Genomic DNA, 72,089 nt, shown 5'->3' on the forward strand with positions numbered 1-72,089 from the left:
AAATCTGTTACAATTATTTCGACCTTGATCGTCGCGCACCTAAGATTTTGGAATGCTTGCACACATTTTGCGAGGAGTGCTTGAACACGCTCCATCTCCGCGAGGAGCGTCCATGGCGCGTCAGCTGTCCTATATGTCGCCACAGGACGCCCGTGCCGGACTATCGGATACAAAACCTGCCCAACAACACTAAGGTGACGGAGGATTTCCCGCTGTATATTGACTCCGACCCCTTGCCTCAGGATGCTTTGCCCCGGTACCCTCCGCCGCTGCACCCCGCGCTCATCGTCCTCAGGCGCGAGGAGGCGTCGGGGGCGTCCACGAGTCAAGCGACCCCCTCCACTACTGTGTCCACTGCCACAACCCTTTCTCAGGACTCTGTGCGCTATGACAGCTGTCAGAGCTGTAAGCGGGTAGCTCTGACCACAGGCTGTGTGTGCGTGATATTCTCTTTTCTCTCCATGTTGGTTTTACTCTTCATGGGCCTTATCTTTGTGCATAGTCACAGCAGCCCACCCTCGCCCGCAGGACCCATCTGTCTGTCTGTAGCCAGCATCTTAGCCATGTTTTCGGTGGTCGTTACGTGGCTTATCTGCTGGCTGAAATACAGACCCGACCACGAGACAGGTCGCCCTTCTGCAACAAATAATAGCAGGAGAAACGCCTAATGATGAGGATGATGATGTGGTTGATGATGATGATGATGATGATGATGATGATAGAATGTGTGTGTGTGTGTGTGTGTGTGTGTGTGTGTGTGTGTGTGTGTGTGTGTGTGAGAGAGAGAGAGAGATAGAGAGAGAGCAAGAGAGAGAGAGAGAGAGCAAGAGAGAGAGAGAGAGAGAGAGGGGCTACATATTGCTGTCAACTGATGCCCCTCTCTCTTTACTTTTTTTTTTGTTCCAGAATGGCCTTTTAACATTGGGTCTAGCCTATAGCAAGCCTTCATCTGTTCAATGAGCAATAGGCCTACTTTGATAATTTTGTACATGCACTTGTAAGGTAGTGAGCTGTATAGCACCTATGGTTAACCTTGCCTGGGACCTAGGCTAAGCTTTTTGGTCTAGTGTATGGTTGATGGTTGAATGTGAAGTGCTCATTACCAGGGTTTGATACCACTTTTCCCTTATGCATAAGCCCTCTAAGTCTGTCACTGTATAATAATTGTCCAGTCCCTGTAATATCTCAAAGAAGCACTTGCTCATGTTATTGTACTGTACAGATAAATTACCCTTTGTCACATTCATTGTTTTGATACGACAGATTCAATCATGATATATCTGATATATTAATCATTGAGAAGTCCCGAATATATAAATGAAGATGTGTAAATAGTCTAATATAGCCTACAACTGCTATACAGAGGTCTGGAGGCCAACATGAAAATGGGAGACGTGTCATCATTAAAAACTGCATGATGAGGTGAGAGAAGGTCTTTCATTCAGAAAACAGACGTTCACTGCCCCCCCCCCTCCACCACCACCACACACACACACACACACACACACACACACACACACACACACACACACACACACACACACACACACACACACACACACACACACACACTTTTATCCAATGTTGTCTGATTATAATCATTTACCAGACTCTCAAAGCTCAGGCACAGATGGGCTCAGATGTTGAAGAGCATCATTTCCCCTTCCTTCCTCCTGTCAGCTGATCTAATTGATCTAACTGAAATGTGAGAACAAGGTTCCCATTGGATTGTCAATCACATCAGATGAGCACCCTAAGACTTAGAGGCATTACCTCAGTATTCTAACTTGTTTTTATAACACTTTTGATTAGTAGCTAGTGATTAGTAGCCAAGTGTTTGGCAAAGAAATCACCCTCTGTTGTGGGACGAGATTATCCACTGGCATATGACAATATGAAGAGTGTCTCCATCAGGATTTAAATGAGTCTCTTGCCTTTGGACCAGTTAGTGCAATACCTAGTGCACACCAGATATCTCTCTGGAATGAACTATAATAAATTGCTATCCTCTACTTGTGCAGTAGCCCGCTGTGGCTGTGGTAGGGATTTGAAAACATTGCCCCCTGCCGCATATGCTGTCCTCCTCCTTCAGGTACATGATTAAGCATTTGGCGTAAAATATGCACTTTGGTAATGGATAATATACCAGAGAGGCACTCCGAATTTCACTTTAACATTGCCAACGTGTGTTTATGGAACTCTCCTCAAAGATCGCCAGGCCTGCTTCAATCCTCATGTCAGACAAACTTTGGAAGATGCACTTTCACTCTCTTATTTGACATAAGTAAAGGGTATAGCCTATTGTATCCCTAAGAGTAATTAGAAACGTGATGTTTTTTTACATGACAATGTAATTGTTGTTAAGGTACCATAATGTATTTGCACAGGACATGTATGTATGTGTTGTTTTACATAAAACACATTTCAGTAATAAAGAAAACATTCAAATGTCTTTGTATTGATTGATTGTCTCAAAATGGAAATGTTATTATATTGTAAGAATTATGAGACTATTCATGAGAAAATATGGAACAAGTATGGACTGTTATTTGGATAGAAGATGTGTCTATTTATATAACAGTAGTATATACATGTTAATGAAGTGTAAGTCAGTTGTCATGGAGAATTGATATAACTAGACTTCAAATTCCCTTTGGACGAAGAGAGCAGTATCTTACCTTTACTGCATCATAGGCGCCCTCTGGCGGTAGACAACGGTCCACCCAGTCCAACCAGTATACTGTACATGTATAGGCCCCACATACAGTTTCCAGTAGCTCGCTAAAGTATCTAATTGTGCTCCTGTTCAAATAAAAAACATCCGTTGAAATCCCATTTCTGCCCTTTCAGGTTGAGAAGTATTCATATCTATTGTCCTGGTGCACATGGGTCATCGTTACACATTATTCCCAAACAGGCAGTCATAATTTCTTACACCAACCTAAGTAGGTTCAAATTTCAAGTTGTCTTTGCCATTTGTAGGCATTAAAAATACATAATTAGGAATTTGCTGTCCCAGATAAATAAAAAAAACTAACTGGCAAACAGACATTCAACATAAAATCACAAAATACACAATATAAGATAAGATAAAGTGCTAGAACATAACTCTACCTAGTACTTCCAGTTTAATACAAAATATATTAAAGATGGAAAGGTTGCAAGTGCTGTGTACAGATAAATCTTTTCACATTAAAATGTAGGTACTGGGTTGCTTAGAGCCTTCTTCAGGCCATGCAACATGAATACCCTTTATTACCCAAATATCCCCCAGTTTGACTATAGAAAACACATGGGTTCAATTAATCTCGAACTAGCTGGAGACTGGCCCTCTCCCCTACAGAGAAAGAGAGAGAAGGTGCGGATGGGGTAGGGGGACACTGCTGAGAGACTCACCTGATGACAGACCTGTGTACCTGGGGAGCCTGGTGAGGGCTTGCTGGAGGATGAGGGGCTAGGTCACCTGCAGGGCAACCCTACCAATTAATGTTATTGATCAGTTTTATTCTAGTTATGATCATGTTTCTGTTTGAGTCACATATTTTGTATTGCCATATCTCCACACAGCAGAACAGGCTTAGGCTTATCAGTCAGATATAGAACTTATAGAACGACACAATTCCTGTGTAAAATGTGAAAAACACATTACACTAATAACTTTTCCGAGTTAAGCAACATTGTTCAAGAAGCAATGCGAATTGTGATTAGGCTAATCATGATAAACTTTCGCGTAGGCTACTTTGTAGAAATACAAATACATCACATGTGGAGAAACTTCTGACGTAACTCTACACCATATAGGCCTCGTGAATTTATGCATAATCTTGATCAGATTTTGAGTGCTATGGAGCCTCAATCAAAAATAATTTGACAAGTAGTGTCTGTAGATCATATGATTTGACTCAGCATTGATGCAACTAATTTATTTCCCATCAATTTCAGACTTTGAAATTCTTCCCCGGTAATGGATTAGACACGGAGATTCTGTGTCGCTTTTGTGGATTATGGTTCTCTCTGTTTTCCTTCGTTGCTCTATTTTAATTTTTGCAATATCCAGTTTCATTAAGTTCAGTGACCCCTTAAATCGACACCTTCATAAATGTAAGATTTATGTTTATATATATATATATATATGGGGGGACAGACTAAATAGGCCTAAACTATAAACTACATTTGTGAAGTTAGAATTCTAAATGAAATGCAGGCTACAATAATTTCAACCAAAGTAGCCTACAACCCAATTATTAGGTATGCCTATTTGTTTATTTTTGCACACGCTGGTAATGTAACTTGTTCTTATTCTAAATATACTTATGTTTCAGAAATTATAGGCTAAGTTAAGTTCGGCTACTACAAATTCTAACTGCGAGCTTTCTTTTGTGAATCAAAAGCCGTAGTCTATGAAAACCAAGGAAAGTGAAAATGACGCTATTTACTTATTAGCATTACTGTCATCATCATTATCATCTTCAGAATTTTAATAACCAGCAACTATTAGCTACTTAACCTCCCTAATATAGCATTGAAATAATTGGTATTGTCCAGAGGCATATTACGTCTAGTGCCATGTGTTCTGGATCACGACAACAGTCGGTGCCAATATATTTGAAGTTAATGTGGACTTAGCCATAGGAAAAATATTGCTGCCTTATAGAGATAATAAAAAACATATACAAGTTTTCCTATAATTCTGTGCCTCGTCTATACTGTTTAGCGAAATCGAATCATTTCATAGGCCTAATTTTTGTTTTCCAAAGTGTAATGTCGCAATTTGTAACAGCCATACAATTTGAATCGATTTTGTTATGGCCTTCACCAGGTTGAGCTTTGCGAAACTTAAGTAAGATAAGCGCTCAATAAAAGACAATAATAATATTCTAGTTATATGCAATTTAGCTGCCATGTTATGTTATATGCCATGTTCTCCTCAGCAGTTGAAAGGACTCACTTTTCCCACGCATGCGTATCTTCAACAGCGCACTCAGCTATTGTCCGCGCACGTTCCGACCGAAATGACAACATTTGAAGTGGCTTTTCAAATATACAAAAGAGGCTCATGTTAATTGAGTCCGTCGTAGCAAGTGGGATACCTCTTTTCTGCGTAAATTGAGGTGTATGATATAGTGCTCGAGTTCACTCTCCCCGCTGTGCCCCTTCTTTCCATATAGGTGACTGAATGGATTGGAGAGGATAGACATGAATGACTAGAATCAGGTGCTTGCTTGGGTTGCTTTTCAACCGGCAACTGTCTTGTTGTGGGTCATAGGGTGCGAAAAGGCCACGTGTCTAAACAATTGCTATTGAAAACATCCCCAACACATTTCCAACTTCTTAATCACAATGCTAAGACCTGTCTTCCTAATAACTGCATCATAGCCTACTGTTAATGTGTGTTGGCCACAATTGTAGCAGTACTGCTAATATAGACGCGAGTCATTATTGTTGATATTTACATGTTCAATGTAAATGTCCAAGTACAGTTGCTTTACGTCAATGACAATTAAATCCATAAATGTGCCTGCCTCCTGCGGCGACGGTTCTGCTTTCGCATCGGCGCGCGAACTAACCCGGCAAGCGCACCTGGATGGAGTAACGCGCTCGTACCCCTGCTCGGCCACATGTTGTACGCACAATTACATACATCTCATGTGAATATTTCAAAAGAAACGAATAAAGGTTTGCAACTGGGATGGCACACACAAATAAAATGAACAGCAGTATCATTGACGAGGAGAGCAGCGTCTAACTCCAACTAGGCCTAGAGAGAGAGACTTCTAATACCCCAGTCTTGTGGCATCAAATCCAATCTACTTGGGACAGAATTAAGCGTCTATTAATAACCAACGCCAGTGATAAATAAATTCCTAACACACAATTGTACCCTCTGTGTCAGTAGACGTTCTTTATGGCTCTTCTGGCGTCGTACCCTGCTGTGGCGCAAGTCGCCGTCAGACGAGTCTCCTCTTGGGAAATGCACAGGGCAATCTAAAAGCAACAATAAATTCCTGGAGGCGCACTTTTGCAGCTTTTGTGTTTTCTTGGGGCCATGGAGTAAGCACAAATGGGTGGATGCATAATAGCGTTTTGGAGCACACAGTGTGCAGGAAAGTCTTATATTTTATATTGTTGAAGTCGTAGGCCTATTACAGCAAGACATCATAATCCACACCTAGGCTCTCTTTACTCAATAACTGGCGCTTTGAGTGCATGTGATAGATAGTTACATCTGTCAGAGTAGTCATCCAAAACAACTAATCAGTCTCAAAGCGATCAGCACTCTCTCAAAGCGATGGCTCTGACAAGAATTTAGAGGAAGAAAGTTTCCACCGTCAGCCAATCATTGCGCACCATCAAGAACCGAGTATGCCACCTCTAAACCAATCACAGAGCCCAGAGCATTGATAGGAAAGAAGTGCAGTACAACTAATAAATGATCCTCTAGGTTTTCCCGTCTTCTCTCACTCTGAACGTGTGTCAATAACAACAACAACAGCGATAACAACATGCTCGTAACTTTGTGACATCGCTGAATCCATCACCTTCCCAACTGCGTTGCGACTGGAGAAACAGTTTCGCATAGGCGTATTCTTCAGAAGTTTTTCCTGCAACATCGACTTTTTTTACTTGAGGAGGCGGGAGTGTTTTTTTTTTGTTTTTTTTTTACTCCAGGGACACTGGTTCCTGTCTAGTCCAGTGGCTAACCTACTCGAGACTAATCTTTCAAAACTGGAATACAGGGCATTTCTACTACATATATCCCCTACTGGTGAAGCTCCATCGTTTGCTGTTCATCATCCTCCTCTCCGGCGGGAGGTTAGCAGAGCGCGTAGGGTTGTGGAGGTATGAATGCGTTGGCGGGGGCCGTACCGAGGATGATGCGCCCCACGCTGGCTCAGAACTACCCCCGCAGTGGTTTCCCACTGGAAGGTAAAATCAAAAGTCAAACAACAACAGTATATGTGGAGAGATTTGGGATTCAGTACGTTTAACAGAGTCATTATTAATAGACATGCAGATAATGTAACTATAGACTTCCCTATAGAATTCGCGAGCCCGCAAATAATTTTAGCGTCCCCTTCTAAACCCCCTCTTGGTCATAGTTTACCTGATTTGATTGAAGATTTCGGTCAGCCAAACAGAAGTTATGACTTTTAAATCTATTTCATAATTTCATAGACTATCGAAAATGCAAAACAATGGATTTAACTCGTTATTTCTATCGTGTCCTTGCTGTTGGTCTATACCTACTGACTATTCTATATGCAAGTTTGAGGATTAGACGATTAAACGCGTTATCTCTGAAAACAAACTTTGTGTGTATTTACATAACAAGTAAGTAGCGAACAAGTATGTAGCTACAAGTAGGCCTATCAGCATACCCTAGTAGCGTTTAGGCTATTAGACATTTAAAGCAAATAATGCTAAACTTGATAAGTTAAGCAACGTTTGTTTGTACTGTTATTGTGATTCAAATGATATTATTGTTTAATGTTATACGTAGTATAATTATGGAATTGATTTTATTGTGTTGTATTAACATAATTATTGTCATGAAGCCATTTGGTGACCATTTGGTGCTTTTCTTTATGCAGTCTCTACCCCGTTGGGCCAAGGTAGAGTGAACCAGCTGGGGGGAGTTTTTATAAATGGCAGACCGTTGCCCAACCATATCCGCCATAAGATCGTCGAAATGGCCCATCATGGCATCAGGCCGTGCGTAATCTCTCGTCAGCTACGGGTCTCTCATGGTTGCGTATCCAAAATCCTCTGCCGGTACCAGGAAACCGGTTCCATCCGACCCGGAGCCATCGGGGGAAGCAAACCCAAGGTAAGAGAGAGGGGACACGAGCACCCGCAAGGACCGTAGAGTTGAATTTTGAGTTTTGACTGTATGTTCGGCATTTTATGCACTGGTTTATACTTTTACTTTTAAATGTGTCATCTGACCAGCTGTCTATAGTAAACGTCAAGGAGCCAAAGGTTGCCAGAGAGGTAGATGTGCGAGCTCTTTAGTTGGCCACTTTTAATAAACTATTGTGTGATTTGTCATTTTCAAAGCAGGTGACGACGCCGGATTTGGAGAAGAAAATAGAGGAGTACAAGCGGGACAACCCGGGTATGTTTAGCTGGGAGATTCGGGATAAATTACTGAAGGATGGCATATGTGACCGGAACGCCGTTCCTTCAGGTAAAAGGAAACAGAATTGAACTTTGTCTTATCGCCCATTGAAATGGGTGCAGGCATAATTGATCATCATCACCATCATCATCCACCACCACTATCGTCCTACTGTTGAAGAACTTACACAACTGCTGAAACGTTTGAGGGAAATTATGTTGCTTATTTAAAAAGCAATAATAATCAACGTTGCTTTAATAATAATAGGTAGATGTTTTTTTTCTAAAAGTTAAATAAATACTTGAGAACAGGGGGTCGCCCGAATATGCTTCCTTGATCAATATGTGAGACTTTCTGTTTGGCCTATAGTCATTCTTAGTAGTGTGATTAAAGTAAATACAAAATATTTTAACAACTGTTACAGTGTTGTTAATCGGTGTCTTATAATCTCTTGTTGCAGTAAGCTCAATTAGTCGCATCATGCGGAGTAAATTCGGAGGGAAGGGAGACGATGACGACGATGAAGACGAAATCGAGAAGAAGGAATTAGAGGACAACGAACGGCGAGCTAAACACAGCATTGAGGGCATCTTAGGAGACAGATGTGAGTGCATTCTTTATGTCTTATTGTACGCTACAACACCGACGCACATTCGGGGATCACACAGCATGCTGTATTTTCTTCAGGCAACTTGTCTGAGGCCTTAACTGTTGAATATAAGGCATAGGCCTAGTTAGTCTAAATGCCTCCACTGTACTCTGCTGTTTTCAGTTTTGAAATGTTGTATGTTGGAAATGAGAGGAAATCTCTCTCCACGTTTCTCATTCCTGTGTCTATTGTCATTTATAAAAGCCTTTTAAATATGAGAAACCAATGGATTGTATTATTCGTATATTAGTTGTGAAGTTGTCCTTATTGGGTGAGGAGAAAGCACCGAGACATCTCGGAGAGTCATAAAGTGCACTACTTTGTTTTGAATTCTTTATCGACCATATCTCTAATGGTTTTCCCATGAGGCGTTGTTGTAAATCAAGCAGCAGGTGATAGCTTTTGTGGGAAAGGAAGGATTGTGTGTCGGCGCGCGCGCGCGCACGTGTGTGTGTGTGTGTGTGTGTGTGTGTGTGTGTGTGTGTGTGTGTGTGTGTGTGTGTGAGAGAGAGAGAGTACGCGCGTGTATACATGGAAGTACATGCATGCATTGGGGAACAATACATGCATGCATTGGGGAACAAAACAAAACTCACAGTAAATTCACAGATTTACAAAAAAAACAATTTACATTAAAATATACTGTAACTTCGTAACATTTTGTCCTTGTTGTAATTCACTGGCCATAATAGGCTTATTGCCTACCAGAATATTATCGAGTTTTAAATGGACCCATGTTTGGAAAAATATCCCCTAAAAGGTTTGAAACGTTTTCCATTATGCATTGAAGCCAACCACTGGTTGTCAACATGGTGTATTTGAAAGAAAGACATCTCAGAACTTCCCTAACTTCCCGAAAATTTCTCAAGATGTATTATGAATGAATTCGTATTTCCATCTTAATGCCTTAATATTAATTATTTCTCCACTCTACTGTACAATGTCAAGCACAGTAAAACGAATTGGAGGAAAGGACGCGGAGTTAGAGGAGACAAAACGCCCCAAATGAGTTGATCAAACATTTGTATAACTGTTCCATCCCTCACAAAGCCAGGCCTCGCGCACACAATCGGACACTTGAGGATGAACTTGGTAGACAAAAGCGCAAGAGTCCATTGAGACTCACGCTTCGTTTGCGCGCGGACAAAGCCAAGCTTCGCAGCAGCTTGGTCGTAATAAAAGAAGGCAACCTGTTTATAATTCAGTCAGAAAAGTAGATTGAGCTTATCAACAAAAGCCTGAGAAAAGACATTATGAGGCAGCAATGAAGGATGAATTATTCAGCCTCCGCCAATAGCCGTTGCCCCGGCTAGGTTTAGGGACTGCTCACCATGAAAATATGGCCGTTTTCACCTACAAAATGTTTCTTTTGGAGTTTTATAGGTTGTCTAAAGAAGCCGACTGCCATTCAGAATTAATCGAAACCCTCCTCCCTCTCTCTCTCCCTCTCTCACACACACACACACACACACACACACACACACACACACACACACACACGCACGCGCACACGCACACGCACACACACACACACACACACACACACACACACACACACACACAAATAGAGCGCTTTTGATAGGTTGCGTTGCATTTGCAGCTAGTGTTCTACTAGTGTAATTCATATCATTTCAATAACATGACAACTTTAAAAGTTATTATGTTAACTTGTTAGGTGTTCATACATTACAAGGCCATATTGATTTAAGCATACAGGGTTAAAATGGTAACTACGTTTTAGTTAATTTAGCCGGTCCGACTATCGCTGAAAATGTAGGCCTGTTACATTTCTAATGCCACAGGAAAATCTCTTTTCAATGTATCAGCATCTGAATCAGTGGATCTAAATTATTAATGACATGCATTGTGTTTAAAATATTAAATATTTGGTTTCAAATAATGATTATTGGCATAGTAATAATAACGTTATTGTTATAATAGGCCTAACAATTATATAATTTTTTACTGTTATATTAGGAAATGGAGGTATATTATATATTCTAATCGTGAATGTCCCTAACCATACACTTAAAATGTATCTCTATGGAGTTGCCTGTTATCTATAATTAATTATTTGATGCGACCTATTTTACCCTCCTTTCACATTAATGTCTTCTAAATGATTCTGATATTGTGCTATGTCACATTTAATGATCGAGGGAGTGTATTAAAGAAGCTTTGGTGAATAGGGACCAATGTTCTCCCCCGAGAGGCGCGCTTGGCCTCGAGCGACGGTCACAATGGAACTCGCCACTCGTCATGCGCATTGGTGCAATACTCACCCATCATGCTTACCCCCTCGCGCTCTCAAAATCTCTTCAAGCGGATTAAAACGAGACCTTTATTTAGTTTTACTTTCATCTGGAGAGCGAGCCCGCCCCGTTCCCTCTGTGTCCTTTTATTTTTTTTCCCATTCCTTCGGCGCACATTCGTTTAGCCTAATATCTGCGGTTCATCCTCAGTAGTGCAACAGTAGTGAAACAAAAGAAAGTCAGTTCGTTCTAAGTTTTCAAATTAAGTTCTCTATTAAACCATGAACCTTTCTGTTATTTTTTTTTGTATCCATTTGGTGACCAATAAGTGTTTCACATTACACATTTGATACATTCCATAATATAGGCCTATAGATGACAGGTCTAACAGTTTTCGTTAGCCTCGTCTTAAGTGATTGGGGTTCACTCACTTTGCTCACCGCAACGAAAAACACAAAATAATACAGGCCAGTACCTCTGAGGCGCGCGTAAATTTCGGTTGATGGAGTTATAAAAATAACCAATAAAGCGCGCATGTTACTTTGGTAGCCTAATCCACGGTATAGCATTCAACCGAGTGAAAAGCGATTTGTCTATTTCTATAATGGTACGTAGCCTATCGTATATTTTAATCGAGATCTGTGGCAGTCACTCATTCCCCGTGCGTTCTCTCTGTTTCAACTCCACGGAACTGTTGTTTTAGGGTGGCGAAATAAAATCCGAACATTTTTTTTAGTCAAGCTGGTCAAACATTGATTAAGTAGATGATTGTTGAGACCATTGTTGTGCAAGGGAGGAGCACTGGTTCAGCCCCTAGATGTTCAGACTTCATTGTCGTTTCCCTTTAGTGTCGATATCAAAGCCAGTTCAGATTTATTTGTCTGGGGAAAAACAACTTGAGGTGTTGAGGAATTATCTCAAGCTAGGTTTACTGATTGCACCCTGTCTAAATGATGTACAAGCTCTACCAAAGTGTTGTGTGAGGTTGTATTACCCTTTATAAACTTTGATGAGAAAGTTTGTTAATTTGCATTTGTCACAGAGAAAAGTGGTAATTTGTGGCTCAGTTGGTAGAGCATGGCACTACCAATGCTAAGCTTGTGGGTTTGTTTCCCACTGGGACCATGTATACAAAAAAAGTATGCACTAAGTGTCAGCTGAATGGCATTTATTATTATTTTAGAAAATACATTCTACTTTAAAACGGTTAGTGAGTGACAGTCACACATTTACCACCATCACTTGGTATTGAACTTCCAGGCCAGTTACACCTGCACAGGAAACTGTAGTAGCTACAGGCTAAACGTGTGTGCATGCACATATCAGGCAATAGCAACCAGCAGAAGGCTACAAACTGAAGATTGGTTTGCAATATGATAGTCTTACGAACACCACTAGTCACCTGTTAACACTACGCTTGCCTAGTCTAGAGGGCTATGGCTGCCTAGTAGTTTGGTAAACTAGCCTACATGTATGTTTTGACTTGAGTCTGCGGACCATGTTGGATGTGATGTGACCTGGAGAGGCAGTTGGCAACTCATCAGGATCCTGGGGCAAACTCCATCATTGACTCGACCAGCCCAAGCGGATGATGGTTGTTCACAGGGTGACAAATAATAGTACATAACATAATAATAGTACATGTAAAATAATCCCAAAGAATATGAAATATGAAAATAAATTCCCATTTTCACCAGTGGCTCCTGCCAACATACAAGGTCAGTCTCAGTATTCACCATCCCTTTCACCTGGCGCAGCCAACTGACATCTTACGCCTTTCATCATTGCCACGCCCACCCTGTGTCCTGACCTCAACTGCCCACCTTCCCAGGCGGGAAGTGTGAAATGTGATAATGTATTGTCTTAACTGCGCTCTATACCCATCTAGCCCCCCCCCCCCTCCCACCCCCACGCACGCCAAAACAAAACACAAAAAAATACCACATGTATGATGTCAAAACCCGTGCACCAACCCATGGCTGCTCCGCTGCTTGCCTAGCCTAGAGCCGCAGTGCCCCATGAGGTTCTGGAATAAACATGGAACAGAACTCCACTCACCATCACTAGGCTCAACAGCCCCAATCTCCATCATCTCGGACAGCTCTTCCTTTACCTGAGCCAGCTTCCTTAAATGGAGACAGTACGGATGTTGCCTACTCTCGGGGCTGCATCACCTGTCTCCCCGTCATGGGTAGCCAATGGTTTAACTCTGGGGTATCCATAAACAAAGCACCCTGGCATCCCACCACACTCCTTACATCTTGAATAGAGATTCACCCCCAAGATCTCCCAGGCCTCTGTATACACCAAACAAGCCCCTCATGGAAAACCTAAGAATAGGTTTGGGTTGGCGAGGGCGTAGGACCAAGACCTGCAACCCAAGTTGGCTTTGGCAGGCCGAGCTTAACAGCTCCAGTATAACTGCATAATGGTGGAACATTTATGCTACTTTGGCACAGATACTGCATGAGTATTAGCGCTGTTTGGATTTAGTTGGCACCAAGGCCTGTTTCACTGCCCTCCAATATCCAAAGGCTAACATTGTGTTAATTAACCGTAGAAATGGAGCTAATGATTTATACTGTGCACTGTGGCCCTCCCTTTCTCCTCCTCCTAGACATTTTCACAGTGTATCTTTTTAACCTTACATCGTTAATTAAAATTAGCCAGAGTAATTGATGATACAGAAGAGCCTTCCATTTAGACCAGACACAAATTCAAATCTTAAACACAAACAGTCAAATGGATAACTTTATATGGTGAAAGGGAATCCTGGAAAGGGCTAATTGAATAAGCCTGGGATCTTTGAAAACCTGCCATGGTGAGCGCAGTCATCATGTCATAATTAGGTTTATTGAGGCGCATTCAGGCAATCTGCTGCCTTTCTCATGGCCTCATTGTGCCCAGACCTAGGCCAATAGCCAGAGGACAAAAGAAAATCAAGAGCTGACAAAACATGAAAGGCCAAGAAGATTTAGCTGCTTTTGTCACAGAAACTGAGCAGGACTTTGTTTGTGTAAATAAAGTGAGGAACTTGGGTTGCCCCCCTACTCAGGCCAAGGATGGAGCTCTATAGAATTTAATATGTGGGCACACACATGATTAGTGCCAGGAGAAGGGAGAGAAGGAGGGATGAGGAATGAGGAGAGTAAGAGACAGGGGGAGCAAGGATGAAGGGAGAGAAGGAGGGATGAAGGGAAGAGAGTGTAAGAGGAAGAGGAGTGAAAGAATGATTTGAGAGGAGATCAGTGTATTTAGTGTATTATAATGGATTAGTGTATTTAGTGTATTATAATGGATTAGTGTATTTAGTGTATTAGAGTGTTTGCAGACATACTTGCATACTTGCAAATGTCTCTGATGTTTTGTTTGTGATGTTGAACATTTGCTTGAAAGTAGTAGCTCTGAGAGCTACTGGATTATAATAAGACAGAAACATTGTTTGCTTGATTATCAAGCTATTTATCATAAATATATATGACATGCAATGACTTTCATTGTTATGATTGTTACGTCATGAATTTACCTATACCATGTAAATTATTTGTATGGAATTAGTTTAAGGGTAACATTTTATATTCGCTAAAAAGCTGCATAAAAACGACGGTTTTACTCACAGTATATTCTTGCAGTGTGAATTTGAGTGTGATTCCCATGTTGTCCATGACATAATAGCAGTAATTCATGCAGATCTAACCCTAAAGTCAACAGTATCGATACGTGATTCTGAGTTACGGCATTCCAAATATTAGTGCCCTGCCATCTATATGAAATATAGTAATATTTAGTAAGATATCTTTATTTCCTCTGTCTTCTTCAGATTTTGAACATGAAATTATTTTCTAGGACGTTAAAGTCCAGAGATGTAGAAAATCGATCAATGAGTGTTGTGTGCCTCATGTTTGTTTAGTAACATTTTGTCCAGTGAGACTGCAAAATGGCTGCTGCCCTGAACAACATGAGCAGTGAAGGGGAAAGTAGTGTGTCTGTGGAATGTGTCACTCAGTGTATCCCTGGGCACGAGGGCACAGAGGGCAAAGGGGTGTACCAAATTACTCTCACTTACCCTGGGGCTTTCTCTGTCCCTCTCCTCCTCACCCCTGCTCCTCCTCTCATCAGCTTTTTTTTTTATAATGCTGTGCATGATGACTATCCAAGCATAAAAACATAGTTATCTGCAAATGAATGAGGGCTCTATGCTTCATTAAAGCCTCTTTCTCCTTTCACACCCCTATTGTGACCCTCTGATATCAATTCAAAGGGCAATTAATGAATGCAGCCCAACTTTGAAGTGGGGGATTGGGGGGAAGCTTGGGGTTTCCCCCTTCAGCCGCTCTTGCACCCCCGTCACTCGTGATGGACTTGCCACATTCAGCCCAACGAGCCCAAAGACGATTTGAAGTGCCTGAAAGAGTGAAAAGCCCAGCGAAGGTCAAGGAGAAAGGCTGCTTTAGAATAAGGCCCCTCATTATCTGATGGAAGTGAAGAAGAGAGAGAGGGAAAAGGGAGAGGGGTTGTTTTGTGTGTGTGTGTGTGTGTGTGTGTGTGTGTGTGTGTGTGTGTGTGTGTGTGTGCGCGTGTGTGCGTGTGTGTGCAAAGGAGGGAATGGGGGTGTCAAAGTTGTGAGAGGCATGGCAACTGAATGCAGTTGAAAAAAAAACAGACAGGGAGTTGTCAATCACTTGACTGAAGGAACCTGACATTCAAAACTGAGTTTTGTTAACTAGTTACCCTAGATTCCTGGGTGTCACAGGGGTGGACAGGGGAGGCTAAGAACAACTTTACCTTGCTTTCCAAAAGATACCTAGAAACATCCAGTTACAACTCAATGATGACCAGAGCGTACCTAAAACATTTCTAAGGACTTCTTTGAATTTTTTTCAAAAAGCTAGGCAGAGCTTTGTAGATATACAGTAAGTTGTTGAAGGACCACAGGACTACATTGTTTGTTACAGAGTAAGGATTCTGTTTAGATAAAAAAATAAAATAAGGCTTTGAGTAGTTTCAAAACCGTGAGTGGTCAAACTGGCAGGCCAGATGCCCAGGCCAGGCTTACTGGGGTCGGAGTGTGACGTTGGGTCACCAGCCCTACAGGAAATGGTTACAATCATATTAGAGTAGAAATGACAGGTAACTTCCTGCTGTCCCTCTCAGCTCATACTCATGCCCTATTTTATCCTGTTCTCATCATCATTTCTACTCTCTCTTTTGTTGAGAGACTATTTTCTGTAGCTTGATGAGTTTATGATTTACGGTGGTTTATAATGAGTGTTCTTTTGCCTTCCTCGCCACATCATGTCTCTTACGCTCACACATTCACACACACACACACACACACACACACACACACACACACACACACACACACACACACACACACACACACACACACACACACACACACACACACACATTCACACACCCACTCTGACAGTGCAGACAAACAAGGCTCTCACACACTCTCAATTACAGGGCAGCTGTAGAGGTCAAGGCTCCTCCTTAGCAAGTCAAGTGAATACCCCCCGTCTTTTTTTAACAAAATGCACAAGGCGCAGATGGGCCCATAAGCTGTCAGTGAACCATTATCCTTCAGGCATCTGCCTACCTTCTATGTACTGTTTAATGCAGTCGGGCAGTCACTTAGTCTGAAAAGGACCAGCGTCACTCCCCGCCCAAGTAAATGCTTCATTTGTCTCCTCTGCCTTTTGTTTTGTTTTTGAAGGGGCACATGTCACTGGCTCAATTACGCTCTTCATTAACCAATACCCCCCCTCCCCGTGCGCCGAGGTACGCATATCTGTGGTACACATCCTAGGTACGGATATCTGGTTCGCATACCCCCCTCCCAGAGGAGGTGGTAAACAGCACACATATGGTCTGCCACCACCACCCCCCTCCCTCAGCCCATACACAAACCCAGTACACCCAGTCTCCTCTCTGTGGACATATTGAAGCCTTTTTGTCCCACATGCAGTTCACATGCTGTATGATTTCCAGGAGCACAGTCTGTTTCAGTTAAACCCTCTATTCTCTACCCTCCCTGGGATGGTATGGTGGCAGGAGTCATTTTTGGCTCTTTTGGCTCTCCTCAGGTTGTTTTGGCTCAGGGCGCTATGCTCTGTGCCTCTCAGGGCTCAAGTTTGGTTAAATTAAACAGTTTTCTTTTCTCTGCTGCTCCCCTCTCGCTGCGGCTTAACGCAGCAATGCTCTCCTGCTCCCCGGCGGTCCGTCCCAGGCTACTTCCAGCTACTTCTCTGTCTCTGGGCCCAGGGAGATGGTTAGCCCCTTTTAAGGATCGCTTTCTTGTCTTTTGGGGTTTTTCAAATTGGCAAGTGTATGGGCCAATCCCACACATAAACCCACTCCACTAACAGCTGAGGCTGAAACGAAAAAAACACAGAAAAGTAAGTTGAATGTTTAGCTAGAGTATGAATAAAACATTTTAAGATATAGTTCATACAGTATATACATGCAGAGGGAGATATGCAGGATTGGGTGGATAATTTGATTGGAAAGGCTATACACCAGTGCCAAATAAAAGCGATCAGATCCTTGGATAGGGAGGCAGCTTGGACTTGCGGGGCACTCAGTGACCACAGGTTTACAGAGGAGCCGTAAAGTATCTGAGCAGGGGAACGTTTCACTCCCCTCCCTCGATGCTATGTGCTAACTAGCTCCAAGAAATAAGCACATTCATCCTGTCATACAATTTTTGCTAGTTTTCTGTGGAATTATTCTTAACACAGAGTAATGAATGAAGTAGTATCAACCTTAGGTTATTTTAAAGTCCTTGCCATGTGTCTATGCTGTCAACATTCTTAAGGATTGTTACATAGTGTGTTGGAAAATGTGGATGAATACAAATGTATCCCAGGATTTGTGTATAGCAGAGTGGTACTTAACTAACATTAACTGACATAGTGTGTTTGTATGTGTGCTTGTGTGTGAGAGAATATCTACTATACATCAAAATTGGGAACTGCCAAAACATTAGTTGAGTGAGTGTGTGTGCGCACGCTTGCGCGTGTGTGTGTACACTGTATCCTCACACAGCCAGTGAGGGTTGCCTCTGGGCTGACAAGCCTGATTAACCTAGTAGAAGTGTGATGTGATGTTACGAGTAGCGTAGTGTCAGTCTGCATTTTCACAGTTTACTGAAGCCTAAGTGCTGTCTAATTCTGAAAGACATACAGTATGTGTGTGTTGATGTGTGTGTACTGGCAGGGGAGAGAGACTGTGGGTTCCTGACTCCTCAATGGGAATATGTAGATGCATGGAGTTTAGTGTGCATGTTGCTCTCTGGCAAGGCAGCGGGGGTTAGTGGGTGGCAGGGGCGGGTTGCTCTCTGCCCTATCCTCAGGTACACCATTGTCCCTTCAACCCCTAATGTGCGACTCCATAGGTATTTTTTGCCACACAACTTGGTGACGTAATACTCTTCACAATTTCTCTCAGTCTCTCTCTCTCTCTGTCCCTCTCTCTCACTCTGTTTCTCTCGCTCATAGTCTAGCTATCTTTAGCTTACAGACAAATACACAATGGCAAACAGCAACAACAACAACAACAACAACAACAACAACAACACAAATGCACCATTTGAATAAGTCTAGGTCTATTTGAATAAGAGAACAACAGACTCCCTCTCCCCTTCCTGGATTTCAGGTGCTCCCATGGTCCCCTCTGGGCTGCAGAGGAAGGGTTTGGTAGCCCCCCAGCTGTGCCCCCCTCTCGCCCCTCTCTGGCCCTCTTTGTGCCCCACGCTCCCCCACAGGGCAGGTGACAGGCCCCTCTGTGCGGCCCGAGGCAGCCATGACGGATTCCACAGATGGAGCGTGCAAATCGCCAGCAAAGACCTCAGCCTAAGAGCAACAAAGAGGGAGAAATAGAGAAACATGGGGGAGAGAGAGAGAGACAGTTAGGCAGAGAGAGAGAGAGACAGTTAGGCAGAGAGAGAGAGAGACAGTTAGGCAGAGAGAGAGAGAGACAGTTAGGCAGAGAGAGAGAGAGAGAGAGAGAGAGAGAGAGAGAGAGAGAGAAACAGCTGGGGAGAGACGAGAGGAATTGGAAGAGGGAGACAAAGAGACTGAGAGAAAGAGATGGTTGAGTGGGAGAGAGGGGTGGGAGGAGGTTGTAGGTGGCACTTAGTTAAAGAGGGTTGCTTTGAATGGAGAGCACAAACTTGGTCAGTAAATTAAGTGTATGTAGGAGGTGTTTTAAACTTCTGGTGTTTGATATGAGAGACCAAATCTTTACTTGGGAATGACATTGAAACTGTTATTTAAAGTGATGCTATGGGATCATTTTTATAATTTCAGCCTATAGCAGCACTTTTGAGCCAAAATGGGTGCCTGTCACGTGCCCGCAGTGCCCATGTGCCCATGTGCCCGCAGTGTGGTGTGTATGCATGTGGATTCCACACAGCCCAATGCCACAATGCTACGGACACTCCAGCCAAACCTTGGCTGAATGATAGATTATATTTGTACGAACCATACATTGACCATCCGGACCCAAAACGACAGGTTTAAAAAATACAGCCATAGTCCTGATGATCCTGTAGCATCTCGTTAATGATCATTGATAGTTTTGTCTTGCCAAAACATATCAAGAGATAGCCTACTGCAAAGGCTTTTAGGTTCCATACTGTCACTCTTTTAGAAAAGTGAGGTTCTACGATCCCCAAAGCAGACTGGTCATAACCGATAGGTAATTCCAAACTGATTAAGGATTTTCCCAACGACTTGGCATTCCCAGAATCCAAATCCCTGTGAAATGCTGTAGAACGTACATGCTGGTTACATTGAGGAAAGTATTCCCCACGGGCCTCCAGGAGCTGGAGCTACAAAGGCTCCTCTCTATTTCTGAGCAATCCTGTTTCAAGTAATGCCCCCCACTCCACACCCCAAATTCCTAGCCCACCACCTAAAAAACCTCCTCCACACCCTCTCCTGATAAAAACTATTTGCATTTGTTGTCTGGTTTAGAGTAATGTGGTTTGAATGATAAAACAATGTTTCTAGGATTGAAGAGTTTGTAATGGCTTAATTGAATAAAATATTCTAAGGGGAATGGATAGTTAAGTTTTAGTTTGCAATCAGATTATTTGTGACTCACTTAACCATGGCAGCCAGTTTACAAATCATTGTTCTGTGTGGAGGCCTGCATACAGGTTTGAATGCTTGTCACTGTGCAATGCTAAAAATACAAATAGGCCAGCAAAGTGATAGCAGTTGATAAAGTGCAAAATAGAATAACTCTCAGTACCCGAAGGCAAAGTCTCTCAAAATATCCGTACTCTCTCATATTGTTTAATGTTTCTTTACCAATTTGCTCTGAATGCATTCTTGGTTAACTCTTACTGCCATTGGTGTTGAGAAGGGAAACCGCTAAGGGGGGTCAGGATCAGTTTCACATGAGAGGCTCCAAGCTATTTGGGTTTTCTTGTATTTTATTGTTGCTTCTTAGGAGGACTAATACAGTGTTGCACAAAAACTTCCCGGAATTAATTAAGTGTAATACAAAAAGTTGGCACAGCGTTGTCAATGAACTTCTGAAGTAGCCAAAGTTCCATTTGAACTGCTTGGCATAACACCAGCTGATATGCTTAAGAACTGAGTACACAATAGTATTAAAACTAATCTTACTCTAACATGAAAAGTAGACATACAAAAGCTGTCAAGTCTGATATCATCACAGCAACTCAATCAAGCTGAGGCATCAATCCAGTGATACTCAAGGTCTGTGAATGTGCTTGAGCCTGAGTGGAAAGGTGTGTTGATAGACCTGTGTATTGTTTGTAAACATATTTTGAGCCAGAGATACAATAAAATGTTGCTTAATGCTTTATATTGTTTTATATTACAGTATATGGTTTTCATTGATAGCCATGTGTACCATATGTGTGTTGAAGCACACACTCTGTGTATGTATTAGCCAGCCTATATTGTTTGTGTATGAAAGTGTATGTGTGTGGGTGTGGGTGTGTGTCTGTGTGTACATGAGTGTGTGTGTGTGTGTGTGTGTGTATATGTGTGTGTGTGTGTGTGTGTGTGTGTGTGTGTGTGTGTGTGTATGCATGCAGAGAACGCAAAGAGGGCAAGTAAAGCCGGGCGTTGACACACAATGGCCTCCTATCATTGTGGCCTGAGGAGATACTCTGATCTCTGATCAGTTCGTAACACACAGAGTCTGGCCCTGCTCTGGCCTGTGTTGGCTCTTAAAGGGCTTGCGTTTCTCTCTGAGCAAACAGAACAGCAAGCACCTGGCAGAGTGGTGGTGGAGGGGGCTGCTCTGACCTGGCCCTGTCACACTCCATCCCCAACTGTTGCTGCACAGGGCTGCCGCAAGATTGAAACTGTAGACAATGCTGCTCCCTACACTCTCTCTCTCCTAGGGGGGAGAAACGGCCCCTGGATTCAAATTAGCCCTTTGTGTTGCGCTTAGTCCTTCCAATTGCACTGCCAAGCCTTAGGAATCTTGTCCTGTGGGATTATTTGAAAAGCAGGGAATATTCCCTCTCAATGGAAGTCTGTTTGTGCACAAGACAATGTAGGGGGGGGGGGGTCAAACCAAAAGGGAAGGCAAACTGGTTCTCATTATTTCCCTATAAAAATACAAAGCTTTATTTATTTTACTTGTCCAAACTAATGTCTACGTTTTCCCGTGTCTTCTGCAGCAAGTCACTCTGACGAAGGTTCAGAAGTGGAGTCAGAGCCAGACCTGCCACTGAAGAGGAAGCAGCGTCGCAGCCGCACCACCTTCACTGCCGAGCAGCTGGATGAGCTGGAGCGGGCGTTTGAGAGGACACACTACCCCGACATCTACACAAGGGAGGAGCTGGCTCAGAGGGCCAAACTCACAGAGGCCAGAGTGCAGGTACACACACATACACACACGTGGATGACCTGCGTTTATTCACCAATTACACCTTCCCCACACACACGCACGCACGCACGCACGCACGCACGCACGCACGCACGCACGCACGCACGCACGCACGCACGCACGCACGCACGCACGCACGCACACCTGATGACCTGCGTTTATTCACCAATTACACCTTCCACACACACACACACACACACACACACACACATTCCAAGCCCATTCATCCTCTGGTCCCAGGGGCCCAATCTACAGGCACTGCTCTGATGTACCGCCCAGTAAATTCTCCCCAACAGCCACCATATGGAGCCTGTACCAGCGCCAGCATGGGGCTACTCCATATGGATACGGCATGAGTCCCCCCAGTCAGTCAGTCAGTCAGTTAGTCGGTCAGTCGGTCGGTCGGTTGGTCGGTCGGTGGGTCGGTGGGTCGGTGGTTGGGTGGGTGGGTCGGTGGGTGGGTCGGTGGGTCGGTGGTTGGGTGGGTGGGTCGGTCGGTTGGTCGGTCGGTGGGTCGGTGGGTCGGTGGTTGGGTGGGTGGGTCGGTGGGTGGGTCGGTGGGTCGGTGGTTGGGTGGGTGGGTCGGTGGGTGGGTGGGTGGGTGGGTCGGTGGGTCGGTGGTTGGGTGGGTGGGTCGGTGGGTGGGTGGGTCGGTGGGTCGGTGGGTCAGTCAGTCAGTTAGTCAGTCAGTCAGTCACACACACACACACACACACACAGCAGTAGAGGCAGCCAACCAGATCCCCCTAAACTTGTCAAAGCAGGAGGGGCCTTACCTTGTGCTTTTGTGGATTAAATGTGAATTTTGAAGGAAGCACAGTATTTAAACATGTGGATGTGAAGTTCAATCTGTTAGATATTCAAAACACAGTGTCTGTTAAACCATTAGAATGAGTTGAAAGTAAGTTGTCATTAATAAGTCATATAATAGTAGTGTGTCACTATGGTCAAGTCAAGACCATTTTGTGAGATTTGCAGATAGAGAGGGCCTTGTTGACTGAGGGAGTCACATGGGCCCGTCTGTAGGAGACCACATGACCTAGACACACAAAGGGATGATGTCATAGCCAGCAACAGCCATGGAAGGGAGATCACTATCTCAGTAGCCGCGGGTGGCATACACACACACACACACACACACACACACACACACACACACACACACACACACACACACACACACATTAACAGATCTCACAGAAATGTACTTTTCTAGGTCTGGTTCAGTAACAGAAGAGCACGGTGGAGAAAGCAAGCAGGAGCCAATCAGCTCATGGCTTTCAATCACCTGATCCCTGGGGGGTTCCCACCCTCTGCCATGTCCAGCCTCTCGCCATACCAGCTGTCTGACAGCCCCTACCCCCCTACATCTATATCACAAGGTGAGAAACACACTCCACACTGTAGTAGCACACTTCACAGTCTGGATTGATTATAATTGGAAAAGTATTGGATTCAATGCAAAAGTTTGCCACAATTTAATTCCTTGTATCTTGTGGAAGTGTTTCTAATTTGAATGCTCTTTGTCTCTTTCTTTTCCCCGGCAGTGGTGTCGGAGCAGTCGAGCACGTTGCATCGGCCACAGCCGCTGCCTCCCTCCTCAGGCCACCAGAGCTCAGGTGGGGGAGGGCAGGAGGGTGGGTCGGCCTACTGCCTGGCCTCTGGACGTCATGGCTTCTCAGGCTACTCTGACAGCTTTGTGACCCCAGGAGGCCCCCCCAACCACATGAACCCTGCTATTGGAAATGGCCTCTCTCCACAGGTGAGTCGAAAGGGAGCTATACACATTCTTACTTACACAGACATAGGCATAGGCATAGACATAGGCATAGGCATAGGCATAGGCATAGGCATAGACATAGGCATAGGCATAGGCATAGGCATAGGCATAGACATAGACATAGACATAGGCATAGGCATAGACATAGGCATAGGCATAGGCATAGACATAGACATAGGCATAGGCATAGACATAGACATAGGCATAGACATAGACATAGGCATAGGCATAGGCATAGACATAGGCATAGGCATAGGCATAGACATAGACATAGGCATAGACATAGGCATAGGCATAGGCATAGACATAGACATAGGCATAGACATAGACATAGGCATAGGCATAGGCATAGGCATAGGCATAGGCATAGGCATAGGCATAGACATAGACATAGGCATAGGCATAGACATAGGCATAGGCATAGACATAGACATAGACATAGGCATAGGCATAGACATAGACATAGACATAGGCATAGACATAGACATAGGCATAGACATAGACATAGACATAGACATAGACATAGACATAGGCATAGACATAGACATAGGCATAGGCATAGGCATAGACATAGACATATACACAAACACAGTTCACATATTGTATGTGCTAGGATAAGAGGTAGAGAAGGAATAGAACAATTAATGAATAGTGAGAGGACGTTAAAAGGGGAGATGAAGGACATAGAGGAGGAAGTGAGAGTGCCTGAAAAGAAGATGAGACAAACTGAAAAGAAAATTATGGCCAATTACACACACACACACACACACACACACACACACAAACACACACACACACACACACACACACGCACACACATGCACACACACATGCACACAAACACACACACATTGTGTCATCTGCTCATGATCAGGGTCAATTAAGGTGTGTGTGACTATATGGATATGAAGGGTGAATGACTGGAGACACTGACATGATTAAGCAGCATGCAACAGATTTAATTGGGATGGGCTATGATAGATTTAATTTAATTTATTACTACAATTTACTGAATGTTTATAATACTACATGCAAGTGGTATGCAATTTAAGACATTTATTGTGTTCAGTGTATTTTACAGACTCAGTTAAATTGAACTTAATCTCACATAAAGTTTTCTACGATGGCCGACTCAACGTTATCAAAGAGGGGAATAAAGATAACCCAACGCCAATGTACAGTGTAGAATAAAAAAATAAAAAAAATGTATTTTGTATTTTAAGCTCTCAGTATCCAAATTCATTGGAATTAAATAGCACCAGAAAAAGGAACATAATAAATGTATAAAGTGATACTTCAAATCAAAATCTTACAGAGAATTCCTAAAGGTGCAGAATGTAAGTTTTGCGCTTTCCTGAGTGGCCACATCAAAGTTTAAAAATGTAAATACTGTATGTTATGTTTTTTATAATAGCAAAAAAGTGCAAATCCTTCTAAACAACCAAAACATTTAAATTGTATGTAAGAAGAAACGCTGTTTCCAAGTTAGTGTTCAACCTTGACGCCAGAATTTGAAATCAGATTTTAGAGATTTCAAATTGCTCTGTAATGTTTCAATCTCTCACATCTAATGTCCTTCTCTGATTGCTACCGATTTATCTTGGTTATTTAAAAGCTAAAATCTTAAGTTCTTTAGTTATTAATCAAGAGATATTTTCTATTGGTAGAAGGATGTAACGAACATTTGCTGAACACCACGTAATCCTGCAAGTCAAACAGCCCATACTCTCTCTCTCTGATAAATGGGATGGTTGACCCCCACATGTTTTCCATTTGTAAGGAACACACCACGTCCTCTTCAAGGGCATTTGTCAAAATTCCATTGACAGGGCTTCTGTAAGACAAGCATAATGTATGTGCCACATAGGTGGGAAACCACCCGTCCTCCAGCTTTCTGTTGACTCTCTCTTTAGGTTGATCTACTACACCTCCTTCTCTTACGCAGTCCATATGCAGCTGCCTGAAGCAGTCAGGGAAACACACACACTCACACACATGCACGCGCACACACACACACACACACACACACACACACACACACACACACATAGTATACTGTTGAGGCTCCTCATGATTGCATTCTTTAAATGTTTGTCTCTGCATTCCGCTGTATGAAAGTGAAGTCCTAATTTATTTGTATATATCTGAGAAGGAATGTCCCGTCTCAGGCTTTCCCCATTCCGACATTTTTCCCGGCCCTCCTCTCTTGCTCCTCCTGGACACGTTGATTTAAGCCGCTGGCAACGACTCCGTTCCAACATGGAACACCCCAGCAAACCCAACCAGCAGCCATCTCACGCTAAAGAGACAAGGAACGCCTCAGGAAAGAGAGAGGGAGAGAGAGAGAGAGAGGCAGCGAGAGAGAGAGAGAGAGAGGGAGAGAGAGAGAGAGAGAGAGAGAGGGAGAGAGAGAGGGAGAGAGAGAGAGGAGAGAGAGAGAGAGAGAGAGAGAGAGAGAGAGAGAGAGAGCATTTAAGAAAAGCTGTAGTTTTCAGCCCGCACAATCAATATATATTTTTTCTGTTTAAACAGAGTGTTCCAAACGCAGGTAATTTTTTAGGAAAATGTTACTAGGTCAGGGAAACACAACTCCCCTCTCAAAATCAACATGGGCTCCTCTGTCCCCTGCTTGGGAAATGACTTAAGCGGGACCATCTGTGTGTGTGGATGTAGAATAATATGTCACTTATAAGGCCAAAAGAGCCCAAAGTGCAGCATACCTGCTTTTCATTAGGGAATCAGGAGAGTGTAGAGGTCTTGTTTAGGGAGATATGATGCGTTTAAACTTAGTGGGTTTTGGTTTTGTTAGGGTTCTTCATAATCGCTCAGTAAAATTACATTGACTCATACTGTAGTAACTAACTGTTTATTAAGCACTTTTTATACCCTGTCAATAGAGGTGAAGTTGCTGATTGTCTGTCAGTGTATGTTATCAAGTCAGTCTGAATCTCTGTAGCAACTCCCATTTGCCCTGCGGCTCTTTTCCGTGTTTCACTCGCCAAAAAATATTCCCCCAAATGTGATTATCTGGCCACTAATCAACAACAGGTCAAGGCCCAAGTATTTCTTCTGGTTGAGGGGGTTGGCTTGTGGAGGTATATGCCTTATCTGTGTTGATATATCTTTGAAGATAAGTCTTTATCTCATCCCATGCTTTTTGGAACGGCAGCGAGGGGGAATTTCTAAATAAGTGGAGTCGTCGCTCTGAGACAAATTGCTTAATTCTTCCTCTTGTGCTATCTTTGCCTGTCTGGAAGGCTTGATGGAACTCTTTTGATGTGTAAGGCTGTGTTGCTATGTGTAAGGGATGTTTGTGTGTGTATTAAACACCACTTGTTTTCTCATTTTCCAAATGCTAGCCTCCAAACGTGCTGGATCTTTTTCGCAATGTTAACAATGCTTCCATTTCCTCTCTCCCTCTCTGTCTATGTCCAGGTGATGGGTCTGTTGAACCCAGGTGGGGTGCCCCACCAGCCCCAGAGTGACTACGCCCTCTCCCCTCTGACAGGAGGCCTGGAGCCTCATGGTGCAATGGGGGCCAGCTGCTCCCAGCGTCTAGAGCACATCAAGGGCCTTGAGGGACTTCCCAGTGTGCCCAGTATACCCAGTCTGCCCTCGCTACCCAACTCCCAGTCCTACTGCCCAGCCTCCTATAGCTCTTCTGCCTACAGCGTGGACCCCGTGGCCTCCTACCAGTATGGGCAGTACGGCCAAAGTAAGGTCAATACCTCACCCTTTAATTACCAACTCAACGACCCCTTTAACTACTATAGCCTTGACCTTTCATCTAATTCATTCTCATTGTCCTATCAATGCATTATACAGCAATATTAAAATGTGTTCAGATGACATGTTACATGTTACACATCCAAAGAAAATCACATGGTATCAGAGTGTAAAAGTCCTGTTCTTTAAGATTACTCTGTGTACTTGGATCCTGTCTAGCAGCTATGGCTGGTATAGTATAGCTGTTAGCCCAGTTCATTCACATCAGAATGTCCTGATGGTGTTAGATAGGCTCCCCTGGAACGTTTCCTGACGGGAGTCTTGTTTAACAGCATGGGGGCCCTTCAGTCCACATTAGTGTTACACTAAGGTTAATGTCAACTTCAAACAGACGTTCATGTAACTTTCAAACTGACGTCACGTCATCCACATGCTCTCAACCATGATTAGAGCACCCGCAGTTTTCAATTTCCCTCTGCGGGGGTAGGGTGGGGGGGAGGGCATCCATCGACCTCACGGCAACCTCATCCTTCAAAGCCATGGCAACCGTCCATGGAGCTGACTGCCATGGTTTTGAAAGGACTGCAGGTATCAAGTGAATATCTAACCTAATATCCGAAAGAAGAAATGACTAATGAAATATCTAAATGAATTAAGTGGACAGAAAGAGAGATACACACACACAAACTACCCTCATACGTTGGTACGCACACACACACACACACACACACACACACACACACACACACACACACACACACACACACACACACACACACACACACACACACACACACACACACACACACATCAGAGTGACTACATCTTGATGTCATTAATCACTGAGACTCGATACCCGTGTGCGGTTGGGTTTGGAGAATAGGGAAAGGTCTTTTTCTGGGGTTGGAAGGATCCTAACATCCTCTGGCAGGGCAGCTATTGGAAACAGGTGCGCTGTGCCGAGGTCAGCTGGGGAAGCAGTATTGATCGATGTCACAGATTCTGATATCAAATCTACCCACTCCCTCCATCACCAGAATATCAGTGCCCCCATTGCCTCATTCATAACCATAATTCTGTATCTCTCTCATCCTTCCTTTTCCTTCATTGAAACAACTTAACTAACTCTCATTCCTTCTTTCTTTTAGATGCCCTTCATTATTTGAGACCTGAGATCACATAAACCGAGGACTAGCCCTTCTGAGGTGAACCCACAGCTCCTGCCCAGGCTGTGTTGAGGGACAAATGGTTACCATGAGGGAACTGTTCAAGTAATCAGGACCAAACTCAGCCTCCCTGACTACCTATTGCCAGCCACAGCCCCCTCTGCTAAACCATGATCTACAGCTTCATGAGAAGAATGGAAGAGAGACAAAAAAGGACAATAATAGGCCAAAATAAAGAATTTATAATCTTAACATAACTCTCATGATGAATGGCAGATATGCCAATGGGTACATTCCCTGGTCTGGGTTGGATTTGGTGTACCCCACGTTGGGTGCCAACTGTGGTCGGGACAATTGAGGACTACCCCACGACCCACGGCATAGCCTAGGGACCAGTAAGCCTTTTTCCCGGGGTAAAAATCTGCATGTTGGACATGTGGAAGAGCACTACCAAACCATGTAGTTATAGACTACTTTGAGCTGTTGAAAGACAGTTTACGTCACAGTGGACCAAATTAAAAGAGATTCAATCCATTTATTTAAAAATGAGGGAAAATAGCATGTTTTGTTAGATTTATTGGACTTTTTTTTTTTTTTTTACATTCCTTCCCGCACACAGAGTGAAATGAACACAACATTCCACCCATAGGCTGAGAAGCAAACAAATAAAACAAACTAACAAGTAAAAAAGGGCTCAAACTGTTTTGAGACTAGACACAGACCTGCAATGTACACTACAGCTGTTCTATCCAGAATGTTCAGAACATTCAGAGATCTCACTCTTTCCCATTGATGTTTCCGACCGTGAGGGAGGATTCCCAACTTTTGTAGCTTTAATGGAACTCTGAGCGGTCACGGGTGACTGTGGAGAAAGTGACAGATGAATGGGGTGCAGTGGCTTTAAGAGGGGGCATGGCAGATCAATCGGGGGGGGGGGGGGGGGGGTGAACCCTGCTAAGGTCCCCTCACAGTGAGCTCATCACGACCAAGAGACATTTGAGAAACCAGGACAACCAGAGATCAACATATCTCTCGGCATCTCAGCTGACCAGATGTACAATACCATGTATTCAGAGTCAACCCTGCCATTCAAAGAATTAAACAGACCTATGTTATGTCTTAAGAACTTTTTACTTTTGTATTTGAATCTTGTTTGAGAATGAGCCTTTGTAGGCTTAGTGGTCAAGAACAAAGAAAGAAAGAATAAACAGCATTAATACTGCTATGATAGCACAATGTCAGGGATAGGTGGGAAGCACATTGTGACCCATTGATGTCATTTCAAGCCCATGTGGAGCAGATTGATTCAAGGGGAAAAAAAAGTAAACAAAAAATAATGAAGAATTACAAAGCCAAATTGTTTCCTTTTTTTTTGCTTGTGTCTTTTTGATTGTCTTGTTGCAAAAACTGAAAAAATATAAATATAATGGTGTATGCGTCATGGGCTTATTTATTCCCCCAAATGTATGTCAACTATTCTGCAACATTCTGAACCTTGCTGCAACATTTGAGCCATGTTACTATATCCAACATTATGGGAATACAGTGTACACTAAAATGTAGCTGTATGTCTCAAATCATTATTCAAGTGTTGCAATGAGCCCTGAATGGAAAATAAAATCTAAGGATTTTGTTTTTCAAATGTTTTTTTCATTGTTTTAAATATATATTTTTTATTATTTGACAGAATGATATGACGTAATATTGTGTGTACAAGTGCAATATTATTACTATTTATAATAATAATAAAAAAAATACAATTCAGAAAATAGTCTGTTTCTGTCATTAATCTGTTGTCAATTTCTGTCACTCATCTCAATACAGAATACAAAATAATAGGGAGACAAATATATACTTTTCCAAAAACAGACTTAAACCCAAAGAATCTTTTAAAAATAGAACAGTCAAAGAGGGGTTCCAGACATTGAATTTGACTGGGACACAACACCCTTTCTTATAAATGGTTAGAGACACTCAAACATCTGCATGGCCTATTAATACCCTCTGGCCCTTGCTACTGTAACAAACTCACTTTTGTTTCACAAATTCTGAAATGAGGAGAATAACCCTCAGAGCGTTTGGACAAACAGTAATCCCCCAACCAACACTCCCACCCATTTCTTCTACCCCCCTTTCTGACCCTGGTCATACACACAGGGCCCCTGTGTGTGTGTTAGAGCGAGAGAAATAGAGAGAGAGAGAGAGAGAGAGAGAGAGAGAGAGAGAGAGAGAGAGAGAGAGAGAGAGAGAGAGAGAGAGAGAGAGAATGTAGCACCCTGAGGGTATTAGCCCTAATTAAAACACTTGTCTGATTAATCGAGTCTCCTCACACTCCTTGGAGGGGCACTGTGCCCGTGCTGGACCACATGCTTTATAAATAAAGTTTAAGTCAACAACAATGCTGGCTCACTTGGGATCAATCATGCCCATGTCTATTTTATTTGCTAACCCTAAATAATTAGGTCAATATAAGGCTACAAGCGTACACGCCCACACACACAGCAGATGTCCAAAATATCACACATACACACACACACACACACACACACACACACACACACACACACACACACACACACACACACACACACACACACACACACATTGCTGATACATCACATACACACTCTCTCATAAACAGATACGTACAGTATAACCATGAAGACCATGTTTGCTTTCCTAATCATGCAGTGCCATTAGAGATGAAGACAAATCGCTGTACTTGTGAAATTCCCAAGCAAAGCTGCAGCCACAGAAAAGAGATTGGAAAAGGGTTTATTTCTGTTATACTCTCTAGGCTCTACTTTAAGACAACTAGGTAATGGAATTTACAGTAATGAACAAGGAGTGAAAGGAATGGGATAATGACAAAGAAGTATCAAAGATTCACTGTATGTAGTGAATATGCCTGTATGTAGTGAATATGCCTGTATGTAGTGAATATGCCTGTATGTAGTGAACATGCCTGTATGTAGTGAACATGCCTGTATGCAGTGAATATGCCTGTATGTAGTGAACATGCCTGTATGTAGTGAACATGCCTATGCTCACGTTTAAATTGGTCAGTCATCACTGAAGCTAAATGAACCACAGGTTCCATGTTTTGAAGCCTCTACCTCCAGTCTACACAAGCCCTCATCAACCTGTGACTCCCCTTGGTCCCCCTTACTATTTTGAAGAATTTGTTTTTGACTCTGTTCTGTGAACTAACATGACCCTGAGATCACACCAGCAGCTGCCCCTGTCACTCTGACTCAGGAGGGTGTACCGATATGTATGTACTTGTACCTTTTGGGGTGTGTATCTGTGTTTCTGAATTGTACTATAACTGTGTGGGTTCATAACTGAGGTCTGTACATATTTCTGTTTTCCGTGTGCTGGTATATGAGGTAAAGCTGTGGATATGTTTTAGTTTGTTATGCCCCAGCCACCCCCCCCTGTCCAGGCACTTAACCTCTGACACCCCCACCAGGCAGACACTCTCTCATCACTGGCCTCAAGTGGGGTTGTCCAGGCCACTCACACACGCTGTGGACAACTTAACCCCTGAACCTCGAAAAAAATACATAGACAGGGGGATGGGGAGAGAGAGAGAGAGAGAGAGAGAGAGAGAGAGAGAGAGAGAGAGAGAGAGAGAGAGAGAGAGAGAGAGAGAAGAGAAAGAGAAAGAAAGAGAAAAACAATAAGATAGATAGATACCCTGTCACATGTTTTGTAATGGAATAATATGACCAAGCCCTGGACGTTCTGTATGTTATCCTGGCACATGGATCTGTGGTACTGTATGTATGTGAGTTATCTGATCCAGGCTTTTACAGCTGGGCTGATGGGTGGCTTTGAAGAGGCAGTGCGTTGGCTCCGGGAACGCAGGCAGGCAGAGATGTTTTGACAGTCATGGAGCCAGGCTAAATATCAATACGATGGAGAGGGGGTTGCATATGTGTGTGTGTGTATGTGTGTGCATGTGCGTGTGTGTGTTTGTAGATATGTGAACATGTAGTTTGTAAATGTGTGTGTGCATACTGAATGTGCTTGTGTGTGTATTTGTATCATATAAATAAGTTGTGCTTATGTTTTGCGTGTGTGTGTGTGTGTGTGTGTGCATGTGTGTGTGTGTGTGTGTGTGTGTGTGTGTGTGTGTGTGTGTGTGTGTGTATTTTTTATTGGATAGAGACAGTGACAGGAAAATAAGGAAGAGAGGACATGTCAGCAGGGCATGCCGACATAGGCATGTGTGTGCACTGTAGGCTGCGGTGCTAGACCACTGGACCACCCCAGGCCACCACATGTGTGTTTTGAGTGGGAAATAAGTGGAATGGACAGTGACGCACATGAAGGGGAAGGAGGGGCTTGTGAAGATGAAGAGGGGGATGGGGTATGGGTATGAAACGAAAGAATACCAAAACAAGAGTAACATGACTACGAGAAAAAACAAGATGTCAACCCCCTGAAGGCGTACTGGCACTGTTTTGGTGAGAATTTGCTCCAGGACAATCACATGTCCCCAAAGCTCTCGTGGTGTGGGCATTGATGTTTGTAGCATGGGTGGCAAGGCCACTGGGGCCTATGGAGCACAAGTCTTTGTTTAGAGCAATGAAATGAATGTGACAATGAAGCAACATGAGCAAAACAAGTCTGGGGAAAATGTGTGATCTCAGTGAGGATTCACCAAACAAAACAAGTTATGATGTACATTCCCAAATACAAAAACAGTCATGGTTTTTATTACTTTGTTGCCCTTATTAACTTGGGACCTTGTCTTATGATTAATGTTCACTATTGTGTGATACTTTATTGAAAAATCTTGTTGAGGGTGTAGTCTTTATACAAGTATGATGATGACAACATTGTTACTGTATTACATTTGACAGTTTTCTGACATTCTACTCCATTGCCAAGTCAGCAGGTGATAGGAAATTAATCACATCCTGACTCAATATCACATTGTCAATATTCATTAATAATTGATATTAATCTGCTAAAGTTCTGATGAACTTTCTCCTGTTCTTAAGATGATTGACAGGTGAGGTTGTGTGAGTGTTTTATGGAGCATACTGTTTTGTGTAATAGTATTGCTTACACAACACAATCAATCAAGGCATGGCAGAGGCAACATCATCAAAGTGTAAAATGCTGATTCCAGCGGTATGACAACAGCCTGAAGCTGTGGTAAAATGATCTTAAAATGATCTTAAAATGATCTTTAAATGATCTTAAAATGATCTTAAAATGATCTTATGTAGTTAGAGAGACAAGAGAACACAAGAGTGAACAACTGTGACACAGGAGACAGAGGAAAGGAGACACAGGTATAATGAAAGTAGAGATGTTACAGAAATACAGTACATCTGTTGAGAGAGGTTATACATGCCAGGGAGAGACTGGGTCTCAGAGACAGAGACAAATAGAGCTTTTGTAGAGAGTGGGGTTTTGAGAATTCTAGGAAGAAGAAGGAGAGCTGCGAGGTATTTATGAGAGATAAATATAAAGGTTATTGGAAGTATGTGGGTGAGGAGAGGCGAGAGCAAAGTTTTGGGAGTTATGTGATGTAAAATGGTTGAAGTGGAATACCAGCTGAGGCTGAGTAGGCCCATGAATCAGTCTGAAGCACCGTGAAGTAGCAGCCATCACACGAGCCAGATGTGCCTGCTGTGAGACCCCAGTGATCGAATATAGACAGACACACACCCACACCCACACCCACACACACACTGTATATATACAGAGTGCAAAAATGAGTTTTTAACGTTGTGATAAACATGATGAAATTTGTTCAAATGTATCGATTACTATTTAACTGTTTGTTGCCTACACACAACACGATGCATATGCTACCTACTTGTATTACTTATTATTACGATTTATAGAGGAAGACAACAGCATACGATCAAATAGACTTGAAAACAGATACATAGGTTTTCAATGATTGAAATACAAGCACAAAGTAATACAATAATCCGCTTCCTCAGTAAAATGCAACCAGCATTTTATCTTCAGATCATTTTGACCTTGTTACTGTTTAATTGCCAAAAAGTTAGTGTTTGGCGGAATGAATGGTTTCCTCGAGCCTATCGTCCCTGTCGACTTGAGTTACGTCATTCCAGACTGTGACTGATTTCAACCCAGAGTGAACCCACATGATCCTCGTTTACGACTCACAAAAGAGATGAAGCGAAAAAACACCATTGACTTTATGGAGTTGGATATTTCGAATCGAATACAACGTGATCATTTTGCCGAAAGTCATTGACGAAAACACAAACGTTAACTTTCGTCTCACAGTTGCAATATGTCAAGCAAAAAGCACATTTGTATTAAGAGTCAAGTAAGGATCTTGTTTCATGGTGCTTTTAGAATATATTAATTGAGTGGCATTTGTTACACCACTTGACCATTTTCAAAATACCAAATACATATTTGCCTCTGCAAATCAGGCGCTTTTAAAAAATATTATACTACAATGATTTTCTGTTAACCTTTTACTTTGATGTTGTTATTTTGTAGCTTTTGATGTCAATAAAACGAAACGGCCCCACTTGAGCATGGCCGAAGGGGCATAGGAATTTATGGCCAATTTGCCAGTTTGTCAAGGCCAGATTACATACATCTACCTTGAATTGATTACATACATTGAGGTTTATCAATGATTTGTTGTGACAATATTTGATTTTGGTATTTTTATTTTGAACTTTCATGATGGCATAATATAGGGAAAATAATTCTAAGCAGATACGGATTGGGACACTTACAAATGGAATGATTTGCGTCATACTGCACAGCTGCTAGCACCACTTATGTTCAGAAACATTTCGAAAATTGAATTAATGATACAAAATAAAAAACAAAACGAATTCCATTGCTTCATCATATTTTTGTGTTTTTCAATAAATAAAAACATCTTGATCACATGTGCAATGGTTTGCAAACAAAATGACAGAGCTGCTCGAACCACATCAAGATGTACATATATATATTACTTGTATAAGCCAACAGGCCTAACTAATTAAGCTTGTCCCCCTACCAGACAGACACCTTAACCCTAAAGACCCTGACCCTAACGCACAGATCCACAAGCATGAGTAGGCCTGCCCTCATGACGCGCACTATGTTGATGCCCTTCCATAGCGAAAGGGGAGGGAAAATTCACTGTTTAACACTGACATCTACTGACATACTCTTATAACTGTTTAACACTGACATCTACTGACATACTCTTATAACTGTTTAACACTGACATCTAACTGACATACTCTTATAACTGTTTAACACTGACATCTACTGACATACTCTTATAACTGTTTAACACTGACATCTACTGACATACTCTTATAACTGTTTAACACTGACATCTACTGACATACTCTTATAACTGCATAGTAAAGCCCTTGATAGTAGATCTCCTTTCCTCTACGCATTCCACTGAGCCTACAACGTTATGGATAAAGAACACACATCTGATACTCATGTCTCATGTCTTTTATATGAATAGCTTGGGGTTTTGACTTATAGCTCATGTCATCACTAATCTATGACTATACCCCAGACCACGCTCAGGTCTCTCATATCTCTCTCGTATATTGTGTATTTGATAATTAAACTTTGATTTGATTTGATTGGATAATCATCTTATTATAGGGTTCCGGTCATGGGTTCCTTGCCACTGTGCCCTAAGTTTTCCACTGGGGAGTTATCCACATTGATTTTTAAAATCTAGGTTGTGCTTATGTCTTATGCTGATGTCTTAAGGGTTATCATTGTTATTGTTATGGATCGGTCTCTGTCCGTTCGTATGTCACACGCTTTAGGTTGCAAAGAGCAGAGTACCTTTCAAAACCACGGTTCTCAAATATTATTGTCAAATCCTTGAAAATAAATCAAATAAGAACAAGATCCGGTATCTTTTCATGCTACCTGCAGTCCGTGGACTGCCTTCAAATAAACGCAAGCTTTAAGAAGCGAGACTGATAATTAATCAAATGAGCACTACACGTTCCGGCAACTTTTCAGTCATGCGTTTGAATGCTTGTCACCAAGTCACACAAGGAGAAACGCTACATCATTCGTGGGGGACAACATGTTTACTGTACACTTTTGTAGATTTTCATTTTTCCCGTCTCTCTGGATGTCTCTTTTATCATATTCCCTGTTGCCATATACTTTGTTCCTACAGGGCTCTTCTGTAAAAGAGACTCAGGTCTAAGTAAGATCTCCATGTATAAATAAAGGATAAATAAACATTTCCCTGGCTTGCTTTTGTCGGGTCTGTGGTTGGATGTTAGTTCATATTGTTTATATTGTATTTTTTGTTAATATTATTTATATTATTCATGTTGTAAAGAACTTTGTGACAAACTGTTTTTGTAAAAAGTGCTATGCAAAAACATGAGGTCAAGCTCAAATGATAGAATATATAGATAATAGATAATAGAATATTTAATAATACAATCTAAATGTCCTCAAAAAGATATCAAGAGGATAGAGCTCATCCCTCAATCCCTCCATGATATAAAAGGTAAAATGTAGAAATTTCCAACAATAATGCTCTTATCCAGTCATTAGATTAGATTAGATTCAACTTTATTGTCATTGTGCAGAGTACAAGTACAGAGACAACGAAATGCAGTTAGCGTCTAACCAGAAGTGCAAAAAAGCAGAAAAGTGCAGTGTGAACAGTATATACAGGTAGTGCAGTATATGCACAGTATAGTAGTGCAGTATAGTATAAGTAGTGCAGTGTAAGCAGTATATGAATTAGCAGTAGCATTATAAGCAGAATAAATAGAATGCAGTATGAACAGTGTAAGCAGCATATGAGCTGTATGGGCAATGCAGTATTAGCAGTATATATGTATTAACAGTAACATTAGAGTAAATAGCAGAATAAATATGGAATGCCGTATGAACAGTATAAACAGGTATGTACAGTATGTACAGATATGTGCAGTGTATTAACAGTAGTATTAAAAGAAAAATATAAGGATATGTGCATTATGAACAGCATAGACAGATTATGAACAGTATAGACAGATATGTACAGAAGAGCAGTGGTATGTAGTAAGAGCAGTGTGTACAAGTGAGGATACAGTATGTACAGTTTATAGGAATACTGTAGGGTAGAGTAGTGCAATTGTCCGGGGGGGGGGGGGGGGTGCAGGGGTTGGTAGGTTGTCACCTAGGTGCAGAGTTGGAGTTCAGTAGGGTGACAGCCGCAGGGAAGAAGCTTCCTCTGAACCTGCTGGTTCGGGTGCGGAGAGACCTGTAGCACCTCCCGGAGGGGAGTGGGGTGAACAGTCTATGGTTGGGGTGAGAAATGGCTCAGTAATGTTAGCTCAGTAATCATGTCAAAGAAGGAAATATGTCAAGATTCATTTTCTTAAAACATTTTGTTGGAAATCTCCAAAGTGAAATTATTCACTTCAAATGGACACCTATGGTTGGTTAGGGTTAGAGTTAGGGTTAAACACCTATGGTGTCCACTAGATAGCGTATGGACATCTCTTATTGCAAACTGCAATTCACTCACAGATTTGATTGAGTCATATACTATAAGACCACTAGGTGGTAGTATGAGACTACAGTTCCTTTAGGGGGACTCCCTTCAACAGCAGATAGATGGCAGGTTCGCCATGTGTCTGTATTGTGTATGGTATGGAGTTGTCAAAGAAAACAAGTCTTCCCAGCTGTCGCCACCCCTCCCCCCAACCCCAGAATGCACCTGAGTGTTGTTCTCTCCTCTGTCGCTCCCTGACCAGACTACTAATACCTGCTTGTTCCTCATTAGAATGTCCCATTTGACTCCGGCCATCTGTGCCAACCGGTGGCTCTGCCCTGCCAGCCGTTTGATGTTGATGAGCTTTCAGATGGGCACTGGTTGATATTCGCTGTCAGACTTAAAAGGCTTTTTGCTTTATAGTTTTGAGGTGAAAAAGCTGATGTTTTCATATGTGTGGGCTTGCATTGTGGTCTTGTGGTGCTTTAAGGATATTAGGGATGTACCTGTCAATCAAAATATGTCTTGGTTACTTTGTCACTCACACACACACACACACACACGCACACACACACACACACACACACACACACACACACACACACACACACACACAAAGAGTAAGTAAACAAAGATATGATCATATAAACCTTGAATGTGTGTTAGGGGCAGACCATACAGTAATAATGAAAAGGGGAGTGGAAGGCAGCACTTTAAACACTGTAATGGTTGGCACTCCATCATGTTTAACCTCTTAGGGCCCCAGAGCTTCAAACCTAACAGTGCAAGTGCCCCACAGAAACATAAAACTGAATAAATCATCCACTACCCCCCCCTCCCTTTAGTCTACCTCTTTCTCCTCCCACATTCTCTGTACTCTTATTATTACTCTCCTAAAGTATCACAATTTCTCTTTGTATTTCCTTTCCTTAAAGTATCACCATTTCTCCCCCTCCTCTGCTGCATGTGTTCCTCTTTTTTACTTTGTCTTCCCCTTCTCCCTCCCTTTCGTTTGCACATGTCTACCATTCCTTTTACCCTCCTCCTTTACCATCATAATTTTCTCTCCCCCTCTACCTCTTTAATTCCTCTGTGTTGTGTGGCCAGTGCTGACCCACTTTAGCTGATGGGCTGTACAGACGCTACGGTGTAGTGCATGTGCCACACTGTGCTGTGGCTGTGTGTGTGTGTGTGTGTGTGTGCGTGTGTGTGTGTTTGTGGGGATGTTCTCATGTCCCACAGTGTTCTGTTTAAGGTAAATATTTGTACAGCCCCACTGATCACAAAGACTGCTGGGACAGCACCTACCCCTACAGGATGAAATATTAATACTCTTTCTCTCTCTCTCTCCCTCCACCAAGCTTCTCTCAGGAAAGTCTCCTTCACTCCCCTCTCTCTCCTTCACTCCCCCTTATTCTCTCTACCCCTCCCTTTGCATTCCTGCTACGCTATCTTGGCCTACCCAGCTCTGCAATGTGTGTGTGTGTATGTGTGTGTGTGTGTGTTACATTTGACTTTGATGATTTCTGTTGGTGTGTATGCATCTCGCCTGATGATCCGTGGATGTCTGTTTGAATTATACCCAACCAAGCAGTGATGAAGAAAGAACCAATGCATCATTTTCATCCAAACCTTGATTTCTATTTTGATTCATATTTATACAGAGTAGGGTGAGACAACAACATAGGCTCTCAGATATGAAAGGATAGTGAAGTCTACAGAGAGAATACGAGATGGTAGCCTCAGTCTCCTCCCGCAGGTTTCCATCTCCTGTCACATCCCTCCATCATTAATTTTCCTCTGTTGGTCCCTGTCCTTGTGACTGCTGTCCTCTTCCTACGTAGATAAAGAATGAGAACATAATAGAGCAGAGAGAATAAGGACAGGAAAATAACAGGACAGAAGGGAGGGGAAAGGAGATTGTACAAGGGAGATAGACGAACAACAGGAAAGTAGTGCAGAGCGAACCTGCCGCCCCTTCTCCACTATGAATATTTGATGGGGTGACTAAAACCAGTGCGGGGAACTCTGAATGAGTGTGACAGCTGGAACTGCTCCGAGAAGAGTGGGTTACCGCAGAGACGAGCAACAGGAAGAGCAGGGGGATTTGGGCAATAACAGAACCTACAGTACACCAACCTACAGACTTAACAGTGATTTTATACTGACACCTGCTCAGAGAGAGAGAGGGGAGGAGAACGAGAGCGATGGAAGATAGAGAGAAAGAGAGATGGGAGAGAATGGATAGAGGAATATAGGGAATGCAGAAACAGAGGGATAGTGAAAGGGTTTGATTCTACCCACCCACGCACGCACGCACGCACGCACACACTCACACACACACACACACACACACACACACACACACACACACACACACACAGTCATATGCCTCAAATGGGCACATTGAAATATTGATGGAGGCTCTTTCGTTGCCTTGATGAAAAATCGCCCCACAATAAATGTTTGATCACTCTCAATGCATCACCTCCCTTTTCTAAAATATGAAGCAATCGCTGTGGAAACACAAACACTGGGAAAATGTGTCTCTCTCTATTTATTGCCCTCGCCATACTACTGAAGGAGAGAGAGAGAAAGAAAGGCCGAGATGGTGAAAAAAAAACAGAGGGGGATAGAGTCTACAGTACTAGACAGTGTCTGACAGGTAGCCTCTTTCTCACACACAAACACACACACACACACACACACACACACACACACACACACACACTCTCAAGCCTGACGTGTCGGACGTTTGATCACTCCAGAAATAGAATATAATTCCTACAGGCTAGCGACATCGATGTATACATTTGGTGGTCCTCTGTGGCTCAGTTGGTGTTAACAACGCTTAGGTTGCGGGTTTGATTCCCGCTGGGACTATATATACTGAAAGATGTATGCACTCACTGCAATGTAAGTCGCTTTGGATAAAAGCGTCAGCTAAATGACATATTATTATTATTACACACACACACACACACACACACACACACACACACACACACACACACACACACACACCAGCTCGCAGAGTGGTTACATGTATGTTGTTCGTGTTGGTAGGGGTGATGTTGGGCATATCCCCACAGTCACAATATGCCTTTAAGAATATGAGTCAGGACGTAAGCTGAGGCAGGGCAGCACTGCGCGACCAGCGGGATCAATCGGCCGTCTGGCGGGCAAGCCGCAAAACCTAGTGGCCACTCCTGGTAGCGTTGTAATTTTAATTTGTAGTTCTGCCCAAAAATACGATTCCTAATGCAATTGCAATGGTGGAGACAGTATTGTTCCTGGCCAAGTGAGGTCGGTGAATGGGTGACTATGATGTTCTGCAATTACTTAAAATGTATAACTTCTTGGCCTTTTTATGGCCCAGACGATCGAAGCCTTTCTCTTACCTCGATAAAGCGCTGACGTCATATGTAAGAGTCTGAGTCTGCCACGCGCAGGGATTCTATCAGCACGAGCGAGGCACTGAGAACGAGCATGGAAACCTTATGAACCATGCTAGACTTCGGCGCATTGCATTCAGAAGTGGCGCAACAAGTGAACACTAACACTAAAGTACATCAAATCACATTCTGTGTGCTGTATAGGCCAGTACATGCATTATTCTTTTGTATATTCTCAATAATAGTTGTAACATGTAGCTATACCGCACAATCATGAATGCAAGATGACAATATAGGAGCCCAATAAACATGTAACGATGATTAATTGATTTTTAACGATGACTATGAGGCATAATAAATAGTTAATTACGACAATAAAGACACTAATGTTGAAAATGATGAGACTTATGATATGTGATAGGCTATAAATTCTGATTTTGCAAAGGGCATCATTTGATAGCAATCCATTTCAAGTTAATAAATGATGACAGCGATGATTAGCCTGTACGAAGTTGTAATGATTAACCGTGTCCAACTAATATAATTGTGCCTAAATATTTATAACTACATATAATTTGTATAATTATTATGAATTTACCGTAATTGCTACACAATTTGTGATTGGTCTACCACATGGATTCGCTCCCCCAACAATGCGTGTACTAATCGTACTAGTGTAGGGGGCCCAACGTTTTTTTCATGAAAGATGGGCCAAACTAAGCAACATAACCTATTTATCTATGGCCTGGCTACTTATAATGCACATGTATTGGTAACGTGAGTATTTGTATTTGTCGTCTTGCATCTCAAATTGTACGCATAGGCATATTTACTGTACATTAACCTATACATCGTTGAGTACATCGATGTTTTGCAGCATCGTTTCTCTCTAATGAGTTTGCCAGTCTCCAGGTTTGTGTTAGCCTATATTCTACGACAGGTTAATTCATATTTTTTCAACATCCATTTGGTGGAAATACTCTTTTAGTTATGCAGTACGTCATGTCTTCAAATAAATCCATAGCACTTACATACCTGTTGACACAATTACAGTGAAATGCTAATCAAGGCTTGATAGAACTGAGGGCCATGAGCGAACATCATGAGATGAGATCAACAACTTGTGAATTGCGGCTAGTGATGGAAGATATTGAAGCTTATTTGGCTATTTAAAATTCGGTGACATTTGGACGATGTTTTCTGTGGTATGATAATTTACTTCGGATGATGATATCAAGTGAATAATCATTGTGCACATCATGGCTGAAGGTAAGGCTTTCTATAAGTATACTTTACCGTCCTCTCGCGATCGATATGCTTTGGCTCAAACAGTTAATTAATTTCTCAAATCGTTACCATTTGAGTCGACTTCGAATGCAGTACTCAAGTTTCTCACATGACCTAACTCCTATACTTTTCTGATTAGGTTATGTTGAGAATAAAAGAGATTTAGTGGGTTAGATGGGATTAACAATAAATTGGTTGATGATGAAATAACATGAAATATCGTGGCCATGTTGAAACTAATCTCTTGGTATATTTTGAACACCTAGGCAGATTATGAGTTTATCACAAGTAATATAAAAACAGATTTTCACAGACTCGGAATACATTACACTAAGTGTATCCTTATTTTATAGCCATTGATCCTACTGTAATAGGACATAAATTATTAAACGTCAGCACAAAATAAATATGATCAATAATGATGATGTAGGCTACCCATTAGGGTTACTGCAGATTATCTATATGTGTTTTAGCCTTGGTTAAAGAAAAGCGACTTCTAAAGCAGGTATTGTTTTCTCAGCTGAATGTGTGCCCTGTTGCTTGCTGGCTGAGGGATGAGGCAAGTGTGCTCGTGTGCTTCTCTATTGCTAACCCAGTGCGCATGCTCGATCGGCAGAGGCCTACGCCTTTTGCTCACGCGTTCTTCTCGAGCGCGAATACTGAGCACAGTGGGCGGACAGACCAAAATGGCGACGAGGAAGTACGCATTTCGTTCACAAACTACTATAATTGAAATTAATCGGGTGACGTCAGACTTCAATGTGTCCATTAATTTACAGTCATTGTGTGCGACGCACAGAAAGTTACATAATGTATGTGTCCTAGTTGTGAATAAATCTAACCAAATATCAACTCCTTTCACTTGACATAATTCTGTGTCAGAATAAGTGCATATCAGAGTGATAACTAAATGGAGAATTATGGCCAAAGAGCTTTTACTTTGATAAACCAGCAGAATAGTCAGATTGGAAACAACAGTTTTAGCGCAAACTGGAGAAAGAAACAGGGGACGTGAAGGCTAGTTCACACTATCTATCATGGGCAGTGAAGCGGTAATATCTTCAAATCCTTCACATTTAAACGGGCAATCTGGGATTGATACATCATTTTTAGTTAACCAACCTATTAGTTACCGAAGGTAGTGTACTTGTTATGAGACTCATATGTAATATGGCATGTCCATATGTTATGAGACTCATATGTAATATGGCATGTCCATATGCATCATGGAACATTTGATGTTCAGTAGTATTTGCCTGTTTGTCTGTCACTGTGTCTCCAGTTACACCAATTTAGACAAAATGTGCAGTTCATTCAAAACTGTGAAATGAATCTGAACCCCCCCCCCAAAAAAAAAAAAAAAACCAAAAAAACAATTATACTTTTCCATGAAAAGCTGTTTTAGAAATATAGTAATCTTGGATCCCATAGAATAGAGATCCTTTCCAAACTTTGGCCATTTTAAGCATGAGTTTGACGGTTTGAACTCCACTCTCTGCCATCCCATTTGATTGTGGGTAATGTGGACTTGAGGTGGAATGGCAGAACTCCCATTCCTTTGTAAATTACTTGAATTCACTTGAGCTAAATTGTGGACCGTTGCCTGAGACTAGGATCTCAGTGATGCCATATCTTGCAAACTGTTATTTCATTCAAGTTATTACTGTTGCACTCCTTGTTCTTCAGACATTCAACTTCAATGAATTTTGAGTGGTAATCCACTATGAGTAGATATACATTCCAAAGTGAATAAGTCCACTCCTATCTTTTACCATGGTCAATCAGGAACAAGTATGTGTCTGCAGTGGCTCCTTTTAATGTGATCCAGCATTTCTCATCTTTTCAGATATGATGATTATTTCTCCCTTGAAGAGAATTCCATCAGTTGAAATTTCTTCTCTGAAGTTCCAGTATTCTTGAAGTTCCTTTGGAGCTTGGCTTTTCTTCAACTATCTTTAACTGTTTCATCACTTGTTATTTATTTTCTGAGTTCTCCTAGCTTATCTTTTAGCAGAGCTAAAACTTAGCTACTAGCATGGGTGCTTGCTCCCAATCCACTCTTCAGTGCACCTGCGGAAACCTTCACAGATAGGTTGACATCATAATATTTCAGTAAAGGTGCTTCTGTTAGCATGTCCTTTAGCTTGGTTAGCGTTCTCTGATGTTTCCATTGCCACACGATTTGGACGAGTTTTTGCAGAGGCGCTGTGTTGTCAGACACGTTCGGAATGAATTTCCCCAGGTATGTCACCATTCCAAGGAATCTCTCTATGTCCTTCTTGCAATCAGGTGTGGACATATTTCTTATAGCCTCTAATTTGGTTTTGTCTGGCTTCAGTCCATCTTTTGATAGAACATGTTTATCTCCTCCAGTCCTATTTTGCACTTTTCTTTGTCCAGCTTGAAGTTTGGCATCATGTTGATCTCGTGATTCTCCCCAGATGAGAATGTCATCAATGCACGTTTCGATGCATTCCATGCCTTCAAATAGCTGCTTCACCATCTGTGGAAAACTTCTGATGCTGAGTTAATACCAACGAAAGTCAAAAGTCAAAAGTTCTCCCATTTAATATCTAATGTTAAGATATTGGGCTGAGCATAAACTCGCAATCCGATTAATCTTAAAATGGCATTTTGGGTGTTCTTAATGGAATCTAGGATCCGCTATGATCGATTGTCTGTTACACAGGGATGAGCAAAGCATTATCAATTATTAACAACCATGAAATATCTTTTGGAGTCAGATATAACGTAATGTTAACTTGTGTTGATTCGTCATGTGATCACTTGTGTTGAGTTTACTGTATCATGTCCATAACCATCTGAAGTCATACTTGCGAAACAATGTATGTCTTATTCTTTCCCTAGCCTGTAGGTGATCTCATACACCAAAGGTAGTTGGTAGTGTTCTCTTTTCACTGCGGTATTTAAATCTCTTGGGCCAGATACACAATGCTTTTGCCACTATGACTCTGGTCTTGGTTCTTCTGTTCTGTTCATCATTTACATTTTTTCTATTCTTTCTAGCCCTGTATTTAGTCTGTCTTCACAGAATTTTCTTGGAGGATGAACTTTCGGTGTGACATCATCATTTTCTGTTTTGTGTGTTCTCCCTCAAGGCCCCCAGGGCCATCAAATACATCTGCATACTATGTGAACATGTCTTTTGTGTTAACATCACTCTCTTTATCAACTCAAACTCTTCATATATGTTTACTCCTAGTATTGGCTAGGGTTGAAGATCTTTTTAATATATGTTTTTAGGGCATTTCTGCTTTATTGGGATAGAGATAGTAGAGATTGACAGGAAGGATGGGTGAGAGAGAGGAGGGATGACATGCAAGATATGTCGATGGCCAGAATCGAACCAGGGACCTTGCGATGATATGGTATGCGCCTTAGTGTGCTACGCCACTGAGCGCCCTGGGGGTTTAACATTTTCTGAGGAGTTTTGTCTGGACACATGGAAAGAGAGAGCTCTTTTTCCTTCCTCAGCTGATGAGCAGAGGGGGAGGGGCTGGCCATTTACCTCAATTGAGCCCACTCCCTCCGAGTAAAAGAATAGGCTATGACTCACTCACACAAACACACACACACACACACACACACACACACACACACACACACACACACACACACACACCTGGCACTGCGGAGATAAAATATAAACAAACCTGTTTATTCATTCACATAAATGTTATGGATAATAAAATTGGTAAAGTGATCAACAATAGGGCAAGCTAACTTGCCCTATTATTGATAGAGAAAATGGGCAGTTTCTCCGGGGAAACTTGGCTATGCCTTCCAGCTTGTTCCGAACTGTCTAAACATAATACAGAATCAGATATAATGACCTGTCAGTACAGATATAATGACCTGTCCCATAGTGTCAACAATGCTCTCCACTGAATGCATTTGTCTCTCTTATTATTGGCCCCCACCGATGAAATCGGAGTACTGACAGGTCATGATTTGGTCTCTGTCTGTTCGTATGTCACAAGCTTTTTCTTCGACACCACTGGGACAATTTTTATGAAACTTGGGTGAATGGTCTTGCCATTGTGGTGGATGTCTAGGATTTACCACTCTGTACTTTAGCTCTTCGGAGGTAAGAATCAAGAAATAATTCCTGAGTAGCCACAATATCTGAGTCTGGTATTTATTGCTTGCAAACAAGAAACAGGAGCCTAACAGCAGCCCAGCGTAAATCTGGGGGTCTGTTTAGCGCAAGTCTGAAGAGACGATTATCAGGGTTGTCTTTTATACAGATTAAACATAATGGTAGGCGCTGCCAAGGCTATCACCGACAAGCTTGTGCTTACGTGAGAGGGAGCGGGAGCGAATGAACAATGGGGAGACTTTCTTACTGATCAATCGGCGCTTTCTTACTGATCAATGGGCGTTCAACATTTCACACTTATTCACCTTCCTGTCGGCAAGATGGGTCTGTTCCTTTGTTCTCACTCTCCCCCACTACTCCCTCCGAAACCACCGCTATCCATATTGTAATCATCCGCCGTTTCTCAAAACAATGGCTAAAGAACTTTAGAGGTGTGGCAAGAGAAAATGTAATCACAGTATTCAAGTTGTATCAGTCATATGAAAGTGCATATCCTTCAAACAGTTCTATCAATGTATTTTCCATAACACCATACAGGTGAGACATGTATGAAATTACATTGATTGGCCCAATGTTGACAAAACTACGGTGAAAGATGCATCTTGCCATAGAGATTGTTTAGGAGTTTCCAGGTGATGCTGATTCATCATTAAACACGTCACAATAGGGTGCAAAGTGGAGAGCTAGAAGTGTAGACTAATGCAGTAGGCAAAGAGCCTTACAAATTTGGGAATAATATTTTGAGAAATCAACGTAAAGCTGCAAGAAGCAAGACTAATAAAATGAATGAAATAAGCACTACAGATTCCGGTGACTTTTTGGCGAATACAGCCGTAGGAGTGTAGCCTAATGCAGTACGCCTATAGCCTAATGAATTTGGGAATAATATTTTGTGACTGAAGTCTGTTTTGCAGCATAATGTAATACCGACACTTGGTCTATATCAATATGAGAACCAGAGTTGTGTAACCTAGGTTTATAGCCAGTCACATTTGTAACCAAATATTGGCTAATTTGGCTGTGCAAATATTTTGTCTCAGCCTATTGGTGAAATTTGTGTTTGAAGTAAAGGCGCCTAATGGCACCCAAACATGGTTTTGTCTTTGGTCACAGAAGGTGATAGAAAAGGCCTCCCTGTGCGCAATGGGGACACAGCGCTGTAAAACAGAGACAACCAGAGTGTCTTAGTAAAACGTTTATGAATAAATGTCATTCACAGGCTTCATTCTATCACTCTCTATTTATAGAGGGATGCTACATCATTCATGGGGGGACAACGTGTTTACTGTACACTTGTTTTTTTTACTGTAGTAACTGCATTTCAAGGTCACGTTGAACACACACACACACACACACACACACACACACACACACACACACACACACACACACACACACACACACACACACACACCAGAGTGACTACATCTTGATGTCATTAATCACAATTATTTATCTCGGGTAACGGGAATGGTTTTGGGCAGGAAATGTGTTGTTTCTTCTTACTATAAATGTCACCACATATGTTTTCTTCTTACTGTATTTCACTTCAAGGTGGTATTTTCCTTTCACTGGGATTTTTTATGCTTTGTCACATTTGTCATTTGTAACATATTTTGTTTGCCAAGTCTCTGAAACACTGTATGGAATCACATCACACACACAAACACCAGTGTCCAGTCTAAATTTAATTTCTTTATTTCCTATTTTCAAGTCAACCGTATACTTATAAAATTATTACAAGGAAAATACTTCATAGACAATGTTTACATTCTAATAGAGAGAGAGTAGAGAGAGAGAGAGATGACCAAACAATGCTACTCACAACTCATGACGAGAACCACACGACAGGACAAAGAAAAAAGAACAAGCTATTCCCTGAACTCTGCTTTTATATCATTTTACAACCACAGTATTTAAATTAGGAGCTGTTGACAAGGAGACCCAACCACCATTCACCTTATCACTCCTATACTGATGACATCACAGCTCTCATACTTCTCAAGACACTCCACAGAGCTCACAGCCATTTGTCTCCTCGGGAATGGGCAGAATAGCCCCCCCCCTTCGCTACAAGTATTTTGTAGGTCTACCTATACTTCTTACTTTTGTTAACTTTCATTATCCTCGCTCCTCATGAGGCAGAGAAATTTGAAAATGTCTTACACTTATGTAGGTTTTTAGAAAACGAATGACCCAGAGACTGGGCAATGATTCATAAACTTACAGAAGCCAAACCATTTCCTAAAAACGAAATGTAAGTGTTCATATTAGTTAACCATGGTCTATACTTAAACATTAATGAGGTTTGATGTGTTTCTAATCACATTTAAATACTTTTTCTGGTAGATATTTTCTTAGACACTTTTCCATATATTTGACCAAGACTTTGTACCACATCCCGATGCAACCAAATACGACTCGAAATGCTGTTTGAATGTCCTCCAGTTTTCCGACAGATTACCTTCCTTGAGGTCAAATGGAGAGGGTGGTTGCATCCACCCATTGTATTATGATGTACTGTATGTGATCAACTCTCTTATTTACAACTCTCACATTCTGAAACCATGTTTTATGTGGGGTTCTTTACAGGGCAAATGAGAGACGGGAGTGAAGTTTAGACATCTTTACTGATATCTGCCAGGTCACCTTACATGTCACGTCGTCAATACAGGACACTGTTCCTGCTCAAGGAAGAAGCAACTGCCTTGATGTTCAACACACACATTCAACAGCTCCAAAGGAACCGTTAACACCAACCACCTTACTTTAGCTTACTACTTTATAAAGAAGAAGAGGAACATAGTTCTACTGTATCTATTAGATTAAAGTGATGTTGTGAATGTTATAGAAATATTAAATGTCACCTCATATTGATTGTTATTGTTTGTTAAGCAGTAGTGTATGTGTAAGAAAAAAAGATACTGTTAAATGCAAAAAACGTATAAAAGGTTTTAAGTGACATAAAATGTTATACCCGAAAAAGACAGGAAATTCAATTGAGCCCCAGAAATCGATATTCTATGCACTGACAAGGCTTTCCAGGACAAGGTTTTGACTCCAGGCTACAATACAGTTTGCTTGTCTACTAAACAACATACACTCAGCACTGGGCAGGTTGTTTAGGGTTCACACCTTCTTTCAAACAGCAGAATACTTACTCTGAGAGCAGATTTCTTGCATGAATTTCATACTGTATGTATTGGGTGAACTTTCTTTTTTTTTCCCATTATGATATTCTACTTATGTTTTAAACCTTTTAAGTAAACATTTGTTCATTTTAGCCAGTGTGTTAGGAGCAGTGCTAAGTGTGTCTTCTTTATTACACTGTGGTAGCCTAGTGCACTCACATTAGGAGGGGGGCCTAGTTTTAGTGTCAGCTAGAGTTGTGTGTTATATCCCCTGTGAACCACAATATCCTTATACCAGCACAGTGCTGCTATCATAACTCATCCAAGTAATTAGGGTCTTGGATAATTAGCCTGGTTGATGAGTAAATTATGGTTGTTCATAGAGACATTTGTGGTGCTGGGACATATTCAATTATTGAGGAGCCTTTGGAAGTGTGCCTGTTATTTTCCTGATGCTGTTACACTTCAATGTTACATTATTGACATCATACCAGTTCCATCTGTCTAGCAAAGATGATTATGTCCTTTCAATTAAAAGAAGCAAGACAAATGGGAACCGTATCTACTACAAAATAGTTAAGCACAATATGATATCCCTGCTGTGTGTAGTAAATCCAGTGTTAAGTGTGATTATTTTTACTTTGCTTGCAACAAAGATGGCAAAGATACCATTAGAATGTAGGACCTATAACCTACTGTAGGCCAATACCCATAGGCTATTCTTCTAAAAGCAGTCCAGTCATTGTCTCACGTCAGATAGAGACTCCATCTGCACTGATCTGTCTTGCAAACGGTCATGGGATAGATCAAAAGTAGCCCGCCTAAAATGTGCTGTCATATTGTTACCTTGGTTACAATGTGTAGACTACTCGTAACTGAAACAATAAATCTGTTTTTCTCCTGCAAATTTCTTAGTTACATGACCTTACAACTAGCAAAGGACTTTGGTGGTTGAAGGTGCAGCCATAATTTAGTTTGGAAATGTACACGAAAACTAGCAACGGTTGTTTGCCAGTCAGACACAATGTAACTCACATTTCAGATTAAATTAAAACTGGTGCTTTGCAAACTTAACAGTGCACATACAATATTCATTATTCATTAATAAGTCATTATAAGTGACTTCAAACATCAGTAACTAACAGTGTGTATTGATTTTGTATGGTTTTGGTGTTACTTGGTGCCCTCCCTTGTTACAACTATTGGTTACAGCAATAGCCAACCAACTAAGTCATAAGATAGTTAATAGCAAAATTAATGTTATCATTAAATTACAGTGACTGTTGTTGCCAATTATCAATCTCCATGGCTTCCCACAGTCTCAGAGCAGACAGTCTCAGAGCAATCTACATGGGTAGATTAGATTGGAATGGTTGCGAGGGGAGGTGTAGCGTCAATGTGTCTTCCTGAGGGATGAAATAACAGGAATGGGAGAAAGCACATTGTGATATTTGCCGATGTAGAGATAGAAGGTTTGTGGGCAATACAAGATGTAAGTAGCGCTCAATACACTCAGAGTAGTGAAAAAATAAACGAATACAATAAAAATACTTAGTAGTTTGGCCTTCCTCTCAGGCCTTCCTCGATGGACTCGAATCCTTCGTCTTTGTGTCAGGTGTCTTCGTGTCAGGAGACGCCTGTTGTCATCACACACAACAACATTATGCTGCTATTACAGTAGGCCTAGCACTGGCTACAACTTAAGCTAGCAATGATCTAGCTGACCAGTGGTCACCTAGGGGGATATACTTCCAGTGGAGATTTGCCATAGCTAGCAAATGACATCAATGGAGAGATTACAGCAAGTATTGGCCAAATATCCCTCAATCCATGAAGATGATGTAGCCTAGATCTGCCTAAAACATCCAGTGTGATAGTACACTGTTGCAGCCAGCATAGTAATGCAGCCTATGTTACCTCTTTACATAAGGGCAGAGACTCGTCCCAGTTGGATAACTATCATCTCATATCTAAATTGTCTGTGCTGGCAAAGGTTTTGGAAAACCTGGTAAACTCACAGTTGAAAGATTTTCTTTAATAATTGTCCTTAAATTCCAGTCTGGTTTTAGTAACTGCAGTAACTAAGGTTGTAAGGGACATTCTAGATGCCCAGGACAAGAAACAGCATAGTGTTTCACTTTTTATTTACACATCCTTTGACAAAAGCATTCGACACTGTTGACCATGCCCTGCTGTTGCAAAGACTGGATAAGATTGGTTTAAGTGTTGAAGTGTTGGATTTCAAAGTCTTACGAAAGGAGTTTTCTAGGGCTCAATTTTAAGTCTGGTCCTTTTTACACTGTATATACATGATTTAGGTAAGACAGTTGACTGTACAAACCTCCATCTATATGCTGATGACACAATTATTTATTCTAGTGCATTATTGAGAAGGCTTTTCAGGAATTATAGTTGACTTCTGATACTGTTCATAGACAACTTTTCAAACTGAAACTTGTGCTTAATGCAAAGAAGACTCAATGTATGTTTTTCACTTCTCTGAAAGCAGACAGATGGAGTCATGTGCAGATTTTAACTCTAGGACCAGCACATTGATAAGGTCCCTATAAGTACCTTGGGATTTGTTTCGATGAAAAGATTACACATTTAAACAGCACATTGAAAACTTGAAATGTTTAAATTGGGTTTTTATTTTAGAAACAAGTCTTGTTTTTCAATGTCAGTTAGAAAGGATCTTGTTCAAAGCTTTTTTGGGGGGGGGATTATGGTGATATTGTTTATGCAGGCCTCGGTGAGTACCTTACACAGTATATAATGGTGCTTTAAGATTTATAATGCTCAATCACTCACTCATCACTGTGAATTATTTGCCATGGTGCAAAGCATAATCCTCAAATGCATTGCTAACACTTGTCTTTTATGTGTATTTTTATCTTAGTAAAATGTTATGTACACGCTGTACCTCCCTGCTTTGCCTTCTTGCCAGGTCGCCTTCGCAAAAGAGGTTTCTAACCTCAGTGGGTCTTACCTGGTTAAATAACTTTAAGTAAAGCTCAGGAGGACGCAGACCACGCCTCAACTAACACCAGCGCCATCCCTAACCAATTACCTAAAATGCATATACACTCACCTGATCTATCCTGTCACCTGTGTGTTTTGCTAAATTGCTCCCCACCACCTCCTCATTCTCCTCTGCCTGTTTGCTCTGCTCCATCCCTGCAGGTTCGACAAAGGGGGGTTCTGTGACGCACAAAGCAGACGCTGCATACACAGCAGATGCCACACAGCAGATACCTCTAGGGCTCCCTTGCCAATGCCCAGAGCCCCCCTGGATCCACCATATCAGACAACCAACCTCCATCAAGATCCAGCATACTGCTAAATCCTATTTACTACGATAACATTCCTGTTAAACGTTTCTCATTAAATATCCCTAAACGCATTCAGTTGTAGGTGTGGTCTGTTAACTTGTGAAAGGTTAAAATGTTTTATTAAAAAAATTCATGATTTTGCGTATAATCATTTAATTGTATTGTATTGTTCTCTATTATGCTCAAGGGATTCCCTTTGTCTTGTCTATGGTGCTTTCTGCCTTTTCATTCGTTGAGCTAAAAACCCATTAGAGTACAGGTAAGACTTGGCAGGGTTGTAACTCTATTGACATTGTTAGTACCCTTGATACCCACGTCAATCTCAAGCCTTATTTAAAACAAAACAAACATGAATCTTATTTCCCCGGACAATCGCATAGATGCTCCACCTCGGCTGCCCGCCTGGCACCGCCGCCTCTACGTGGATGCAGTGGCCGCGCTACTCGGTCACGGCTTTTCACTGTCCTGGCGCCCCGCTGGTGGAATGAGCTTCCCACAACGGTCAGGACTGCAGAGTCACTTCCGATCTTCCGCCGTAGATTGAAAACCCATCTCTTCAAGCTACATCTTAACAGTCCCTCCTAAGGACCACTTCACCCTCACTACCCCCCCTATACTAAGGCTAAGCCTGAGACCTCTTCTCCCCTGTTACCCCCCTGTACAAGTTCTCTCCAGCTAATAAAATATGTTTAAAAAAAAAATTAGCCTACTGGCATTACGACTGCCAATGGCCCCTGGTGTGAGCATTGATTACTTTATCTTATGATGACTGTTGGATAGATGATTCACTTACTTAAACAAATGTACTTGTTGTACGTCGCTTTGGATAAAGGCGTCTGCTAAATGCCATAAATGTAAAAATGTAAAAATGCTCTCAAAGTTGCACAATACAAGGGGCCACACAAAAGACTGCAGTAATGATAAACATTTTTCCAGGAATTTTCATAGACATTAATGCCAATAAGGAGTGGTCCTCAATGCACAAATAGGGAAGGACCAGTGATAATGAATTCTCCAAGCTTACAGTATCTCCTGTGTTAGGAGGCTGGGAGTATCACAAGAGTATAACTTAACTTAATTTAACAGCCTTCCCTTTAACACAACCACAGTGAATCACATGCTTAATGGTAATATGCTAGGGGGTGGTATTCCAAGGTCACCATATGTGTATCCATCTTTTGATGTGCATAGGCTGCAACAACCTTGCTGCTGAATGTGTTGCTTGCTCTCCATGTGTGTTGGGATTCACTATTAATTGCTAATCGCTCCGGGTGGTGACAAGTTGCAAGGTAGAAGAGGAAGTTGGAAGTTGCAGTTGAAAGAGGAAGTGAATTCCTATGCCCCAGTGACTCCATCCACAGAGGCATAATTTGTGATTCACAATATGATGTAAAGACGAGGCAAACAGTTGTGCATAGTACAGTAGTGTGTTTCACTGAAACTACCATGAAGGAAAAATTTATATGTTTTTGTCTCAAATAAAAGTGTTTCTTCTATATAGAAATATTAACCCTTGTTGCCTTATTGATGGGATAATAAATCATGCTCAATTGATCCATTAAGTTTCCCTGTGTTATTAGAGTGAGCAGGTTTCTTTACACTTGAGGTTAGAGATAATCTCCAGGCAGAAACAGTCCCTTTGTGAGGCAGAGACTGAGGGAGGTAAAGGTGCTCCAAATGGACCCAGCACCTCCCTGACCTCCCCTTTCTTCCACCTTATCACTTCCCGCTACACCTCTTCTCCCCTCAGCCTCCCTAGAAGTTACACAAGTTGTTACCAACAGCTGAGGAGGAAGAGAGCACACAGCAAGCAGGTTTTTTTTTTATGTTGTCGAGTTCACTTGTGAGACAAAATGTGCCCTTTAAAAGTGCAGCTGCTCAAGCTATTTGTGTAAGGTTAGTAGGGAGAGGTTAGTAAGTGTAGTAGTTTTAGCTTTTTAAATAAGATAGATAAGGTAAAATAAACATTTTATCCCACACCAGCTTCCCAAACTTGATTTTCACCCACCCACACAATTGTAGCTTTGTATACATCCCTTTCTTTCATTCATTCATAAAGGCAACACATTTGACAACAATAATCAATCAACTTACATATTTCACCATTCATCCAACAGCTTGGTGGAACATGAGTGACTGATGGCTGAATCAGTTGCAACAGACAGTGGAATCCCCAGGGGGGTACTTTAGGACCATCATCAGAGAACACTGATCTACATCAGAACCAGACACCAGCAGACAATGCTCATGTATCATAATAAACCACTTGTACTCTGACCACATGGACACAGCATCATAGCAAGGCTAGTTGGCAGCCATGCCCACACTGGCAAACCTGGCATAGGCCTAGAGCCATTATATGAGCCGGGGGTATAGAGCTCTGCATGCCTTGGCATTTATGACTCTGGTGTAATGACTGTGTGATTGATTGGGCCCACAATAGACACTCATGTACTAGTACACATATACAGGACACCCCAGGCGGCTGCTGTTACTGGATTATGGTTCCCCTGGGCATAAACCCAGATTAAAGGGTTACATTAAACAGTATGAATAAAATATTTAAATTATTCTCTTTCTAGTATGCCCAAAGGATATGGGATTTGAGTCTGTTTGCATGGTGCCTGCTGCTGCGGCTGCTGCCAGGGGTGATGGCTCTGCCATTTGATGTGTTTACTTTTGAAACCCAGGCTATACAGTATGAAGACACAGATGCCTAAATCAGGTAAAGCTTTCAAGGACAAGGAGAATCTAAATATTTGCTTTAATAATGAATCTTGAATGCTTTCACTATGCCAGCATTAGAGGTCGGCATAATATTTGGCTCATTATATTAAAAGCCTGAGGCTAAGTTCTTGATGTGGCAAATCCATGAAAAGTAAGCATTGGCACCTGAACAGTTATCAAGGAAGAGGCGTGAAGCCTAATGTTATCATCATTTAATGGGGACATTTGCGCCTTGGTCAACATCATTTTGCTTAAACCTTGAGAAGAGGGATGGCTGGGGGCAATTTTATGATTTTAATCTTTCTAATTGGCTGTTTGGTTCATGCACTAATGTAATGGAAGAGGATGTGCGTTCTTAATCAACTCAAGGGAACGGGGGTAAGGCAGTTGGGCGTGTCCCCGGCGGTTCAACTCCCCCACTATTTCATTCCCAACTCTCTGCTCACTTAACCAAATGAATAGTCTCGTCGTATGTCGCCACAGTGATATTTCACACTTTTTTACCAGCTCCATAAATATTACAGTCATTTCCTTCTCTTCCCTTCCGCGCTTGGCTCATTATTTATTTATAAACATTTGTGATTTAAGCAATGTTTTACAGTTATTTTACTGTGCTTCATACCACTGTTGCCAAGGCCAAAGAAATATCCACCAGAAGGACACATAAAAGTGATTTAGTTTGAGAGTTTTGGCCAGTAAAATAATTAGATTTACAATGATATTGGGAGTATCGGGAGATAAAATTCTCATCCTCACCGTCTCTATCTGGGATTTATTGAACTGTGTTCTATTGATTGGCAATTCATCATCCAGAGGAAACCATTGGGCCAAGGCAAGCAGAACCACCCTGGCTCAGATTGACATAATAAGTCTCAAATAATCAATTGCAAATAATCCCTGAATCTCCCAAATTATTGACAGGGGGTGCATTCTATTCCTCATTGTGTCAATCTGAATTGCCAATCAATAGAACACAGTTAAAAAAAATAAAAATAAAAATAATTCTTCCTTCTTCTAGCATTGTGACTGCCAATAGCCCCTGTTCCTAGCATAGATTACTTTTTCTTATAATGACCGATGGATAGATGATTCACTTACTTAGACAAATGTATTTGTTGTAAGTCGCTTTGGATAAAGGCGTCTGCTAAATGCCATAAATGTAAAATGTAATGTCCTCCCCCTATCCATTCTGGAGGCTCAATTAAGGGCAGTGTAAAGCCCAGACAGTTACATGCAGTTGGTGAGGAATGAAAGGGCTCTCCTCTAGAACCATGAGACAGTTAGGTCACAGGCTTAGAACCCTGGGTTATGGGCCTGATGGCAGAGGTATGAACAGAAACCTGGACATCGGTCTTAAAAAGGATAGAATGGTGAGTTGTTGTCACATAACCCTTCCTTGTATTTCTTTTGTGCCTAACACAGTATGGGAATAGTGTCATAGCTAAGCAAGCAATATCTTCCCTCAAATATTTCTATGGTATTGCCTCCTGTTTGCATCATATTATGAATCATATCTACCCCAATGTGTTTGCAACAAACCAACAGAATCTCTTCCTTAAGCTCCAGGTTCTTCTCTCACTCTGGGTAAGAGGTTTAGTTAGTGAGTGTGAACCCTTATAACCCACACACACACACACACACACACACACACACACACACACACACACACACACACACACACACACACACACACACACAAACACACACACACACACACACACACACACACACACACACACACACACACACAAACACACTAGGGGATAGTTGGCCTCTGAACACAGCTGGGGAGTAAGTCAGGAAATTGGATCAGGTGAGAGGGAGGTCTGACATATTCACTGCTACAAAGAAACACTACAAAGTATGTCATCAAACTGCAGGAAAATGAATCTAGTTAATGACAACTAACAAATCATATTGCCCTCCTCTCACCTCCTTCTCCCCTGTAACCCCTCTATGTCTGAGGGGATCCACTGTCTAAACCAGGTGACCGATGAACTCTCTGTGTTGTCAGGTGACCTCTGGAAGGGGCGGAATTAGCACAGACTCACCTAATGAACCTCAGTGCTTCGACATGAATCAGTGCAAACAGACACCAGCATGGCCCTGTGACCCCAGGACTTTTTGAAAAATATCCCTCATAAAGGGGACCTCTTTTCCCATGCCAATGTGATAATGCAGTGCTTCCTCTCTGATATAATGCTTGCCAAATGTTTGGACTGGTCTTAATTGAATCTTATCTAACATCCAGTGATAATGTTATCTACACTGAGTCAATATTGAATATGGGTGATTAGATTTCCCATATATGGATCATCAGGAATCTCACTCTCACTAATAGTACTATACCATCCTAGTCACCTCCTAAGCTGTATATCATCATACTATGTTTTTCATATCCTTGTCAATTTTGATAGTCACACTAGATCAATATTTAGATGTTTCACAGGGTTCCTCAATGTTCACAACACCTGCCACCACCACCACCACCACCACCACCACCACCACCACCACCACTACTAACTTAACCATTCATTTGTCAGTGTTAGGTCTCTCTAGTCCTCCCTCTGACCTGCTTGTATTTTATCAGAGGGAGATTGTACACCTGGACACAGGGCGCCATGGAGACATTGTGTGTGTGTGTGTGTGTGTGTGTGTGTGTGTGTGTGTGTGTCATAGGTCATAGGTTTGGAGTGTGTACCATCCCTTGCCCCCACCCTTGCTCCCTTTATCTACTGCAGGGAGGAGGAATGTAATTATTCACTGCGGTCTGACTTTCCTGTTAAGTTTGTGGTGCAAACATCACCTCTGTGTGATAAATGGTGTTCATCCAGACCAACAGGATCAAGGTGACTGTAACGCAGCAGCAATTAATGAAGAGTCAGTGAGAGAGAGAGAGAGAGAGAGAGAGAGAGGGGGGTGAGGGTTGAGGGATTGGAGCAGGAGGAGAAAGAAAAGGATTAAGGAGTGATTTCCAGAGGGATGGAGACAAGGCATGGGGAGGCAGGGGGCCGGGAATGTTCTTATCTGGATGAATGAAAAGAATCCACACACAGCTGAGGATGTGCGGTGAAAAGGAAGAAACGACAAATCAATGGGCAGTTTTGCGTCTCCCCTCTTGTCTTGGGGATAATGGGGCTTTTGGGCTGAGCAGAGGGGACTCCTCATGACCTATAGAATTTACCCCTGCAATTTTACCTCTAGGGGACTGGGGAAACCACTCTTAACCCCCTCTTCCTCCCTACCCCCCTCCTCAACCTCTTGCACCCAGCCAGGCCTGTTCACCCACTCCCTGCCGGCGTCCTTTCAGCTTGGGCGGTGGCAGCAGCAGGTTTCCCCCTCCTCTGGTTGTCTGTGGGTGTACCTGGAGGAGTTGGGCCTGAATGGAGCTGCTATTGTAATGTCAGTCAGTAGGCTTGGTCAGCTAAAAGAGGAAATATCTGAGGGTCTTAGCTGTTCAAACTCTGCCCACAGGGAAGCCTAACTCGTGGGCTCTACCTAATGGCATTTACAATAAGGATTGGGATAAAAACAAAGAGATTAATGAATAGCAAACCAATCAGTTCCCTTCAAGCCTTATTAGATCCAATTGTAACATAACTTTTCTATATTTCTGCCTCAGTAACACTTGATTTGGATAGTCCCAAATATATGGTTTATAGATGTTCAGCAGATGTTCAACTAACTGTCAACAACATTTCAACCAACTATCCACTAACTCTAATCCTAGCTCTAACCCTAGCCTTAACCCTTATCCTAACTCTACATCTAACCTGAAACCTAACCCTAACCCTAACCCTAACCCGAACCTTAATTTGTACCCTTACTCCAACCCTCAACCTAACCCTTACTCTAACCCTAACCATAACCATAGCAAGCTGCTGATTGTTGCCGTTTTTTGATAGTTTGAGCAACTGTAGATCATCTATAGCGGACTATCCAAATCAAGTGTGACCTCTGCCTCAACTGAAGAGCAACACCTTTGTATAAAAATGTATCCATTTTACTATAATTTAGTAAAATATATTGAAGTTGAAATACAGTATCTGTTTTTCCTTAATTTAAAGCCGCCACTTGGTTACTCTTTATTAACAGTGCGCCTTTGAAAGCAATGGGTGGGAATACAGTCTGTTCTTTAATTCTCCCACACAAACACAAACATGTTGGCTGACCCCTGTTCTTTGGCCCTTTATCATCATCCATTAGTAATTAGTGGCTGCTTCCTGTGTGCGTGTGTGTGTGTGTGTGTGTCCAGAGGGTCTATGAATAAAGCGTTTCAGGAAAAAATAATAAATAATAATCATACTGAAGCAATTAGGTCTGATTACCATCCACATGATGACTGTGTTACCGTGTGCTCTCTTCTTACAGTACACACACACACACACACACACACACACACACACACACACACACACACACACACACACACACACACACACACACACACATACACACACACATACACACTCGCACAGCCTATTACAGTAACTCTGTGTAACCCTTTCCTGAGAAGGTAGAATATTCCTGAGGTAGATCCTCCAGACTCAAAGTTATGTAACAGGTGATGGTTTTAAGGAGATTGGGGATTAGGGATTAGAGACAAGTTGGTGACATCCCATACATGGCAAAGTGTTTGGTAACTGACAGAGGAGTGCTGGACAGACTTAAAGTAGTGATCTGAAGACTGGTCTTTTTTTATGCTAAATAATATGGGGAGGCCGGGGCCAGAAAATGTCAATGGTGGATGGTTGGGCACTGACAAGGAGAATCTTTGCCTTTGTTTATGTGGTGTCCTAAAAGTGGGGATGGGGGTTGTAACATACACATACACATACACATACACATGCACACACACACACACACACACACACACACACACACACACACACACACACACACACATACACACACACACACACACACACACACACACACACACACACACACACACACACACACACACACACACACACACACACACACACACACACACACACACACAGTCAATAGGCTCCTGTGGCGTGTAATTGTTTTCTGTCTACTTGTCCCCTATGGCTGGGATGTGAGTGACACCCACAGCCACTCTCGAGGCAAGGCCATATGGCCCATGTTATCAGCACAATCCATCCAACGCCTTAGACCCTCAGACACCTTAGTGTACTGTAGCATTCAGGGGATGAAGACTGTCTGCTCATTAGAATACAGTGAAAGGAAACGTGCCTACCCGTCAAAGACCTTTTCCTCTCTTACTCCATCTGTCTCAATACTTTATGACTCTCCCTGACTTTACTTCCCTCTGTATCTCTTTCACTACAACCCTCCTCTTCTCTGATCAACACAAACAGCATGACAAATTCAAAAGTTCCCATTATGGAAATAACAGACAACCAATCCAATACACACACGTGTTTGTGTATTTCAGCCTTGGCACTCATGCAGAGTGGAGCATGATGGGGAAAAGTATATTTTGGCTATAGTCATTTAGCATTGGCCCAGTGTGATAAATGGCCTTGTCTTATTGGCTGTGGATTATGTGTGGTTGAGGGATGGAGTCTGAGCCACAGAACTGAGGAATGAGCCTGGAGAACAGCCCTAGCAAATTACTTTAACCCTGAGAGCAGAATGGCTTCATCATTAACAAGACCACAACACCGTCACAACAGTAATGCCGTACTGCTGCTGTACCTGAGACCTGGCAGACAAGAACACAGCCATTACAAAAACATGACCTGTAGACTGACCTCTTTTTTTTTTCTTTCTGTCTCTCTCTCTCTTTCTCTCTTATTCTTTCCTACATGCTTTCACAATTGTCTGTCACACTCCTCCTTTTGTTCCTATATATCCCTGTCTCTCCTTTATTTTGATGTGATTGTCTCTCTTTCCTCCTTCTTCTCTCTCTCTCTCTCTCTCTTTCTCTCTCCCTCTCCCATCCCTGTCTATCTACTGGGCTGTTGGTGATTTTAACACAATTATGTTAATGGTTTCATGAATTGATTTCACACTATGCTAATCTGATTTGTTTTGAGACAATTTACAACCATTATGATGCTGTCATCCTGAGTTGGAATCTGTGGAGTAGCTCTTGTTAGTGTATAATAAAAGTAGAATAAAAGACGTGACAGTATAATTACACATCAGAGGCATAATTTCTTCATCAAACACCGTCTGTTTTTCTCTTTATATTTCTATGAACGATGTATCCATCTTTGAATAGGACAATGGTTGGGCTTAAGGGAGCTTAGTCTCTCTGGATCCCCTGTAATTAGTTCATTGTCTCAGAGGGAGACCTTAAACCTCTCTCACCTCTCTGGTCAGGAGCTAGCCGGTCCCAGCTGGGAGAGGGAACAAAAGGCACCCTACTAAATGAGTGTGTGTGTGTGTGTGTGTGTGTGTGTGTGTGTGTGTGTGTGTGTGTGTGTGTATGTGTGTGTGCATGCGTGCATGCTTCCGTGCGTGCATGCATGCATGTGTGTGTTTTGTTAAGGGAGAGAGAGAGTGTGTGGTGGTTGAAGAAGGTGTAAGATAAAATAGTGCTCCCACGCCTGACCCTACTCCCATCCATCATGGTAGGTAAGCAGGTCTGACACACGCTGACACTCCACTGAGACTCTTATCCCCCAAACGTTTGTAGTTATGGGTGGGCTACTGTGGCCATCAAGCACACACACACACACACACACACACACACACACACACACACACACACACACACACACACACACACACACACACAGATGTGTACACATCAACACATGAAAACTCACACACTTCCTCCTCATGTGGGGGTATGTGTGAAGTTCCTCCCTCTACACACACACACACACACACACACACACACACACACACACACACACACACACACACACACACACACACACACACACACACACACACACACCCCCTGACGCGCACACATCAACACATGCAAACTCATACACTTCCTCCTCATGTGGGGGTCAGTGTGAAGTTCCTTACAGTTTGTTGTCACATTCAAGATACCAGTGCCAGGCCTTACAGAACCTGTGTCAAATTAGCACTGTCTCCCAGATGTATCATCTCCTCTAACACACATATGCACACACACAAATGCATGCACACAAATACACATGCACACATACGCACGCATGCGCACGCACGCACACAATGAAGGGAGAGAGAGAGTGACTCAGGAGACAGAGCAGCTCAGTGTAGGAGCGTGACATGCATGATTGAATGAATGAAGCATCTGTTCTCCCCTTGGCCTCTACAATAACAAAGCTTGATTTGAAAATCCACTGGCTAAGCCTTAGAGCACTGCATCCTAAAAAGTCAATGACGACTTGAGCAGTGCCCTTATCAGTACAATTGTACGGCTTGCAATGTTAACTTCTCTGTGTTTCACAACTCATACTGTTTTTCCACCTCTATCTGCATATCACTGTATCTGAGCTCCAAATCCCAACGTGAAATCATTTTATTTGAATATTTGTACTATTTTTAGGTTAGGTTTCATTATATCAAGATAAAACTACTTGAACAGACCAAACATTTTAACACGTTTTGGTAACACTATACATTAAGGTACCCTTTGTAAAGGGTTTATTAATGGTTCATAATTAGTTAATAAATCACTTATAACCAGTTTATTATTCAATTATAAATAATTTACAAACAATTATAACTCAATAGTTTAGATTGTTCAATATTCACTTGCCAAATAGGGAGCTTGGGATCAGGAGCCAGTCATTAATGCTTTAAAAATGCACTCATAAATGCTTCAAAAATTAACCTTGATGTGAAATCATGCAATATTATTTGCAATGGTTGAACAGTTGGGAAAGTTATTTCCTGACTTGTGGGGATTATTTGTCTGACACCAAACTGATTCAACACATCTTTACATAGAATGTTAAGATCTCCTAAAGTACAGTACAGCTGTCAACCTGTTTTTGCCCCATGGCCCATATTTGAAATCCTGATGCCTTTGTCAACATGTCCCTAATTTAAATCAGGTTCCCAGATTGTATTTCTTGATATATTTCTATCCACTGCTTACCTCTTCTCTGTGTTCACCAATGTATGGTTAGTGCTCTGAGCTAGTTAGTGCTCTGAGCTAGCTAATTGAGTAGGCAACATTGATAATTAAGTCATGTGAGTACTCTTCCATCCCCAACCTCAGACCTTTTATTAATGAGTTACTAACATTAATTAATGAGTTTGAACATTTGTAACTGATCATAATTAATGTGTACCCTTAACATCTGAAACAAGGCATTCTAAGTAAAGTAGCCTCACCTTTCATAAGCAATTATGAACAGTAACAGTCTTTGGGGACATCAAGTAAAGTGATCCAACATTGCATCATTCATAATAAGTAGTCATGAACAAATGATTCACATACTGTTCATTCATGTTTGTCTATACTATGGTCATGTCAGAGATTTTCATGTCAGAAATATTCACATTCACTTTTAACGAAACATAACCCACTAACAAACTACAACAAGGCTAACAAACATAACAAACCACTTCCGGGTTTGTTATGTTTTTCAAAAGTCCTTCAAAATATGAATTCTTTTTCAAAATAAGAGTATTACCCTATAAACGCTTTAAATGCTGGTCATGCTTAACTATAATCAGATAACCTATATGCTGTAACATACAGAGTTTCAAAATGTTTTCAATTATTATAAAAGTGTACCTAGAGAGGCTTGGAGAACCTGCACTGTCCTACTGTCATATTTGAGTACACTTTGTGGTGCTCCTATTGAAAAGCTATGAAGAGAAAACTGGTCTGCTAGTAATGCTGTTGTCTAATGAGGTCTTGCCAGGAATACCAGGAATTAATCTATAAGTGGAAGATCTCATTATTTACCATATCTGATGAGGGTAGTCATGGTGGTAAATTAAGGGTAGAGGTACATTCAGAGTCAGTCTGCACTAAGGAGGGCTATAGGAGATTGTTGCACTAAGGAGCGCTATAGGAGATTGTTGCACTAAGGAGCGCTATAGGAGATCTTTTCTGCCTGCTGCAATAAGACTGTACAACTCCTCCTCCGGTGATCAGAGTCAGGCTGGGGGATGTTAAATCACACTGGACTGTTCCTGAATTTCCCCCTGGGATAAATAAAGTTTCTATCTATCTATCTATCTATCTATCTATCCTACTGTATATAATGTTTCAGATGTCTATTTTATTCTATTATTCTATTGTCACTTTATTTTGTCACTTTATTTTTTTCTATCTATCTATCTATCTATCTATCTATCTATCTATCTATCTATCTATCTATCTATCTATCTAAGAATAATAACAACCATTGCCAATAATGTTGATTGCAAGCCAATATAGTCCCATATAGTCTTACCTAGAAAGTGTGGTCAGAGCACAGGGGTCTAGGTAGGCAGCAGTTCATATATTTGTGTGAATGTGTGTGTGTGTGTGTGTGCGTGTGTGTGTGTGTGTGTCAGTGTGTGTGTGTGTGTCACTGACATCCCCCAACCCTCACCCTGCCACCTCCCAGCTTGCATGTGTACTGACACTGGGGTGAGGAGACCATCTGCAACTGATTCTTTACACACTTCTCCCACAGACACACACACACACACACACACACACACACACACACACACACACACACACACACCTGGTTCAGTGTTTTAATGTTCTAAACATCTACCAACAATGTGCTGTGACATGAATATTCATGCAGTGTAAAGGTATAAATATTCCTCTCCATTTTTCCTAGAGTTGTCTATGGACCTTCCTTCCTTCCTTCCTGTGTTTGTCTTGGTGTGTACAGTCTCAGGCTCACACATGACTAACCCTATCCCAGAGACAGCAACACCTCAGCTGGGTCGCCAACACAGAGGACGAGACCCAAACCTTCTCTCACACCATCTCCAATCCTCAGCTCATTAACAAGCCATAGGCACCCACTGATCTTCAAAAGACAAGGCTTAACATCTCCCTCTCTCCCCCCTCCCAGCTCCTCCCAGCTCGTCCTCGCTCTTCCCCTGCCCAATAAAAACTTACCACAGTATGAAGTTACCCTGAGGCACACATCTAGGATCAGCTCTCCTTCCCTAAATCCAAACCTAAACCATGGTAGGGGAAAGGGGCAACACTGACCCTTGATCAGTGTCTAGGAGCAAGATTCATCCTACTCCAATAAACACTCTCCAATCAGCCTGGGCTAATCGTTGGGCTCGTAACTCTGAATTGATGAAGACAACCCATCATGCTGTACCTCATCTAGGGAGACAAAGGCCTGACACCGGTAGGCCAAAATGAGCTGGACCATAACAACACTCTCGCACTCAAACAGCCAGACCACTGAGGCCTGTTAGATGCCATTATTTGTGAGTGTCACATGAAGGGGGGATGAGAAGATGTGGTGAGAACGGACTAAGATCTTGTTGACGGGAAGTAACGAAGAGGAGTGAACTCTGTGATAGTAATGTGTTGGATGGTGGAGGAGAGGATTCTGTGGAAATGGTGGGTCCTTTGCAACGCCAGCTGGATCTGTGCCATAAGTGTTACTGTGTGGGTGTATGTAGAGGAAGTAAGATCAGGTGATTCTCAGACAGCTACATTGTCCCTTAATGATGATTCAGCAGAAAACAAGAAAAGCCTATCACAGGTTTCCTGTTTTGAATAATGCATTTAAATGATAATATGCACACATAGGCATGTTATTTTCCGGTATCTTCTAAAATGCCCTTTGGGTTCAGGAGGTGAGTCCCAATTTTAGACGACCTTGAATAATTGGTTGGTTGGTTCCTTGACTGGTGTTGACGGTTTTGTGCCATTTTAGTCCATTGAAACCTAATACAGAGCCCATATTACAGAGTCCTGAGTGATACAGTCAACAACTGTGTCTCAGGAAAGCAGTGGAGCTTTAACACCTACAATACACCCAGCTTTCCAGTTTTCTGCACTGGATTACATCTAGCAACAAAACAGACAAACACACACACAAACACACACACACACACACACACACACACACACACACACACACACAACACACCAATACACCAATGTGTAATGGTAGTTTAAATGTACTTGTTATAATACCTGAAGTGTTGGTTAATGTTATGCTAATGAAGTAAAAGAACAAAACACCTTGAGCATTAGGCATTAGTGACAGGGAATGCACCACTTAGTAATATACTTAGACATACCAAACTGCTATTCACACAAATCCCCCTTCTATTTGCATATTAGGAAATTAGTAATGGAAGCCCTATAGAGTTAAGCACTGGCCTCCTTTTAGTAATTACCATGAGGAGTGTGTAATGGTCGCCAAATCCTGTAAAACACATATACACATACATACACATACAGACATATACACACCTGTCACACAAACACAAACCCATATTCTGATAGACACACACACACACACACACACACACACACACACACACACACACACACACACACACACACACACACACACACACACACACACACACATCGTTGTCAGGTGAGCAGTCAGTTCTGTATCTGTTATCAGTAAGCCTTACCCTGTCATTCCTGCCTGTCATCTCCAGCCCGTGTCCCAGAATGCCATGCGATAAGGCCATGTGTGTGTGGTGTGTATGTGTTTGTGTGAGGTGGATCAGAATATGGGTTGGTTGACCCATGATCCAGTGTGTCTGCTGCTCTCACTCATCCCCTTCAAGAGCTTCCCACACTTTCCCATCAGGAGGATAGACGTCCCCCAGTCCCAAGCTCACACCACTCAACGCACTCCATCAAGGACAAAGAGGGCCTATGTACCTCAGTGGGCCAAAGCACTCAGGTCCTCCCTAGAAACCCCCACACACACACACTCAGACACACATTTATCTACACACAGAGACATCGCTCACATACACAAAAATTATGCACCTCGTGCACTGCACAAGACATACTCACATACACACAATAGCATGTGCACATACAGTAATACAGTAGTTTTACACACAAAACACATAAACATGCTTACTCACTCAAACACACATCAATACACTTTATGATACAGAAACACTTAGCATAACATGCACATTTAAAGGTGAACTGAATCATATCTCACAAAGTGAGGGTTGCATTGAGAAAAAGATGTGTTGAATCAGTTTGGTGTCAGCCAAATAATCCCCACAAGGACTAGGGAGCCTTAAGGTCAGTATAGGCAGGATTATCATGCATGTGTTCTAGCATGAATCTCAAGATGTACTAGGTGCTTTATTCTACAGTATGCTATTGAAATATAATGAGAAGTCAATAGGGAGACAGTATTACAGAGATAGAAAGTGATATCCCAGAAATTAAAAACTCAACTTGGTTTTGATAGTCATCTGTGACCTGGACAGCAACTGACCTCTGCACTATCTGCCTTTCCAAATGTGTGGTTTTCTATCAAAACATGTAACATGTAAAACTGGATTATTGCAAATTTCCCTCAGTCTCAACTTTTTCATTTCGTATTGCTGTTGCTGAAAGTCACCCTGGCTCTCTCTCTCTCTATCACGCACACACACAGACACACACACACACACGCACACGCAAATGCACACACACACACACACACACACACACACACACGCACACACACACACACACACACACACACACACACACACACACACACACACACACACACACACACACACACTGTGATAGAGCAGGGTAGGGTGGTGGTGGTGGTGGGTGGCACTTCTCAGCGACTTTAAGTAATAAAAGTCGAGCACGCTGTGAAAAGGCCCTATTGTGCCTCCGCTCTGTTTTTCTACGCGGGTAGCATTCCTCCCAAATTGGACAAAAGAATTTTAATGGGGCGGCTAATGGACTGTGATTAGATAGGGAGAGGTAGAGAGAGGGGAGAGCAGAGGGCCCTGGGCCCTGAGAGTGGGATAGCGTCTAAACGCTATGGTGGGGGGCTTGAGTTTCACCAGGAGAGAGGGGGGCGATGGGGGCCGCAGATTACCCCCATTTACCTGCAACCTTTAAGAGGGAAATGGAAGGAGAGGAGGGGATAGGTTGTGAGGGCGAGGGACACATGGGACACCACTCAAAGGTATACCCGTACGTATATGGGGGATGGGATGCCACCTGCTTTTAGCTAATTGTGTAGTCATAGTGGAAAGCATGGTCTATGAGTCCTTGCTATAGTTTTGGCTGATAGCCTTCAATGATATGTCCATACACAGAGTAGGGGCTCAATTCAGCAGAGCCCACTTTACAGTATGTATAGAGTAGCTGGCTTGTTTTTTCCCCATGGTCAAATATAATCACAGAACGTTTATTTGGTATTGTCAAAAAGCTGAGGTTGGGGGCGCTTAGTGGCGTAGCACGCTATTGCGCATACCACGTAATTGCAAGGTTCCTGGTTTGATTCCGACCCTCGACATATCTTGCATGTCATCCCTCCTCTCTCTCTCTCCCATCCTTCCTGTCAAGTTCTACTGTCTCTATCCCAATAAAGCAGAAATGCCCTAAAAAAACATATTAAAAAAAAAAGAAAAGCTGAGGTTGACTCCTTACACAGGTAGACATTTGAGGATTCCATTTTATCTGTGCACAGGCAAACGTTTGTAAACAAAGACACTGAGTAAACATGGCAGATTCAATTTAATTACATTCTGTGCAGTAAAAAGTCCCCTGGAAAACAGCAATGAACAGTGTGCATACATGAGTGTCCGTGGAGACATTTACAGGTTAAAAGCACCACAGACAGTTGCTCAATGACCAAGCTCGCAGGATTCTCCACGTGTCTCATTCCCATGGTGGAATCACATGAGTGAGGTTGTAGTGTCAAGGTTGAGGTGGGAGGGGCAGGTCTTATCAGGACATATCACTCACACCTCTCAGCTCTGACACACAGGAGCTGTCAATCATTCACCAAGGCACATTTGCTTCTGTTGCCTCCCTCTCAATGCTGTAAGAATTCAAAGTGGTCAGTGTAAGAAACATGATGGAAGAATAACAGATAGGATTAGGCCTACTGGCACACACACACACACACACACACACACACACACACACACACACACACACACACACACACACACACACACACACACACACACACACACACACACACACACACACACACACACACACACACAGCCGTCCTTCTATAATTGGATAGAGACACTGTCATGCAATATTTACATAAGTAATAATGGCCGGCAACTACAGGGGGTAGTCAGAACAGTGGCTCCTATCTCACTGCACAATGTTAGTCATTGCTATTTTGGCACTGAGAATCTACTTGTGTGTGTGTTTGTGTTGGTGAGAGAGTTATTACCCAAACTCTCTCTCTCTGACATCTGTGCACCAAAGCTCTTCAGTTTGGTGTTGGACTGGCATTGTGTTTGTTGCTAGCACACATTATCACATAGTGCAAGTATGTGTGTATGTGTGTTTTAAGGTAATTGCTGTGGTGCTGTACAAGGTACAAGATACTTTATTGCCACACAACCATGGTTGGTGGTATTTGTAGCTCTGAAGCACAAAGAAACATATACATCTATTTGAAAAGGTTTCTTTTTAAATGTGCAGTCAGGTGTTTTTCATACTCGTTTGAGTGTGTGTGGGTGAATATGTTTATTCTGAATGCATTTATTTTTGAATGCACTATTCATATGTGGCTCAGGTTTTTTCTTAACATTTTCATTTGTGTGTTTGTGTGTGTGTGTGTGTGCTTCTTTCAGAGATTCTCTCCTCCTCTGTGCAACTCAATAAGCTCTGACTGCTGTCATGGTGCTGAGGGACTCCATGGCAACGCATGGTAAATTTCAATCAGCTCACCTTTGGTCATTACCATGCAGAGCGCTAGCTCACCTTCCTACCCTCTTAGCCCCCCTCTGATTCACACAGCCCACAGGGACTACTGAGAGAGAATGAGAGAGAGAGAGAGAGAGAGAGAGAGAGAGAGAGAGAGGGGGGGGGGGGGGGAAGAGAGTAACTTACTTTACTTTAATACATTTTTTTGTTGACATTTAGCAGACGCTTTTATCCAAAGCGACTTACAACAAGTACATTTGTCTAAAGTAAGTGAATCATCTATACATCAGTTATCATAAGTAAAAATCTATGCTAGGACCAGGTGCCATTGGCAGTCACAATGCTAGAAAAAGGAAGGATTTTTAAAAAAAATATTATTTTTATTTTATTTTATTATTAACAGCAGAGGAACTGTACAGAGGGGTAGTGGGGGGTAAAGAGGTCTTAGGAGGGACAGTCAAGATGTTGCTTGAAGAGATGGGTCTTCAGTCTACAACGGAAGATAGATAGTGACTCTGCAGTCCTGACAGCAGTGGGAAGCTCATTCCACCACCGGGGCACCAACACAAGCCGTGACTGAACAGCGCGACCACTGCATCCTCGTAGAGGCGGTGGTGCCAGGTGGCCAGTCGAGGTGGAAGAACGGAGTGATCGGGCTGGGGTTTGGGGGCTGACCATTGCTTGCAAGTAGGGAGGGGCTGTTCCCTTTACTGCCCAGTAGGCAAGCAACAGGGTCTTGAATCTGATGCAAGCTGCTATGAGAGGATGGAGAGAAGGATCTGGTGGTTTACTATGTTGAATGCAGCAGACAGGTCCAGAAGAATGAGAACAGAAGAGAGAGAGGAAGCTTGAGCATAGTGGAGGGTCTCCGTGACAGCAAGGAGAGCAGTTTCAGTAGAGTGCCCAGCCTTAAAGCCGGATTGGTGAGGGTTAAGGAGGTTGTTCTGAAGGAGATAGTGAGACAGTTGATTAGAGACAGCACGTTCAAGGGTTTTAGATAAAAAGGAGAGAAGGGATACTGGTCTGTAGTTATGGACAGCAGACGGGTCAAGAGTTGGCTTCTTGAGAAGAGGCTTGACTCTGGCTGTCTTAAAGACAGCTGGGACAGATCCTGTGGATAAAGAGGAATTGATTATGGTGGTAAGGAACGGAAGGAGGTCTTTGGAGATGGATTGGAGAAAGGGGATAGGATCGAGAGGGCAGGTGGTTGCCCACTTGGATGTGACAAGTTTTACTATATCATCAGGGGAGAGGGGGGAAAGAGCTGATAAAC

At 42.2% G+C, this 72,089-nt stretch overlaps 2 protein-coding genes across 2 annotated transcripts in view; both read left to right on the plus strand.

Moving 5' to 3' along the window:
• The window catches only part of rnf228 (ring finger protein 228), a gene marked incomplete at both ends in the record, with an annotated part of 765 nt that extends 97 nt beyond the window's left edge, over positions 1-668 (plus strand). The window contains one exon of the mRNA XM_083694556.1: positions 1-668. This exon is cut by the window's left edge and continues 97 nt beyond it. Within this exon, the coding sequence (XP_083550682.1) occupies positions 1-668 (668 nt within the window).
• Positions 669-6,842: 6,174 nt separating this feature from the next.
• pax3b (paired box 3b) lies at positions 6,843-28,593 on the plus strand (the record flags this gene model as incomplete). Its single annotated transcript, XM_083696277.1, has 9 exons — positions 6,843-6,927; positions 7,593-7,828; positions 8,059-8,188; positions 8,580-8,723; positions 21,696-21,895; positions 23,121-23,286; positions 23,452-23,666; positions 27,120-27,399; positions 28,559-28,593. The coding sequence occupies 9 exons, from the start codon at positions 6,843-6,845 to the stop codon at positions 28,591-28,593; spliced, it is 1,491 nt and encodes a 496-aa protein (XP_083552403.1).
• Between the last annotated feature and the right edge of the window lie 43,496 nt (positions 28,594-72,089).

This window comes from Argentina silus, assembly GCF_951799395.1.
Source record: "Argentina silus genome assembly, chromosome: X".
NCBI lineage: Eukaryota > Metazoa > Chordata > Actinopteri > Argentiniformes > Argentinidae > Argentina > Argentina silus.